General features: G+C 43.1%; 1 protein-coding gene and 1 long non-coding RNA gene across 2 annotated transcripts; one reads left to right on the plus strand and one right to left on the minus strand.

Moving 5' to 3' along the window:
* Nucleotides 1-21574: 21574 nt before the first annotated feature.
* Nucleotides 21575-37544, minus strand: Fam50b (family with sequence similarity 50 member B). Its single transcript, XM_076939194.1, has 2 exons — nucleotides 37469-37544; nucleotides 21575-25413 (listed from the first exon to the last, which is right to left on the minus strand). Exon 2 carries the CDS (start codon nucleotides 25329-25331, stop codon nucleotides 24324-24326), a length of 1008 nt encoding a protein of 335 aa, XP_076795309.1. The 5' UTR covers nucleotides 25332-25413; nucleotides 37469-37544; the 3' UTR covers nucleotides 21575-24323.
* Nucleotides 37545-49642: 12098 nt separating this feature from the next.
* Nucleotides 49643-53939, plus strand: LOC143443191 (uncharacterized). The gene is made up of 4 exons (XR_013111954.1): nucleotides 49643-50273; nucleotides 51794-52024; nucleotides 53011-53058; nucleotides 53557-53939. It is a non-coding gene; the product is annotated as an uncharacterized LOC143443191 (long non-coding RNA).
* The last annotated feature ends 18150 nt before the right edge of the window (nucleotides 53940-72089 follow it).

Below are 72089 nucleotides of genomic sequence, written 5' to 3' on the forward strand. Positions count from 1 at the left end.
TTAAGAGTGTTCTTCCTGGGTGGTCCCAGTTTGGGAGTCTTTCATAAAGTTTCCTGTTGTTTTTGAGAAAGCATGCCATCACCCGGAGATAAAGTAGAAGGATATAGGTGGTTCATTTACAAAAGACAGCAAATTGGCATCAGTCCTTGTCTAGGGGGCATCAGTTTCTCTCCATGTGTTCTCTCTGCACTGCTGTGTGAATGTTACAGGGTTTGGTGGCCAATTTTTCCCTGAGCTAGCAAAACTCAGGAGTCTAAGGAAGTGAGTCTTAACTGGGGCTTTGCCCCAACATCATAAGAAATATTTGGCAATAACTGATGAACTCTTTGCTTTCAACAGAGCACAAAGTGCAACTCGCATTGGCAGGCAGAGGCTCTGAATGCCAGTAAATATCCTACAGCCCACAGGACTTCACCAAAACTCTGTTAATTATCCTCCATAGACAGCCACGTCCATAGACAGATTTAGTCTGTAATCATAACTGCTTCGGAGGTTGTGGCAGCATAATTGCAAGTTTAAGGGCAGCCTAGGCTATAGAGTGAGTTCAAGGCTAGACTGGCCAACTTAGTGAGATACTGTCCCAAAGCAAGTGAAGAGAGAGATGGTTATATAGCATGCTTGCCTAGCATGTGAGAGACTCTGCGTTTCATTCTCAACACTGTGATCAATCAACGCATCTGGTTCAAAATGTTAATAGGTAACATACACAATTCTCTGTGGCAGGACTATGAGTGGCCCTCCCTTCTACCTGTCAGAAGCCAGCTAGGAAAGGCTAAAGGCATGCAAGTGAATTTTATGGAGATGGTCGAACATTTAGCATTGTCTACGATGGGTGAACACTAAGAATGTAGAGTCCTTAGAAACTTCATCCCAGAATGGCTTCTCACTACTGATATGCCTTTCTTGTCAGTATTACATGACCTAATGATTACTGGGCATCAGCCCACCCAGTTGGGCAAATACCCTGCAGATCAACATGAAAATGAACTTTTATGAATTAATGTTTAGATGAATTGATTTTATAGAATTTCTGATTTGATTCAAATAATTTTAAGCAGAAAATTTAAGGAGATGGTTTTGGTTGCTTTGCCAGAAAGATGTAATAAGGTTAGAATCAAGAACAGAATGTGCCCACTCCTCATAGAATAGTCAGTAAAAGCTGCATAATGAGTAATACATTGAGCCTTCACAATTACACCAAAAGGAGAAATAGGCTTGGGATGGATTTGTGATTAAGAAAAACATTCATTCTAGGCCAGGTCCAAGGATGAAGCCACAGGTGTGCACTATGATAAAGCAAGGCCATGTGAAACTGTTGCTTTGAACTTACAATGAGCTTATGGAATGAACACTGCTTAGAACTTACTATGGACATCCTTCTGCAACACACCTTTGTATAACATTTTATCTATGAAATAATTTTCTAAAGAACTTTTGCCTATGAAGATATAAGAAGGTCAGAGAAAAGGAATAAAGTGTGGCTTGGGGGGCTCTGCCCCTTTCAGCAATTTATATATGCATATGTCTGTTTGTCTATATGCACATACATGTATAGATATATGTGTATGTATGTAAGTATTCATGACCACTTGTGGAATTGATGAAACAGATGGTCAGGCCCAACCAGAGTGTGTGTGTGTGTGTGTGTGTGTGTGTGTGTGTGTGTATTTTCTGAGTAAATGATTTTCTTTTTCTTTTCTTTTCTCTCTGGTTTAGGAAGAGTTAACGGGTTGTAGGCCTCTTGCCTAGTCAGTCAGATGTCCTTGAGCCACAGAGAAAAAAAAAAACAGGACTTATTAACACAAAATAGTAAGAGAAAAGAAACCAGTGCTTATTAGCACAAAATAGACAGACCTACAAAGCCAGAGATTATCATCTTTGGCCTCCATCTATCCAATGCTGTGTCCCACCTCAGTACCATTCATTTGAAAAGCTGGGGCAGGCCCCTGGTGCTACTTATCTCTATTTTCTAAATTTTCTAGAAGGAAAATGTAAATTTACATAGTAATAAGTGCACATAATAAGTGCATTCTTCCTACTGCCGTATTTGGGTAAGAAGATGAATCAATTTCTCTTGGGCGTGGAGAGACCATCTCTTCTTAGAAGCTAGTATTGTTTGCATTTGGACATTGGAGCTTGGCTTAAACATCTCTCCCCTCCTATAATAACCTGTCACCTATAGCCAAAGTACCTCATCAGAAACAGTAGCCCTGTTACACACAGACATATTTGGCTTCTTTCAGATTCAAGAGCAGAATGTCCTTCATCCTCTGGGGACACTGGCTGATCATATACTAGGGAGAGCTGGATTATAGCCCTGCTTCCCTCCTCTGGGCCCTAGTTCTACAAGGCAGCTTTCATTCTGCCATCTCTATCTCTCCTTCTCTACTAGCCCTCTCATCTTAGCAAATGAACACACATCGTCCACTCTTTAAAACTTGAAGGACAGCCATAAAATGCCATCCCCCTCTCCCACACCCCACACTGGATTGCTGGACTTCTCTCTTTGAGTTATATATTTACTGCCTCAACTTTTTCCTTTTTTTTTTTGAATTTATTTATTTATTTTGTGTAAGTACACTGTAGCTGTCTTCAGACACCCATATGAGGGCATCAGATCTCATTATGGATGGTTGTGAGCCACCATGTGGTTGCTGGGATTTGAACTCCTGACCTCTGGAAGAGCAGTCAGTGCTCTTAACCACTGAGCCATCTCACCAGCCCCGCCTCAACTTTTTCATTTATTCTCTTTACCAAGTTTAGCAGGCAACAACTTTTTGCTCTTATTTACCTCAGTGTTTCTCAGAGACTGGACCTCACTCACATACAGTTAAATCACTTGTAGTTCTAAATCGAACCCCCAGAGTGGGCATCTGATGGGTTCACAGATTTTGAGACATTTTCCTGGGACTCAAGTTCTCCGAGCTTCAAGAGCCATCGGCTCATAATCCAGTGAGCTATGGTTTCTATATTGTTTCTAAAGCATCTCTGTGACCAAAGTACTCAGGAGAAACACCTGAAGGGCCAAAGGACTTATTTCAGCTCATGGTTTCAGAGGATTCATTTTCATCGTGGAAGGGGAGGTATGGAGGTAAGACAACATGGAAGAGGACCCTCCCTCATGGCTGACCAAGAAGCAAAGGGAAAACAGGCTGGAACTAGAAGCAGTTAAAACCTTCAAAGGCTTGAACCTATTGACCTTCTTCCATCAACAAGGATCCACCTCCTAAAGGCACCAGGAAACAAACATTCAAAACATGGGGCTGTAGAGAACACACAGGTTCAAACAGTATTGACTTCACACGAGAGACACCCAGGCCACACACAGTGTATTTTGGTGCCTCCTTTTTGTTTGTTTGTGTGTGTGTGTGTGTGTGTGTGTGTGTGTGTGTGTGTGTGTGTGTTTGAGATAGGGTTTCTCTGTGTATCCCTGGCTGTCTTACTCTGTAGACAAGAGATCTATCTGCCTCTGCCTCCCTATTGCTGGAATTAAGTGTATGCACCACTACCACCCACTGGCTTGGTGCTTCTTTCAAAGTAAAGACCTGGATCTAATTAACAAAGGAAATTCTCACAGTGTGGAATCATATGAAAGTGGCAAAAGAGGGGACACAACCATAGGTTTTTATCCTGAAGACAGTGACGGCAGCTTGACTTCATTTCTGGATTTTTGTCTACCCACTGAAAGCCAAAATCAAGGTTCCTCTTGGCTTCTTCTTTCTTCTAAAGGCAATGCTGGTAGAGATTAGAGTCTCTTCTGAGCAGCACAGATCAGAATGACCCATCTGACCCAATTAATCTGACCCAGTTAATCTGGCTCAGGGAAAACACTGGAGGGAAAAGACTGTGCAAAGACAGAAGTAGGTTTTGAAGAACAGAGTGATTCTTTCTAAGGCTCTCAGCTTCACGGCTGACTGCACGTGATTTCTCTCTGTGACTTTAAATGCCGGGTAAGCACAGCAGTTCACTTGAAAATCATCTCTTTAAAAATCAGTGGTAACATGTGGACCCTGATCAATGTGTCTGAGGCTTGCAGACTGCATACTGGCAGAGCTTTGGATCTAACAAAAAGCTCTACTACCCTGCCCGATACTACCCTGATACTACCCTGCCCCCTCTATCCCGCTCCCCCAAAAGGCAGCACTGGTGACATTGCCCTACACAGAAAAACAGTTAAACAAGCCCAAAGGTGGGTTTCTGTTCACCAGGGACTACTCTTAATCCTCCCATAACCTCCCTCAACCTTCCTCCAAGAGTCAACTACTTCAGGCATGGGATCCTAGTTCAGAGCAATCAGGATAGCCTGTGTCAGCTCATCTTTCCACCCTGCTGACTGTCATGTAACATCTGCTTGCTTTTCTACCAGTTTGGCCCTCTCTGCCTCTCCACCCCAACCCTAAGAGATGACCTTGGCAGTTTGATCTGCAATAAACCTTTCTTGTAAGAAACTACCCATGGAGTAATCCAGTTTGGTAGTTTCTCTGTGCCATTGCTTATACTTCTAAGTGTGTGTGTGTGTGGGGGGGAGCTTGTGAGTGAGACTCAGGATACAGAAAAGGCTGATGTTTCACCTCGTCAGGGAAACACAGACTCTTGGGGGACTCTCCTCTGGGAAGGAATCCTTTCTAAGCTTATAGGGTATTCACTGAGCAGGTAGGGTCCTGTGGACCGATAGTTAACCACTGGATGACCAATCCTTTTTCTCTCTGAAAAAGAGTATCTCTTCTAATGTGGTCCCTTCTGAGGACAGAATCCTAACTGTTCATCTGACATCCCCCATTGTAAGAAAGCACAGGGGGAAGGCCACTTCACATAGGCTTTGGCGATTGCTTCGGGCCCTCAGTTGGAGAACGTCTATGGGAACAGGTAAAGACTATACATTGGACTTCTTTGTCTAGCTCTGAAAATCTGGCAGCTTCCCACTTTCCACTTTGTTGAAAACACTCATTTTAAGTCACATCAGGCCCTGGTTTCATTATCAATTTGTTCTCTTCTGGTGGATCCATGAAATGGCACCAGAAGATCTTAGATTTCTTTCTGGTTGAAGGTTGCCTCAAGATGGGGAGGCATGGGCAAAGCTATCCTTACATGGAGGTGGCATTTAGGCATGTTCAGGTATTTTAACACACTGGAGTGAAACTGTTTGCAGATTAATATATTAGAATAGTGATACGTTTTTAAAAAATTGCAACACTGTATATATAGTTTAATGACAAAAACATATCACTTATACCTAAGTATCCATGATTGAAATACCAGAAGGTAAGACTATCAAAAAGATAAAATGTGCTTTCTGATTAATAGTCTATGAGTGATGTTTCCTTCTCTGGATTTGAAACTTTCTCTGGAATAAGCATGTGTTATATTTACAAAGCACAAAATAAAATTCTATAGGTATAAATTTAAAAGTATGTAAAAACTCTAGAGAAGGCAAAGGGAAGCAGGTTAGACCGTTTCCTGGGGCAGTTGGTTAGATCTAGATCTTTCCCACCGTCTCCCCATTGCTTCGATAACTCCCTTTGCTCTGTGAACTGACCTACTTTGCGCACCAGCTGTGCCCAGCTTCTATTCTTCCTGCGTGGGCAACACGTCCTGCCTGTCCTGGTGTTATACAAGCTCCATAAGCCCACAAATGAGCATGCCCGATTTGTAACCATGCAGATGTCAGACATGGCCCATTAGGACGAGTGAGACAAAGCCACAGCAATTTCACCCTGGGAAGAAGAAGGAAATGGGAGAGACATATGCTTCTGCAGATTAACAAGGAACATCTGTTAGATTCACAAGGCCAGCCTCAGCATCTCTTAAGAACAAAGCCCTTACCTTCCTCCTGGGAACAGATCTTTTAGCCAGAATGAAGCTATAGGATTTCGTCTTCAATGCAAGACAAGACCTTTTTCTTTTTAGCCTGTCTTCTGCTCAGTGAACTTCTGGTCAGCTGAGCAGTGGTCATCTCATCAGTTTCTGAACATCGCTGGATGAGACAACCAAACTGCATGAACTTGGGCCCTCTCTAGACTATTCCTGGACTAGAGTTGAATGTGTGTGTCTGTCTGACTGTCTGTGTTGCCTCAAAACACATATGAGGATACATGTAAAAGTGTCTCTGGGTACTATCTTTAGGGTCTCCTAAACAAGAGATGACCTAGAAAACATGACTTTGTAGTCTTGTGAGGTTTGTTTGTAAGGGACACATAGCAGCCCGCCCCTGTCTACAGTGTCACTTCCCAAGGTTTTAATTTCTCCTGGTAGCTGTGGTCTGAAAACACTGAATGGAAGAGTTCAAGAGCAAAGAGTTTGTAAGGTTTAAATGGCACACCGCTTTGAGTGGTGTCAAGGAATCCTTCACCACCCCTATGGGGTGTGAATCACACTTGTGCCCAGTGTAGACATTGTATACTCTGATATCCATTGATCATGCAGTGGCTCCGCAGTTAGGAGAGAGAAATTCATCCAAATGCATCTATGTGAGACAGACAATACTGGTAATTCTGATAGGGCAGAGAAAAGGGAAGGATTCTTGACTTAAAGAAAATTCATGGCCAGGCTGCTGAAGCTCACAGTATAATAAGGTATTTTAAGAGACTACATCTGACTGACAGGTTAGAATGTATTATTATAAATGATCTATTTTATTAATAGTTATTGTTGTTAATCTCTTACTGTGCCTAATTTATGAACTGTTTTTATTACAGGTATTATTATAAGTACACACATACAGGAGAAGAAATGGCGTCCTCTGCTGCCCCACACAGGGACTTGGGGGAGTGTCTTGGAACATGCCAGTGTTCATTAGAGGGGATGGCTACGGATTCTTCTGCCATCATCTGCTCTGTTTTACTCCGTGTCCTCTTCATGAGTTGTGCTCCCTTCATGAGTTTCTGTCTTCTCCTTCGAACCCAGGAGCCATCTTCCCCATGCAGTGTGTCTCTCTGTCTCTCATCTTTGGCTCTCTCAGGAAGAGGCAAAGTGGATCCTGTCTATTGAGAACATAGCCTTTTCCAGACAGTGGCTCTGATACATTATGGATCAGGAAATCTGTGTCAGGGGCTAAAACCAGCATTTCCAATGTCCAGAAACAGAATGGGAATGAATGTGTGTGTAATGAGCAGCTTTGGTGAAGCACAAAGGAACATGGGAACAATGCAGAAGTAATTTGAAAAGGAGATTTCTCTTTCTGCCAAAAGGGTGCATTAGGACAGAGACTGTGCTGGCACAAGCTTTTTCCCAAAATGGCGCCTGTCTTGTACCTCTGATGTAGGTAGTAACTGTGTTTCATCTCATTGATGGGAGCTCAACTTCACAATATTATGTGATTGGCTAGTTGGTGGAAAGGGAAAAGGGAAGAGCCCCTATCCAGCTAACTACCTTTGATAGAAAAAAAAAGAGAAAGATAGGAATAAGTGAGTTGAAAACATAGTCATAGCCTTCAGTGACGCAGAGAAGATCATGGCTAAAGAAGTTTAAAAAAACATTGGCCTAGTTGGTGGGTGATGTACAAAGTGCCTCCATCTAGGATGACACTAAACCCTGATGAACTCACTGTAAGGTGAACCTGTTATGGGTAAAAAGAATCCAGCTAATCTCCTGTACACCCCAGTCCAGGCGTGCCTTGTCTGAGACACACAGAAAGAGGCAAAGCTCATTCTGCCAGCATGGAAAGAGAGTCCAAATAGGGCATGTATTGACCGTATATCTCCTGAATGTACAACAGGTGGAATATTTTAGCTTGAACCACTGTATTTCAGGATCATCTTTGCCTTTGGTTTTGGTCCCCAGCTCGTGGGGAAGAGCTCCCAAACCTTGGCAATTCTTAAGTGATAGGAGTATATATTTCTATTCCTAAGAATCATTTTAAACCATATTTGCATACATTTATGTTAATGCAGAGGCTCTCAGTGAACCACTGGATTAGCTTCAATTTAAAAAAAGAAAAAAAAACACTCTTCTCATGTCAGATGGTGTTAGAAACTATCATACTGGCATACCCTCCAGCTGTTTAGCATTCAGGGAGAATTAAGTGCCCTTTCCCAAGGCTCTTTAGCAGGTCCATGGAAGAACCAAAGTGTTCAGATAGATAGCCATGTCTTGAACCCATGTCCTTGGTCCATAGTGCGGTGCTTCTCTAGACATATTGGTTTCCAAGGGAAAGGGAAAGCTCCCAGGGAGTAGAGAGGAGAGCAAATGAATGACAAGCCAGGTCCCAGGGAGCACCTACTCAGAAATAGCAGTAGGGAAAGGCCAGCAGCTGACTTTGCTGAGTGTGAAGTTGAGGTAATGTGGAAATTAGGAGAAGCAGGGCTTATGAGGGCCAGAGTGGATTTGGGATCGGACATCTCAAGGTACAGCGAAACAGGTGAAGCTGATCTCTAAGCCTCGGATGGTCTGTTAGGTGCAGAAAGTGAAGAGGAACCCAAGGTCATTGGCGACAGGAGGTCAAGGAGCTTTGAGGGCAAGGTGGCAGCCAAAGGTACAGGCAAAAATATAGCCAACGATGGAAAGGAAATGTGTGAGGCAGGTGCTGAGACCTTTCCCTGAAGCTTATGGCAGAGAGATCCATACTTGGAAATAGCTCATAAGGTAGGACCAAGGGCTCATCAGTGAAGATGTAGATAACATGTAATAGTGACAGACATTGTTAGGATGCTCCTAGGATCTACCGAAAGCATAAAAAATTAGGAAGATTGTAGACATGAAAAAAAGTCAATATTAGAATAAAATTCTAAACAATGCTCTGCTCCTTTTTAACTTTTATTTTCATATCGACTCTCATGTGGTCCAGGCTGGCTTCAAGCTCAATATAAACCCAAAGCTGGCATTGTATTCCAGATCCTTCCTCCCATGCCTCCAAAGTACTAGGGTTACAGGTGTGTGCCACCATAACTTACTATGTTGTTTAATAAAAATAAAAAGCCAGATATAATGTTGCAATGTGAAGGAACAAAGGTTAATAAGTTACAAAGCATTCAAGAAAAAAAATAAAACAATAGAAAAGACAGAGAGTGAACTTGCAACCCACTGAAAAACTGTAAAGTCCAAAAGACTGAAGAGACAGTGCATCTCCTTGGAAATCCTGGGGATCCCAGGGCTTGCCTTTAACCTAAGTACTAAGAGAGGCAGAGGCGGGCAGAACTCTGAGTTCCGGGTCAATGTGGTCTACAAAGTGAGCTGTAGGTAAGGACCTGTTTCAAGTCAGAGAGAAAGGGAAGGAGGGTGAGAGAGAGAGAGAGACAGAGAGAGAGAGAGAGAGAGAGAGAGAGAGAGAGAGAGAGAGAGAGAGACAGAGACAGAGACAGAGACACAGAGAGACAGACACAGAGAGAGGAAGAGATGGAGAGGGAGAAGGAGAGACAGAGAAAAAGAGAGGGAGAGGGAGAGAGATACAGAGAGAGGAAGAGGGAGAGGAAAATTTCAGTAATGTGGAAATGCCTTTATGAACAGTGAGAGTTTAAATTGCTAGACTCATTTGGAAGCCATCTCAGCTTTAGTTGTCTCTCATTAAGTAACAGAAGCCCATCAGAGCAGGCATTTCAATTCTGTTTCCACTAGCTTCCAATTAGAAAGCATTCATCCATCCCCAAATAAGAAATTGATTAATGATCTACTATGGAGTGAGAGTCCTCCTATAGAAACAGTACTTGGGACAAAGCACTCAGCACTCGTATTTTAGAGAATGAGTACTTTGGGGCTAGGTAGACTTTTGTTTGGGGAAGGGAGACTTCGGCCTGGGTTACTATACCCATTTTTCCTCAGCAGGTGGATGTTGACATTTGCTGGGAGGCTGTGGGGCAAACTGACACCTGGGTTAGAGAACTCTGAAGGAAAAGCATTCAAGCACCGGCCCTAGACCTGAGCAAAGGTTTATTCTAACCTTAGATCTTTTGAAAATGCAATCAAGTATCCCGTACAGCTCTTGGAACCTGCGGGGGCACTTAGAGGCCTCATGGCGCTGCTGCTGACTCTGAGGGGGAGGAGGGAGTGTCCTCCCTCATGGAGGACCACTTGTAGGTCGAGGTCAGTATCTCTGACTTGATATCCAGAAAGGTTTCTTCACTTAAACACCATCAGTCTGGTTCTGCTTGATTTTGGTAATTATTCTTTTATCTATTTAAAAACAATCACGTTAACCCACAGTTTAGCCTGAAGTTTCCAGTCTCTTCCTCGGAAGTGAAGTTCTCAACACAGGTAACTTCTGCAGGGTTTTTTTTTTTTTTTTTTTTTTTTTTTTTTTTTTTTTTTTTTTTTAATTCAGCTTAAATTTCCATTAACGTTTATATTTTAAGTGTTTTATATTTTCACAGGTAGCACAGCTATATGGCTCACAATGCAAAGATACAACCTGATCCAACATAGAAAGTGTTTTTCACACTCCTGTCTCCAGGCTGCACGCTCTTCCCCTCAGAGCAAAACAAGTTTCTACAATCTTGTATTTTTTTTCAGAGATATTTTTAAGTGCCATATATATGAGAAAAAAAAAATCCTGTATCAGTTTGCCTCTGCCCTCTTTTAAATAGTGTCATATAATGCATTCTGAGAGCATATATATATATATATATATATATATATATATATATACACATATATACGTATATATATGTATATATATACACACATATATGTATATATACATATATATATGACTTTTTGCTTCTATTTAAAAGGGGGGGGGCTAGAACACAAGGCAGTGTGAAAAGCTTAAGAAAACCCTCTCCCCAGAGAGACATCTATAAACTGATCAAAATTAGTGAAATCGAGTCAGTAGAACTCTCTAGAGATTCATCAAGGTTCTCGAAGCAGATGGGGAGCCACTTACTCAGCAGAAACAGAGGAGGCAGGAGGGAGGCTGGTGCACAGAGCTCTGTGCCAGAGAGCTGCTGAAGCTGAGCGAGTGAGTGGGCACGGATGGGCCCCATCTCACCCAGCTCCCTGCTCTGGAAGCCTTACAGGATAGAAGGCGTATACACCAGTGCTATTCCATGAATGTTGGTGACAAGTTCTCTGAACTCAGTTTACTACCTGAGAGAGATGGGTCTCGGAGAGGAAGATACCAAGCACAGCCCCTCATTCCCTCATGGCAGTACTGTGTGGAGGACCACTTGGCTGTTCTCAGACACGCCCATCTCTAACAGATTCCTAAAGTGGAAGCACTGTTTCAGGTAGACTTGACAACCAGTCTGTGGTGGATAAGCTTGGTCCAAAGAGAGTGGCACTGTTGGGAGGTGTGGCCTTGTTGGAGGAAGTGTGTCACTATGTGTGGGGAGGTGAGGGTTGAGAGGGGAGGGCCTTTGATACTCTCCTCCTACCTGTTTGCAAGACAGATTTCTCCTATCAAGGCCTTCAGATCAAGATGCAGAACTCTCAGTCTCAGCTCCTTCTCCAGCATCTTGTCTGCCTGGATGCTGCCATGCTTCCTGACATGATGATAATGGACTAAATCTCTGAAACTGTAAGCCAGCTCCAATGACATGTTTGCCTTTATAAGAGCTGCTCGGGTCATGATGTCTCTTCACAGCAGTAAAACGCTATGGTCCTATCCGCAGCTCTGAGGACCAAGGCACACAGATTAGTGATGGTATTAGTCCCCTCTGCCACACCTACCTAGTCCCTGCTCAATTTGGAGGATGCAGGTGGCACAGCTGCAGAAGAGTCATCTCCATAATTTTTCACACTGGAAACTGCTGAGGAATACCTTTGCAGTAGCCTCAACAGTGGCCATACACCAACCTGGGCCAGGCTCTGCTTCAACTCTATAAGAGTGAGGAGTAATTTATGACCCTGGGTCATGATTGAAAACAATAACTAGTTGATATAATAAGAAATCAGGCTTGAAGATAAAACCTGGGGGTTGGGGGAAGGAGTTGGGCAGAGGCTGAAAGAACTTTAAAAACGCAGGACAATACTTGCCAATGAACTAACAAAGTCTCCAGAGCAGGAAATCAGGATCCAGAGCTGATGCCTCCTTTAGACTGAAATGTGCAGCTTTCAACAGCAGCTATGAGTCATTTGGAGAAACGGAAAAGAGCAAGCCATCACAGGCAAGCACTCAGCAACAGAAAAGACCTATAAAGTATGCAGATGTTGGGTGTAGCAGAAAATGATTTCAAAGCAGCTACCACCCATGTTCAAAGAACCACAGAAAGAACCAAAGGAAGGAGGGAGATAACGTCTGATGTAAAAGAAATGTAAATAGTGACTAGAAAGAGGAGCCAAACAGAAGAAGTATAAGACCTGAAGAAAAAAAAAAATCACTGGGTATAAAAAAACCAGGCAGGGGTAAAGGGAGAGTAACAGAGATCATGCAAAGAGGAAAAATAATCCACAGAGCATCATGGGATTATGGATAGTCTTAAATATGCCAATACATCCATACTGAGTATACCAGAAAAGGAAGACAAAACAGGACAGAAAAAAAAAGTGTTTAGGCATGGATGAGATGGCTCAGAAGGTGACAGACGGCTTGTGCTGCAAAATCTGACAACCTGAGTTTGATCCTTTCCTGGGACCCTAGGAAAGAGAATTGATCTCCACAAATTGTCTTCTGACCTCTACAGACCCACTCAGTCATTTGTGACCCTGTTCCCCAAATAAATAAATAAGTTAAAAATCACACACACACACACACACACACACACACACACACACACACAAAGTGTTCAAAGAATTAATGCCTGGCCAGCATGGTGGCACATGCCTTTAGCTCCAACACTAGGGAGACAGAGACAGACGGATCTTTGAGTTTGAGGCTAGCCTAGTCTACGTAGTGAATTCTAGGTCAGTTAAGGTTTCTGTCTAAAGAAGGCAGAATAAAGCAAAACCAAATAAAATTCACCAAACAAATTTTAAAAGGAGGGGGAGACACAGAGTGTAATTTGAGTTGATAATAGGTCGGTGGTTAAAAGCACTGGCTGCTCTTCCACAGGACTGAGTTGATCCCCAGTATCTACATGGTGGCTCAGAACTTGGTGTAACTTCAGTCCCAGGAATCTGATGTCATCTTCTGGCTTCAAGGGGTAGTGGTGCTGCACACTTTTGGTGCACAGACATATATGCAAGTAAAATACCATACACACAAAATGGTAAAATAAAACAAACTCACAGAAGTTATAGCTAAAGAAGGGGTTTCTGTTTGGAGGAGAGGAAGGAAGTCAAGAGGAGGTGAGGTGGGGGAGGGGAGAGCAGTGGAGAGCTAAGGACTAAGGAAGGTGATGTAGCATGACGAAACCCATTACTTCATAGGCTAACTTCAAAAATGACCTAAGGGTCGATGAGGAGGCTCAGAGGTTAAAGGGCCTGCTGCCAAGTCTGACAAGCAGAGTTTGCTCTCCAGGACCAACATGGAGGAAGGATAGGACCGACTCTCACAAGTTGTTCTCTGACTCCCACTGTGTCTCATGGCACATGTGCACACATGCATAGGTATACAAAATGAATAAAGTGTAATTTCTAAAATGATCTTCTTAAAAATTACTTCAACTCTTTTTAAAGTAATGGCTGAAAATTTCAAACTTTCTGAGAACTAATCTGTATATCCCAGAAGCTCAATTAATTTTAAATAGGATTAAAACAGGGCCACAAACAATACACTGTAGTGAAGTGAAAGCAGGCAATAAATGGAAAAAAAATTGAAAGCTGCAGAAGAAAATGACTCATCAGACACAGTACAGTGTATTGCCTCTGTCTCTGTGAGTTAACTTCACACCAAAACAATGAAAACCAAAGACTACAGAATGTTTCTTTTAAAATCCTGGGCTGGAGTCACTCCTAAAACAAAGGTTGAGAAGCTTCCAAGAGACTATCCCAAGTCATCCTGAGGCAGGCCAGTCAGACTCCCACAAAAGAAAGGCTGTAAGCAGGCTGCTCATTCCAGCACATCTGTCAGGGGAAGGTAGTCTCTAAGCACTGAGGAATCTTTCTTAAATATTTAAATGTATTTAGGGATTGTGTCGGTTTAGTAAAGTGCTATTTGTAGGTTCTTTTCTAGGATCTGTGACTTTACTAGTCCTAGGTAGTTGGCTAGGTTTCCAGTACCCCTAGTTTTGAGTACCCAAGGCATGATTGTTACCTTTGTGTTGAGCAGGTCTTCAGTCCAATGAGAGAGCCATGGGCTATCACCCAGCATGCATGCCACTGCTGAGCACGTAAGGTTACTGAGTCTTGCTGATGGTGGTTGTGGTCCATAGGTATCATAGTTGGGTAGGACTGTTGATTGCCTCCTTCCTTTGGAAGCTCGTGTGGTGCCTCAGAGAGGAAGTTTTTAGGTCAGTTCCAGCTCAGAGGACTTGGGCCCTGTATCTGAAATGCATGATGTCTCCAGAAACAGGGACTTACCTTCTACCTCTGTGGGAACCCAGAACAATGGCAAATGCATGTTATGTCTTAGGAGACTCTTGGCCAACCATGAGCAACAACAACTCCAGAGGACTTCTCAGGCCTGGAATTAGAGTTTTTGTTAGATGATCTTTGGCTCTTGGAGACAGCATTGTTAGTCTAGATGAGAATCTTTCATTTAAACTATATGTGTATATTTGTATACTGACTTATTATATTATCAGCATTTTTAGGTGGATAGTATGATTCTTTATGACTTTCTCAGGCATCCTTGTTGTTATTTTACCCTCTTTCCCCCTTCCTCTGTATTTTCTTGCTGCTTTCTCCCTAATTAGAGCTCCCTGTTTTGTAATATAAAAGTTGTTTTTTAATGGGCAAAAGAAATGGATATTTCTTCAGGGATAATACACAAATTATAAATAAACCCAAAAGGGTGCTTAATATTAATAACTATGGAAATGCAAACCAAAACACCTAAGGAATCACCCCTTCATAGCCACTAAACAGCTTTAGTAAGAAAGCTAGGTTCTAATGAGGAGGAGGCGGAGACTCTGGACAACTCATAACTGTTACTGGAAATGTGAAACAGTGCAGTTGCTAGGGAAACATCCTACAATGTTACACATAGTTACTGTGTCACTCCCCGATTCCACTTCCAGGTATAACCAACCCTCAAAGAACTGCAGAATCAGATACACGGGAAAGCTTCTATACAAATGTTCCATAGCAGCACTGCTGAGGAAAATCTCAGGCACAGCCCAAGTGTCCGTTGCATTACTTCTTTGCTGCTTCAATAAAGCAGCATGAATAAAAGCAATTGATTTTGGCTCGAGGTTCTGCCCTAGTGAGGGTTAATATTGCTGTGGTGAAACACCATGACCAAAAGCAAGTTGCCCAGGAAAGGGTTTATTTGGCCAGCAATTCTACATCATTATCTATCAACTAAAGAAATCAGGACAGGAACTCAAGCAGGACAAGAATCTGGAGGCGAGAGCTGTTGTAGAGACCATGGAGGGGTGCTACTTACTGATTTGCTCCCCATGGCTTACTGAGCCTGCTTTCTTATAGAATCCAGTATCACCAGCCCAGGGGTGGTCCCATCCACAATGAGCTGGACCCTCCTACATCAATGGCTAATTAAGAAAATGCTCTATAGGCTTGCTGCAGCCCAATCTTTTGGAGGCATTTTCCTCAATTAGGGTTCATCTCAGATGGCTCTAGCCTGAGTTAAGCTGACAGAAAATTACCAGCCCTGGCTCTAACTCTAGCCTGAGTTAAGCTGACAGAAAATTACCAGCCCTGGCTCTAGAGGGATTAGAGTCTATCACAGCAAGGAGGCAGGCAGTAAGAACAGGAAGCTTAGAGCTCACATCCACTCTGGAAGAGACCAAGCTGGAAGTGAGACTGTGAACTCTCCAAGTCCATCCCCCAATGATGGACTTCCTTTATTTAGCAAGGCTCCAACTCCCAACGGTTCTACAACCTCTTCAAACTACCACCAACTGGGGACCAAATGTTCAAATACCTAAGCCTGTGCGGGGTCATTTTTCATTCAAACCACCACCACTGCTGCACCAGCCAAAGAGCAGATGATGTGTGTGTGTGTGTGTGTGTGTGTGTGTGTGTGTGTAATCTGTGTGGTGAATATTCTTTGGCCATAAAAAGGAATTAAATATTGATGCATACTATGTTATGGATGAGCCTTGAAAAAAGGGTGATAAAGGATAGAAATGAGCAAAAAAGACCACAAATTGCATGGTTCTATGGATCTAAAATGTCCAGAATAGGAAAATCTATAGAAATAGAAAATAGAAACTTCCTAGAGCTGGGAAGGAAGGTGGGATGTGAAGTGTCTGGCAGCCAGCACTGAGATTGTTTTGGGAGTGATAAAAACGTTCTGGAATTATATTGTGCTAATAATGTTTGCAGAGCTCTGGGAACAGATAAAGATCGTTGAGCCGTGTAGTTTAAGTGGTGCGAAATGTATCTCTGTAAATACAGATACATTAGCTGCATATGGCTTGCGGCCTCTCGTGAGCCAGTCAGGTTGTGGGTTTGGGCTTAAGCTATCTGAAGCCTGATGGGGTGAGAGGATCTGATTCCAGCACTGTGGCCCGCTTCGTGTTAGCTGATGGCAGATGACTAATTTAGTGTTCCTCGCCAAGTGACCCTTTCTTTCCATGAGGTTTTCTCCTTGTTCTTAGAGTATAGCAGCTGGCTTTCCTGGTCATGAGCAAACAAGAGAGCAAAGCCTGTACCTTTTATGACCTATACTTCTGTGTCACAGTTATTTCATCAAAATCCTATTGATCATATAAGGGCATGAAAGCAAGAGAATATTCACTGGAAGTTGGCACGAAATGGTGACTAAGCCCACCTGCCTTCGCTTGTTCCATATATATATATATATATATATATATATATATATATATATATATCCAGTAATCACATTTTTGTTTACACACACACACACACTCACACGGATCAAAATTATTATGTGGAAAAGAAGTCTATACTCTGATGTTTACCTCAACACTATTCTCAATTGCCAAATTATATGTAGTATTTTTCATAACGTCTGACGTGGTCTGAAGGTAATGGATCCTTCAAGAAATACATTTCCAGTATGAATTAAACCCGAGAGAAGCTGTTTTCTTACTACTATACACTATAAAACTTTCTTGGCAAAAATAAGCATATACAGGAAATGTCTTTTCCTGTTGCCACCTATTAGGGACAGGGAAACAGTCCCCTTGCTCAGGAATTATGAAAAGCACAAATTCAGTCTGAATTAGGCTGCTTATGCCTGTCAGTGTTTTCTGAAGTAAGTAACTCAGTTAATTAGGATTTGGGGGTAAGATGAACCAAGGAGCATTCATGTACTTTCAGGTTTTGTTGAAATGCTTTTATTGGAAGATGTTTAAGTTTGGGTGTTGCCCCTGGGTAAGAGGATTGTTTTGCCCTGGTTGAACAAGGCTTGCTGTGTCCCGTCCCCAAAGCAGCTGAAAAAATCAAAAGGCACCCTCCTATTGTCAAATGGAGCAAACACAGCTTCCCTCAGCTAGAGAATGCAAACCCAGGAGAGGACAGGAGAGGGAGGAAGGACTCTGGGAATGGTGATCAAGGGACTCTCCGAGACACAGCAACAGGAGATCTTCATTGTTCTTTTGTTATTTATTTGTTTTTCAATAAAGAGATCTCTCCCAGCCAAGAGTTCTGGGAAATCCTACCTTCTTCATACCACCTCAGGATACCTGAGGCAAGGTGAAGGAAGAAGAAGTCTGGAGCTATCTGGTTCAATGCTGCTTTGCTAACCAGCTTGCCACCCTCCCCTGCAGGAGCCTCATTCCTATTCTGTAATATGAGACTGCTGGATTAGTTCCAGGGTACCCAGACCGGTCATCCCAATGACAACAGGGATATTTCTGCCTAGGATCCGTTTCTGTATAGTCATTCGTCTGTCAACACACAAAAGTTCAATATCTACAATGACTATGCTTTCATTTTAAAGATTTGATAGCTTCCCCCACCTCCTGAAAAACAACATTTTTAATGGAAATAAATTTTGCAAAATAGTCAAGGTCCTTCTTGTCCTCACCCTCTACGGATCTTTGAAAATGCCACTGGTCATCTTTTGGGATCTCAGGCAATGTCTGTGCAGGGCCTCCTCCACTCCAGCAAATTCCTCCAAATGTTCTCCAACAGTGTCTATAGCACACCAGGGCCCCAGTGCTTCCCAAAGGCTATGGGCAACAATGACGGGGAGGCCCAGCAGGGAACAGTCTAGCTTTGCCCTCCCTTGTCCTGTCCCTAAGAGCAGCAGCCACCAGACTCCTTGGGCTCAGCTGTCATCTCATCCAGATGTGTTGGTTGGTAGCTGCTAATTGTGCTAAACATCACTTGTCCACAAGGCAGAAATGCTTCCACTGTGGTCTGATGCTCACCAACACCATAGCCAACTCAGTGGGACATGCTGCTGACTCCCCTGGAGGGAAGGGTGGGAATTTACTATTCAATCCTTTAAAAAAAATCAAGGCTGTAGACTCCATAGCTCCATAGTCCAAATTCCTATAGCCAGCAGCCAGTACACATTAAAGCCTTAAGTCCCAATAAATTTACTTTCAGAGGTGAGAGGTCATTTAGGGTTAGATGCCTTCAAGAGGGTAGGACCTCGTGATGAATTAGTAAACTAGTAGGAAGAGACAATGGGGAGTTTCTTCTATCTTGATCTCCCCTCCTTCTTCTTTTCTCTCTCTTGGCAACACACACACACACACACACACACACACACACACACACACACAAACTCCAAGAGACAGCAGCCAAGACGATAACAAAGTGCTTTGCTAAGCCTGAGTGGTAGCACACCATCCTTTTGGCATACAGTGGCAGCAGCAGTGTTGTAGTTGTTAGACTGGGAAGAGGCAGTAGGTTGGTTGGCTGGAGAAGAACTGACACAATATCACCTTTCAAGTATGGACCTCTTAGCTGTGGGAGCCATGATGTGGCCTCGAGATGGAAGGCTTTACAAAAAGGGTAGTGCATGATAGCAGAGAAACATGAGTGTGGCATTAGGGGAAGAAGAAGCTTCCTTCTGGAAAGGAGCTTCATTAAGAAAAATAGTCTCTCTCTCTCTCTCTCTCTCTCTCTCTCTCTCTCTCTCTCTCTCTCTGTGTGTGTGTGTGTGTGTGTGTGTGTGTGTGTACACAATGTGTACACATGTCTATCTGTCTGAGAGAGGGGAGGGTGAAGGGAAAACATCAGATATAGAAAGAGGAGAGCTTGCAGAAAGAGCCACTGACCAAAGAAAAATAGAAGAATATCTGACCTTTATTGAAGGTTCTAGATAGAACCCTGAATTAGAGGCGGGGGGTAGCGAGCGCTGCAGGAGGGGTATATGTGTCTTCATTTCTTCAGGCTATGGGATCTAGCAGTTTAGAATGTTCAGTGTCTTAAAGGGGCAAGCCCGTATCCAACAGTGGTGATCGCCTAAAAGGAAATAATTCAAGATTACAAAATAGATGTGCCACCACCAAAGCCAGGGCTCTCTGCAGAAAGACCAAGGCAGTGAAGAACCTCAATTCTGTCCATATTAACTGGACAACTTTCAAAAAAAAAATCACCAAAGCCTTTCAGGCCCTCATCTTTAGCATGGGGATCATAGTCTGTTACAATAGATCTGCACAGGAGTGGAACTAACAAAAACAGTCGAGGTGTGAAAATAGTTGCTGCAGTGTAGTGAATGTTGGTTCCTACTGTGACCAGCAGTGTGTAAACTTCTAAAAGTGAATGAACAGAGCTGGTTGATAATCCACAAGCCAGGATGTGAATGTAATGTCTCAGTCAAAACACAGAGTTCATCTTTGCAGGGATGCAGTGAGGAACGTGACTTCACAGAGTAAGCTTGGTGACAGGAGCAGGATGGGAGGGATAGCATGTGTCTGTGGGGATTCTTATGGGACATTAGTACCTCCGTGAAGAGGTTACAGCTTTCCTGCTAGATTCAACCTACGGGAGGGAGATTGTTAGTTCTGTCTATTCCAGTCTTGAATTCCACTGGAAAGGTACAGGTGCATGATCTGGATGCAAGAGGTTCTTATGTGCTGGCATCCTAGAGAGAGGCTGCCTTCATCCAGTCAAGTTAAATGGCTCATGAGGTCTAGGTGGCTTCTGAGGTCAGAGGGAGGCAAGAGTCCTTGAAGTCCTGACTTCAGGGTTGACAAAGGAACACAGAATAAGAGAAGAGGCCTAACAGATTCTGTGATGCCTACCACTGTGGTAGGAAACAGAGGGCCTGAGAACTCATTTGTGGGTTAAGACTTCATGGGGAAAGTGTTCGGCAAGGCAGGTGTCTGCTTTTGAGAAGAAGCCCATACAGTGGTTCTGTACAGGTAAGCAGAGCTCAGCAGAGCACTCCGTTCTGAGGAAGAGGTGGAGGAGGAGGAGGAAGATGAGGAGGAAAAGGAGGAAGAGGAGGAGGAGGAGGAAGATGAGGAGGAAGAAGAGGAGAAGGAGGAAGAGGACGACGAGGCGGCAGCAGTGGTAGCAGCAAGGAAAAGGGATTGCTAGTCTGTCCTTCCCTTGGGGTGAGCCTGGCAGTTTTCCAGGTCTGACATGACAGTGTCTATCCCTGAGCTTCTTCTGAGTGAGTTTAATGGAGTTGACATGGAAGAGGTAAGATTGTGGACCCTGCCTTTCACATCTTGAGAGCAGATGGTTGTGCAGCTCCTCACACTTCCCTCTATGTAAGAGGCTACAGTGAAGACTGGTTTAGCAATTTAAGCTCTAGAACCAATTTGTTTTAGCTAGGGATTGAACTAACAGCCCCCAGAACATAAGTAAACACTCTACCTCTGAACTATATTCCCAGTATCTTTTTAATATTTGGTTATCTTTACTTTTTATGACACAAGTTCTTCTCAAGTTGCTCAGGCTGGCCTTGAGCTTGCCATTCTCCTGCCTCTCAGACTCTGGACTACCTGAGATTACAGGAGTGCACTACCATGCCCAACACAATGTTAATACTTCTTAAACATCCTCAGTCACTGAACAGAGGGTGCAAATCAAGAATGACACAGAAAAAAAAAAAAAAAAAAGAGGTGGGAAACCTCAGGTTTGGGCAGAAGGAAAGTTCCAGAATGGCAGCTTCCATCATGGAGAATGCACACACTGGGTGGGAGTGTCTGGGAAGGCTGCTGATCCATTTTCAAGTAGCTGAGATTGCTGCCATGCTTGCTGATTTGGTCTCCAGAGAGGAAACTTTGGGTTTGATGTGTGAGGAAAGAACACTTGCCTGACACAGACTCCACTAACAAACGGCTGCAGCTTCTCTCATAACTGAGCCTCTCTTCATCTTGAAATCACCTATATAACCTTCCTCATTCTTGTCTTTAAAACTCCTTGCTCTTCCGTATCTCCTAGAATGCATCAACTGTTGTCCATGGTTTGAAAGGCACCTTCTACTTCAGGCTTTTGCTATCACTCTCTCCCAACTAAGCTCACTATCATTGAAGAGTGTCTGTTATTTTAGGTTGACAGCATTGCACCAAGGCCCTAATACTAGCGGGGAGAAGAACACAATTGACATAATGTATGAGGCACATTAAATAACAACACAAGATTCAACCAAATAGAAAACAAGAAACATGTTAATTCCACCCCCACCCCAATAGTTTTCACAATGTATTACAATGGGAATATTTACAATGATCATATTGTGAACACATGAATATGCTCTTTACTTCTGGAAGGACTGGGGTGGGCAGTGCACTGTATGTGGTAAGATAGGATTGGTACCTCAAAACCAGCTACACAAGAGGCAATGGGATACATGTATCACTGAGAGATGTATTCGTCCATTTCCAGCTGAAAAGCAGTTACCTCTGGGGACCTGATGTGGGAGGGGATGAGGACAGTTGCTTTCCAGAGCCTGGCAAAATGGTCTCTCTACAAAGGGAACGTGTGATGAATGAACATGAGTTACCATGAACAGGCAATCATGGGCATTGAAATGAAACAGATTTAGATTCAAACCCGAGAAAACACATTTGTTAATACTTACACATGACACAGCTGACACCAGCTGTGTGTCCATCATAACTAATCTCTGGCACCTGCTGGGTCTGCCAAAGGATGAAATAAACCCCTTTTCCCATAATATCAACAAAGATTAACTCAAAATGGATTAAAGGCTAAACCGAAACACCCAAAGTCTACACTCTAAGAGGAAAATATGCAAGGAAAAGATATTGATATTGTCTGGGCAAAGAATTTTTTTAGATGTGATCCCAAAAGTGCAGATAATAAAGACAAAGAGAGAAAGTGGTATTATATAAAGATTTTTAAAAGCTTCTACACCAAGGGAAACAATTCACAGGGTGACCAGCCAAACTAAGGTTGGAGCTAAAATATTTCCAAAGAATACACATGAGAAAGCATTGGTATCTAGAGTGAATAAGGTTCTCAGGTACCTTGGTAACAACAAAACAGAAACAAAACAAAAGTCCAATTCAGATACGGACAAGTGCCTGAAAAGAGGTATCTCAAGCAACAGACATGTTCATGGTTAACAGGTGATGGGAGAATTTGAAACATCACTAGTAATCAGGAAGATACACATTAAAATCACATGACGGAGCACGTCACATCTGTTAGGAAGGCATCATTTAGCAACAAAAGACAAAATGTGCTGGTGAGGATACAGAGAAAAGGGCCCGTTTACTATGATGGGAATGCAAAGTAGTCCACCATTATGAAAAAAAAAAAAAAAAAAAAGAAAAAAAGAAAGAAAGCCTAAAGATATGTGTGTGTGTGTGTGTGTGTGTGTGTGTGTGTGTGTGTGTGTGTATGTGTGTGTATGTATCTCCAGTAATCACATTTTTGTTTACACACACATGGATCAAAATTCATGTGGAAGAGAAGTCTATACTCTGATGTTTATCTCAACACTATTCTCAATTGCCAAATTACAGAATCAATTAAGATGCCCAACAAGAGATGAGATAAAAGGTAAAGAAAATGCAGTCTACCCTCAAAGGAATACACTCAGTTCTGGAAAAGAAAGAAACTTTATTTTCAGCAGCCTGAGTAGAAGTGGAGAATATTATGCAATAAGCACACACAAGAAGATAAACTCCACATGTTCTAAACTCCACGTGTTCTCACATGTGGCATGTAAGTTATATTGGGGGGGGGGGGGGCGGGAGCGTAGGCTAGGTGATGGGAGAATAGAGGACCAAAGTCTCAGAGATGTGGGTAAGCCTGAACTTTAAAAGATAACTGCACAGCATGTTGAATATACCTAAGCATTTTAGATTTCAATGACTAAAAATAACATTTTCACGTCCTCGATACAAACAGTACCTGAGATGCCCAGGTGAATTAGCTTAACTTCATCACCCTACTCTATATTAAAAGTTACAACACAAACTTGAACCATAGTTAGAATGTGTTCAGCCACAGTTTTTAAATGACAGCTGGACTGGGGAATAGGGCTCCGACCTGTGGACCATTAGCAGCTATGGAATCTAGAGCTTGATCTGAGAGGCCAGAGGCACTGACTAGAGAGCAGACATCTGACTAGCTAGACTGAGTCACACAGGGATCCTGCTGAGACTCTCATTCTGATTCAGCAGGTCTGGGGTGGGGCCTGAGATGCTGATCTGTTGAAGTGAATCAGGAGCACTTCAGTGTGGGCCCTAAGTTCAGGCTTGCTCGCCCCAGCAGGAACTGGGAGGTGAGGGGAGGGGAGGAGTGAAAAGAAAGGGGTTGGGGTGGAGGAGTCGGAGGTTGAGAGAAAGCTACCTTCAATCATCTGCTCCCAGCCTGGCTCTGCATCAGGATGCCAGGGCTTCAAAACAGACAGATGCCTCTATCCTGCCCGGAGGAAAGGCTCTGGATACAACCAGGCTATTATGAAATTTGTATATAAATAAAGACAACCAGAACCCAATACCACCAAGGTTGTGAGAATTCGTGTTCTTGGGCTGGCACAAGTACTCGGTGCCAGAAACAGAGCGACAGATTCAAGTATTAGTCTTGGTCTTTAACATGAAAGGGGGTAACCCTAAAACTCTATGAAAGAAATGCATTGTAGTTCAGATGTTTTAAAATGAAAATTAACACAACACTCAACAATGAATAACATAAAAACTTAAAGGGTGAGATTTGTAAAAGGTATAGGTACCCTTCCTTGTATAGGTGGGGAAACTGAGTCAATTGACCACAATGGCTTGCTCACAACTACACAAGTAAGAAAGACACTGAGCAAGAAAATCAAACCCAGTCTGCTGGCCCACTAAGTCAATGTGCACAACCCACTTAGTCAAAAAAAACGTCTCCCTTATCACACGGAGCACAAAAGAACCCCAAACAAAAACCATTTAAAACACCGAAGAACAATGCCAGCAACAGAACCACACCACATTCACAGGAACCCTCTGTATTTATTGATTTTCGGTAGTAAGAGGGTAAGGTCACCAAACTGGGACTCAGCATCACCGGATGGTGTACCTGTCCCACTTCTTTTCGGGGTCGTAGGGCTCCCAGCGGCTGGCAGGGAAGATGTGCTTGTTCTTCTCGTACCAGCTGCGCAGCACCACCTTGCCCGCGTGTGACTCGTCTTTCTCCATCGTGGCGTCGCTCAGCAGCCGCACATCGTCGTGCACGTCGAAGCTGAAGAGCGGCCCACTCTTGCCTCGAGCTTTGGCCACGATGAAGTCGTAGAAGGTGTGATAGTGCGGCAGGATGAGATCCTCCTTGACATACATGAGCTGCTCCACGCCCGCCGCCCGCAGCTCCCGGAAGTCCCTGCGCAGCCCCTGCAGCGCCCGCTTCAGGAACTGCTGCACGGTGCTGCCCTTACGCATGCGCACCGTGCGCCGGTGGCCGGAGCCATCCCAGTAGCTGAAGGTGATCTCCACCTCCTCGCCCTTCACCTTCTCGCGCTTCGCCTCCCACTCCTGCCGCAGTTCCTCCCGCAGCCGGTTCTCCTCCTCCTCGCGCTCGCGATCGGGCAGGAAGCTCGTATCCACATCGGGGTTCTTGCCCAAGTTCTTCTTGGCCCCACCACTGTGGGCCTCAGCACCCTCGGCCCGGCGGCCATCCTCTTGGTCACCGTCTTCTTCCTCGTCCAAGGTGAAAGACAGATTGGAGATCTTGCGCTTGCGCTCGCGCCTTCGCTCCTTCTCGCGCAGGATCTCCAGCTGTAGCCGGCGCTGCTCCAGCTGCTCCCTCTTGGCCAACTGCATCTCCCGCTCTCTCAGCAGGGCCTCCTGCTTGGCCTTCATGTCATTCAGGGTCACCAGGCCCACCGTGCTGGACTTCAGCTCGGCCTCCACGGCGTCGTAATGGGCCGAGAACTTCTTGTCCACCTTGGACTTCATGATGGTCTCCTCTGCAATACGCTGCTTCAACACCTCCATCTGCTCCTTCTGCTTCTCGCGCTTCTTGATCAGGTGCATGGCCCGGCCAGCCTCCCGCATGGTGCCTTTGTACTGCGCCATGCCTGCAGCTCAGCGCAAGGCTTTTGGCCTGCCCAGTCCTTGTTTCTAGTCGCCTTCCGGGTCTGGTGTCAGTTCACAGATCCTGCGGGTAGGAACAAACAAACATCAACTAAACAAAAACGCGTGAGAATCAAACCAGTACAGCAGCTTCATTAATGGTCAACACCAGAGCCCTACAATGGAACTTCCTCTCTGATGAGTCTGTCTTCAGGGTGACCCAGGGTGGTAGCTACCGACCACAAAAGGCCCTTCAGTTCTTGAAATGCAACTACTGTCACCAAAGGAGCAATTTTACTTCAAACTGTCACTCGTGTGACTACTGAGGCAGTACAGGGTGGGTTTTGAGGATCTTGCATGAAGAGATTGGCCTATAGAGCAAACCGCATGCCACGTCGGTGCCTGCTCAGGTACAGCCATGCAAGAGCAGAGCAATGAGGGAGCCCGGGCCTGGGTTCCTGAGTACTAGCCATAGAAAAACTGGGGTCAAGAGGAAAACTCTCCTGAGGAGGGGGGTTGGCCTCGCACCTGCCCTTGTTGTATCCCGTTCCTTCAGGACAGAAGCAAGGAAAGAAAAAGGGGCATTAGAAGCTCTCCCTACATGCACCTGGAGGGTGATGATGCTAGCTTACGTTCTCATTAATGCTATGGTCTTGGCAGGTCCTAAGGACCCTAGCAAGTCTTAGGAATGATTTCTGCATGGAGTTTTAGTGGAGCTCACTTTGTGTCAGTGCTAAAGTACACAGAAGGAAAAGAACACTGAGCTCGCCCTCCCTTGCTATGAGAAACAAGGGACCTGCATGCAGCAGAGATGGACCAAGCACAAAATGCCTTCTCGGTGCTTCAGCCAAAGGAGAAGAGAGGTCTCCTAATTTAATTGAACTCAACTTGAATGGACTGCTTTCTACTAGAACCGCCTCACCCTTCTGTAGTTCATCTTTACCCAGTGGACTCTCATTCCCATGAATAACTGACATCCTCATTCAACTCTTCTGGGAGTAGACTTGAAGCCCAGGTTTCCCTGAGGACAGCATTTCTCCACGTAGCTCCCAAACAGTGCTTTGCTCTGATATTCCATATCATTCTGAAAGTCTAAATGTGAGACATGTTTCTGCACCATTTCAACAGCACCTTTATTTTCTTTGACATTGCAAGCTGCGTTGACACTTGTGCTGCTCCCTGGCCTGTTTGAATTCCTGTCCTACTAAGTCCTTGGAGATCATTGACACATGGTTCGGTCCCTGCCTCCTCCCATCCTAGTCCTTTGCCATTCTGGATGTCATCAGCATGACCCACCCAGGACCTTCACCTCCTCACTTCCAATAGCATCTTCCCTTCTACTTCACTCTCCTGTCCACACAGCGATACCTTAGCTCACACCACAGCCAATAGATACCTCATCTTAACTTTCCCGAGTCATTCATGTTCTCCAGTTCTCCAGAGTCCAACTGTCCTTTGTTAGCCCAGACCTCCACACCCAAAGGACCCCTGCCTTTATCATTGCACCCTCCTATACACCCGTGCTTCCTACCCACCGAAGATCAAACCTTTTCCTGTGGCATTCATACCTCTTGCTTGCTGAAATTCTCATCTAAGAAACCCTGATCCTGGCTAAACCCCGAATATCTCTCAACCCTTAAATCCAGGTAGTTGACTGACCAAGAAAATGAATAAGATGCTGGCCAGCCTCACTTTAAATTCATGGCTTCAGGCCTCAAACCACCTAGAAATTCTGCCACTCTGCTCCAGTGTGTCTACTGTACTGTTCTCCAAGACGGTCATCTCCACTCAACCCCTGCCGTGTCCTGGTGACTGGAGACTGGGGATCCTTCACTGTCACACCTCTTAGTTCTTATAGCCATTGTTTGATACCAGAATCCTAACTCCTTGCAAAGAGATTGCACTTGCTTTATTAGATCACTGTAACACAGCATGTTCTCTAAATATTTTGTCTGGGAATGAGGTTTCTAAACTCAAATTCACTGTGGGAAACAGGTATCTTAGGCTAGGAAGCCTTTAATCTGCTTTTTTCCCCCAGGAAGCAAAGTCAGAGGCACATGTATGAAGGGCAGAGGGAGACAAAGCTCCATCCTGCCTCTAAGGTGCTGCATCTTTGCCTTCAGGAGCACAGTGCATCACAGAAACACAGCTTGTAAGTTTCACCAAACACAACACCAAGACATGACAGAAAACAAGGGAAGAGGTTAGACACCTGTTTATGTTGGTATCAGCCTCTGAACCCAGTGACATCACTTCTAGGCGACTCCCACTTCTAGGCGACCGCCACATTGTTGCCGAGGGAACAGCCCCACGCTCCCAGAATCCACCTGGCTCCCTCACCTTTACCTGGGAGATACTACATCACTGCCCATATAAAACAGGCAGTACACCGGACTCGCCCTCTTTAACCTCTTATCTCTCCCACCTATCTCTCCCCACCTTTGCCCTTTCCCTGAATAAACCTTCCCCCCTTGGAACCACGTGGTCTGGAGTAGTCTATTCTGTATGGCGGCCGGGTTTTCCTTTCATCTTCTTTTCAGTTTACATCTGGCTATGTAAAGTAGAGACCAGGAGACCACAGTTTATAATCCCCTTGAGGCTGGCACCTGCTGACCTCTGCCTGCTCCCACGAGCCCCCTCCAATGCCCACCCCTGCCGCCCCCACCATCTCCCAACTTTAGCCCTAAGGTCAAAGTCACAGGCACCTTTGGGGGTTGTCTCACATCCACTTCATAGTTTTTTCTAGAAAAGTAAATGTTTTATACAGGTCAGGAATGGTCACTTTAACTGTTCAGTTGGAGAGAAGAATGGCAGTGTTATTTTTTATGAGGAAACAGGTAGACCCTGCCCATCATTCAGTATCTCCTTTCCATTCTGCATCCTCTTTCCAGTTTCCCATGGCATTTGAAACTGCTCCAAGTCAGAGGAAGGATGAGCTCACTCTCTGCCCCTGTTAAAACATGCCTGTGAAGCAACTGGCCCTTTGCCAGTCCCCTCTTCATTTTCTATATTATTACTGGTGAGGATTATTGGTGACCTAATACCACTGTGGTCTTGCTTTGCCAAATGGAAAACAGATAGTTTCTGTTCTGGGCAAGGGACAACATAAGAATGAATGATTACCTATAAACTTTTATCTTCTCTCATCTTGGAGCCGTGGTGGCTGCTTTACCTGGGTCTTTGCACTGGACCTAAGGAAAGCCATACTCCACACAGCCAATGCTAAGACCCAATTGAACATTTTGAGTATCGGAGGGGTTGATGCACCTAGGAACTGTGGAGTTGGAGGCAAAAAATCCTGTTCCTGGGGCTACTCTCTCTAGGATGACAGCTGTGGAGTTCACAATGAGATGGGTCTACTCTGAAATGCCAGAGCATTGAAGTGGAGGGAAACCCACTCAGGAAATTAAATTACAAGATATTAAGATGCTTTAGAAAACTTCTGAATCTAGCTTTGACCTGGTGAGCAAGAAGGCCAACATTCCTGGGGGAACCACAGCTATAAAGAAAAGCAGAATTTACATCATTAATGTGTTCACAGTGTTACTTATGGTATCCTTGATTATATCAATGGGGACAAATGTGCTATTTGACTGGATGTGAACTTGTTCCTCGTACTTTCAGTCATTTGGCTCTCAAACATTCTGAGCATTCTGAAGATCTATCTCTGATTGCCTGCCCAAGGAACTACTGCCCTGGAGCATCTTAGACCTTTGGCAACACATACCCCTACCCCATGTTTCATGGAAAACAAGAGTGGTTAATAATTTTCCTAGCTATCCTGACCCTCTAGGGATATGCCAGCCCCAGAGGAGTTTTGCTATCATCTGTGGTTACCACTTGGTTAATTGCTGTGAAGTTTTACTGTCTAAACAGGCTATGAACATGGATGGTACTACCCTAGAGACAGGCTCGTTTTGTAATATGTACATAGTACAAGAAGTCCAGAAACTTCTTAGGACAGATTTCTTAGCTACACCCTTCTGACCACTTTGATATTTCTTCAGACTTGTATTTTCCATCAGAAACCCTACTATTTGTGGTAGTAAACTAAAAGCTGTAAGGAACAACTTGCTACCCTTCTGGCTGCTCATCACTTTAATTCAGGACTATGTCGTGAAAAGACATGACTTGCTGTTTACAATTTATCTTTGGTTATAATCGGAGATGTGCTATTATTATCTAAGGCTTTCCCCCATTAATTTTTACTCATATACACAATGCAAGCTTTTTTGGTGTTTAGTTATGGAAGTTTTCACAATGCCCACGTGCCTAGAATTTTTGGCAAACTGTGGTCGTCTTTGTTTTAGGTTTCAAAAACACCTGTGGTGACACACCTTCAGTCAACTGACTGGTCCTGTGAACTGCTTTCCTCATCATTACTTACAAAGTGCTGCCTAAGGGCAGGGAGCTTGGACCAGCCTTGGAGGTGGTGCTCCAGCTCTGTGCTGAGGGCCAAGCAGGCACACACAGCTAAAACTGATGAAATCAACCCTTCAGTCTGCACCCTGACCGCCACACCCTGGCTGCAGCACCACATTCTGCAATGTTATCAGTTATTCAAGTGAAACTCTCAGCTCCAGACTTCCTGTCTTCCTGTCTCAGTGTTGTGGCTGAAAGTTCAGTCTTCCAGGGAAAAGAGGAAGAAAGGAAGGGAAGAGGGAGGAAGGGAAGAAGGGAGGAAGGAATAAAGGAATAAAGGAATAAAGGAATAAAATGCCGGTGCTTTGTTGACTGTTGCGCTCCTAGGAGAACTTGCTGAAGCTCTGTTGTAAACAGAGCAAGATGAAAATCTGACCATTCAAGTTTGTATTCTTATGTAAAAAAGCCAGATGGAAAGGCACAGGTCTCTAATCCAGCATCCCTACAGTGAGAAGGGAAGCAGAGACAGCCCTGTTCCCCACTGATGAAGCTCAGAGACTGGCTCACCTGAAGTTTGCAGCCAACACAGCTGCAGAAACAACAAGAGTCTGACTCAAGATGGAACACAAAACCCAGTTCCTAAGATTGCCCTCGGACTTCCACATGAGTGCTGTAGCAAGCACATGGGATCCCCCACCCACCCAAACACACACACACACACACACAGACACACACACACACACACACACACACAAACATAAAAGAACAATTTAAAAATTTTTAGTACAATAGGATGACCTCTTTCTGGTGTGCAGCCCTAAGGATTTGACATGTGTACAATCAGACACAGCCATTCTCTCTTATCCTGGGTTTTGCCTTTCAATTTCAATTAAATGCACCTAGGCGATGGACAGATAGCTCAGTGGCTAAGAGCACGTAATGCTGGGTTCCATTCTCATCACCCACATAGCGCTCACAACCATCTCTAACTCCAGTTCCAAGGGAGCCACCACCCTCTTCTGGCCTCTGCAGGCAATTGCATGTGTGTGGTATACAGATGAACACATAGACAAAGCTATGTCTACATAAAATTCATTCTCTTTATAGGTCTGCCAGAGCTTGACATAGTCAGAGGTGGATGCTCACAGCTAACCATTGAACTGATCATGGGGTTCCCAATGGAGGAGTTAGAGAGTAGACTGAAGGAGCTGAGGGGTTGCGGCCCCATGGGGAGAGCAACAATACCAATCAACCAGAGCTCCCAGGGTCTAAACCACCAGCCTGGGAGCACATATGGAGAGACACATGGCTCCAGTTGTATATGTAGGAGAGGATGGTCTTGTTGGGCATAGGTGGGAGAGGAGGTCCTTGGTCCCGTAAAGGCTGGATGCCCCAGTGTGGGGGAATTTGAGGGCGGGGAGGTGGGAGTGGGTGGGTGGGTAGGGGCACATCCTCATAGAAGCAGGAGGAGGGGGGATGGAATGGGGGTTTCTGGGTGGGAGGGGATGGGGAAAGGGGATGACATCTGAAATGTAGATAAAATATCCAATAAAGAAGAAAATTTTTAAAAGAGTTAGTTACATGGACTCAACAACAGCCCAGAAAATATGAAATGGAAATTTCTAGAAATTGACAATTCATATTTTTCAACTGTGTGGTGTTTTACCATTCTGCTTGGTAGTTTTGAGTTCCTATTGTAGTCTGAGAATAATCCCTTCATGTGGCATATGACCTACAAGGATTTCTAACTTTTCTTTCAGACTTGTAGGTGTCCTTTGTAGAGAAAAAAGTTTTAATCTTAATGAAGTCCAATTTATCAATTGTCTATTTATGCTTTTGGTATTTAAACCAAGGTCATACAATTGGTTTCTTATGATTTCACCTAAAAGTTGTATATTTCTCCATTTAGATTTATGGTTTACTTCAAGTTATTTTGGAGTTGTTTTGAAATTCCATCTAAATGCTGAACTTGCTTTAACATTGGCAATTTTTTAAAAAGATTTACTTATTTATTTAATATATGAGTGTTCTATCTGCATGTACAGCTGCACACCAGAAGAGGGCATCAGAACTCATTATAGAGATGAGCCACCAAGTGGGTACTGGGAATTGAACTCAGGACCTCTGGAAAGAACAGCTGGTGCTCTTAATCACTGTGCCATCTCTCCAGCCCCAAACTGGCAATTTTAAGTAACCAGTCTGCCACCACAATCAATGTTTTCTCCCTTCTTCCCTCTCTTCCCTCCTTTTTTCTTTCTCCCTCCTGATCTCCTCTCCCTTTCAGGAAATCCTTACCTTTTTCTCTCTTTCTTTAGATGGTAAAGATCAAACCCAGGCCATTACCTAGGAAGGCAATCTCTATACCACTAATCTACCACTCCAGCTCTGTTGCTAAAAATTTTAAAAACAGATAGTACCTTCTCAGTGTGCTGTGAATTTATAGTGCCAACATAAGAACTTTTACCTAGTAGAATATTGATGGTGATCTCAGAGACTATGGGAAGATGAAAGGGCAATATCAGCCACGATGCTTGCCCCCATCCATGGTACATGCTGAGACATATAACATTGATGTCAATGGGGATGACACCAGTCTTCCCAAATTGACAAGCAGAGGTGCTCATCCTGACATAGGAAATCCATTCTTCAACACACTACTCATAAGATGTATGAGTTTCAGAGTTTATTGAAATAGAGCTGTGCTTTATTGCATAGTATTGTAACAAGAATCAACTAGAATTTCTGCAAGCCAAAGGAGTATCTATAATCACCGGTGGGTTGTGCCTTAAGTGATCACACACCATGTCCTCCCTGGCAGAACTGTGATGCTAAGGATCCTGAAATTCTAAACAGGTGACATGCAGAAGTGTTATAGGTTTAATACAAAATGCTCCCACAGACTTGTATATTGAAAGTTTGGTTTCCAGATAGTGTTAGAAACATTAGTAGGTATGGCCTACCTGGAGGAAGTAGGGTACCTGGGATTGGTTCCTTAGTGGGTATGTTATATCCACCCCCTCCTGTTTTGCTCTGCTTCCTGTCTGGTCACGAAGGGAATAGCTCCCGTTGCCATGATGTCCTTTCCAAGCAAGTGGGACCAAGTAACCATGGATTGAATTGGAAACTGATCTGAAAGAAATTCTTTCACCCTTTGTTGCTGCTGTTGGGTCACAGTGGTGAGTAGCTAAGGAATAGAAGATGTTTCTTACATTTTGTAATCCCGAAATTATCCCTATGACCACCAACCACAGCCATCATGTTCCCAGGGTTTTTACATCCAAGAATTGAGTGCTTTCTTCAAGGTCGCCTGAGGGCATTTGCCAAAGTGCACATTTTGCCAGGATTCAGTAATTTCTCTGTACAAAAGTTTCCCAAACCAAGGATCTATTTGGCAGGACTGCAGGGTAACTAGATAAGAACAGCAAGTTAATTTTTCATCCAAGAATAACTGGCATAAATTACTTCAAAGGAGGAAAGATTTATGGAGCCCACAGGTTCAGAGGTCTATCCATTAAGGCAGGTAGGTTAAGGTGAGGCTGAGCAGCTCCCATTAGGGTGGTGAAGAAGCAGAGAGGGACGGTCTGCACTGTGATCCGCCTCTCTGCTATTCTCTTTTTAATTCCCTCTAGGTTCTCCAGCCTATAGGTTAGGGCAGTGTCCCCTCTGACATATTAATCCTCTCTGGGAAATGTCCTCATAGACACACCCCGAGGTATGGTTTATAATCTCTCAGGTGCTTCTCGATTCAATCTAGTTGACAACTGTGTATTCATCACAGATGAATGGGGATTATTCATCACAGACAGACGGGTTTGTGCCAGGTCACCCAGCCCATTGCTACTGAAGCACTCCATGTTTTTCTGCTCTAGGACCTGAATGCTTTACAGCTTGCACAATAAACATTGTACCATTTGATTGCATGATTCTGAGATACTGTTGGTATCAGCAACTCTAGGTGCCGTGGTAAAGATATTCCCTGACTTATTTTCATTTTCAGTTCCCCATTTCCAACCAAAGCATCCAAGTTCGCTCTTTACAAATCACCAAAGCTCTGAACTTCTGCACCTGGCAATTAGAATTAAGTGTGACAGAGTGGAAGTCGAGTTTGCCTGAGGTCTTAGGACCCTGGTGTCCATGCTGGGTTCTCATACTGACAATAAAGTACACTTACTGTTTAAGAAAATCACATGACTATTTTAAGCCCCAGGACTGTTTATTTGTTTTCCATCTGAATACTTGCAAGCTGAGACTTTCTGGCCCCTTTTTGGACAGGGTTAGATTTCAGCCAAGAGTAAGTTTTCACAAATCAAATTTTAAGTTCACCACAAGACATGGATAAAGACTGCCCATGGACTTTTAGTGTTACACTGCCATCCTGGGGAGGGGGGTTATTATCAAGAGACTACAGACTCCTGTTTGTGGGGGAAGGAGATGCAACGCCACCAAAGCATTAGCTTATAAGACCAATCCCAATTAGACTTTATCCATTCATTACATTAGATTGCTGACATGTTATCAACTCAGTCCAAAGGCAAATCCACAGGACTCAGAGGGCAGGAACAGACGTGAAATTCCTGGGTTGGCAACGGAGGAGAAGGAAAAGGCCACTGGACCTCACAGATAGAGCCTGCTAAAGCATTGTTCAGACCTTCCAAGGAGCCATTTCTGAAAAACTTTGGCAGGAACTTGTGTATGTAGACTGAGCCATGAAACCATATATCTATGTGCCAGGAAGTCCCCGTGAAGCTTCTCCCTGCCTGGTGATAGACACTTTCTTGAGCTTTCCAAGAAAGTGGAAAATTTTCCTTTCTCACCTCTAAACTTCTTTCTCTTCCTCTCCCAAATTTGATAATACCCAGTACAGATTTCGTAGCCTGGATTTCTCCCTGACTCATACTCATTTAATTCTCTATAATAGAATAAAACTATTTTGGCAGCTTTGTAAAATGGTCTCTGAGCGATCTTCCTCTGTGTTAGCATACATTTTAATGCAAATGGGATTATTCTATACATTGATAACTTCCAGCAATAGATACCTGTTTTCATCATAAAGCTCAAGGGTCTACCTGAGGTTTGAAAATGGCCTCAACGTACTTTATCATCATCTTACTGCTGACTTTTTAAACTCTATGCTAATCATATTACACTTCGCTGAGATAATCTTTGGGTTCCTGGTGCTTAATATACATGAGTCGTGATTATAGGTAACCATTATTAATGCGATCTCCCTGACTTTAATCTTAAATTTAGCATCTTGTCATATGTTGCTTAAATTTTGTAATTGTATATATTACCCACTACCACCCACCATTTTTTTTTTTTTTTTTTTTTTTTTTTTTTTTTTTTTTTTTTTTGATGCTGGTGACAAGAACCCTGGCCTCACACATGCTAGGTAAGCATTCTATCACTGAGTGACAGCCCAGAACCTTACCTATAATAAACAAATCTCAATAACGTAGTAGCTTTGTTCTTTTCCTATTGACTTACAGGAACTCCATACATAGAGAGCGCTAACCTTTAACCTGTCATATAAGCATCAGCTGTTTTAGTTTGTTATTTGTATCTTTACTTATATTGGGAATTTTTACAATATAACAAGTTTTACGTTATTTTTATGTTTCTAACTAACAGTCTTTTCTTTGGTGACTTGTGAATTTTATATATAATATAAGTGGATTTTCTATTTTCAATCTTTTTACACACACACACACACACACACATACATATTCTAAATGGGATCAGTTTCTGAACATTCTGTGAATGAAGGATCTATTTTTTTTTTTAAGAAGATAGTAAATCATAACAAGCATTTAGGATATTATCTCTACCTGTTCCATGGCCTGTCACTATTCTGGCTACCAATAAGTAATAACAAAATTAATAAAAAGGAATGATCGATAGGCCTATAACTTATACAGTCTATTTGCACAATAGCAGTTGAGAACCTTTCTACAAACAAGGAGGAGGAACCTGCCTCAAACTGGCTTCCAATAAATAAATAAATAAATAAATAAATAAATAAATAAATAATAGTGCAGTTATCAGAAGCTATGTAAGGCCATGTAGACTATGCAGGAGCTTGATTCAGGAGTTCAGTAATCTCCCTTTTTCCTGTTTCGCCTTAGGCTGGCACTCATCATCCATAAGATGATTCTAGCCATTTCTAGAGGCTATATGCTGTCTTCTTTGATTCCTTAAGGTTTTAGCCCCAGATCTCCTGATTGGTTTCTCCTTGCTTTGCCCACTAATTGTGGCCAGGATGTGGTTAAAAAATGATAAATTGTCCCTTCAGGTAAGTCAGTCAGGTCTGCCCTCAAGCTGGGCAGGTGGAATCAAAAGTACATGAAAGGAAAGAATTTTGATCAACCACATTACAGGCAAGATGGAATTGGAGCCTTTTATTTTCTCTGAAGATAAGATCACAAAAGTGTTACCTTATAAAGAGACAATAACATCATAGTGTCAGGAGACTATATTTCAGTCAGTCAGCTTTCCATTCCTATAACATGCTTGAGATGATTAGCCTCTATGGGGAGAGATGTTACTTCGGCTCATATTTCTGAGAGTTTCACCTCATGGTCAATTTGATCTCACTGTTTGGGGGCTGCAGTGAGGCAGAGCATCATAGCAGGAATACAGAGCAGAGGAAGCTGCTGACCCAGGACAGCCAGAAAGCACAAAGAAAGACACCAGTGTCTCACAGTCCTCATTGGGTCCCACTGCTTAAACATTCTACCGCAATGTAGAAGTGTCGACCTGGGACCAACACATTCCACTCCAAATCTACAGGATAGAAATGCTAGATGCTATAGAAACTTTGGGAAGCCTCTGGAATAAATCTCAGCACCATGGGACAAAGAAAGCATTTATCTAAGGCCTCCTAGTCTCTGTGGCTGATAGTCACTCTGGACATCAACAGTTCTGTATATCAAGTTTACTGCCTCTGTGCATTGGAGTAGTTGGAGATAGAAAGTACAGACATCCTCAGGTATCTAGCACGAAGATGCTTGGCTATAACCACCTACCGCTGCAGTGGCAGAAAAGAAGGGTTGAAAGAAATTTAACAGGACATGTAAAATATTCAGTATATATTCAGTACTATAAGCTAACAGTATCAGACTTGAATCAAGGAGGTAAGGCTCTCATGAAATGGTTAGTCTTGTCAACCAACAGCATTTGGAATCACAGGAGACACAGCTCTTGGCATGTCTATGGGAGTATTTTCAGAACGATTTAAACTGAGAAAAGGCAAACCATCCTGAACATGGCATTACCATGCCCATGGGCTTGAGTCCCAGACTGAGTAGAAAGGAGAAATAGGGAAAGGCAGATGAACACAGTCCTCCTTATCATGCTCGGCTTTCTGACTACAGAAGCAACATGACCCTGTGCATTCGCCAGCTTCCCATCACAATTAAATGTGAGTCAAATGGTCCATCAAAATAAACCCTTTCCCCTCCTTAGGTTGCTTTTGTCACACCAGTGAAAAGCAACCAGTGTGCACAAGCCCCAATTTCTATTTCCCTTGGACATATTTGATAGCCCTTTAAGGCCTCTCCCTCATTTCTTCTAGTTTAGCTATTCTGGTTAGCATACCTAAATTACAATAAAAATGTTGATATTATGTCACTGGTAGGGTTCATTAGTCTCCTCTGTTTGCAGGATAACAGACACATTCCTCTGCTTTACACTCAAACTTCCTTCACAATTGACTTCACTAGAGTTTAAAGAGCTGTACTTCCCACATCTGTCCCAGCTGGATTCAAGCCAATCCTCACCTTCTGATGTATGGGCCAAGACTCTTCCTTCTGGTGCTTTTGCGAATATTGTTTGTTCTAACTGACGCGGAAAATATGCAAAACATTGACCAACTGCTAGGGCAGGCTCTAACCAATCAGGACAGAGATTGGTCCAGTCAGGTGGTGGTCATGTATAACTGCCGCCTTAGACTGATTGATTGATGTAAGCTTGCTGCCAGCATCTGATCTCTGGACAACTGAAATATAATCCTTCCATAAAGTTTTCCTGGACTTCCGTTGCTCACTTGGGCTTTTGATTATTAGAGATTAATTTGTTGTGTGTAGGTTGTTACTAAAGAGTTTATGTGTGATACATTAGTCTAAAATACTGGCACTCTCTTGAAAGCATGATTTTACTGCCTTTTCACATGATAACTCATTGGTGATCTTATCTACACAGGAAACAGAAAGCTCTTACTCCATCCTGCCTGTGGTATGGTTGATCAGAATAACTTTGATGTTTTAGAAAAACTTTTTTAATTTAAAATTTTTATAGGGATATAAAATGATAGAACTTTATTTCTCAATAAATAAATAAATAGAAAACCAGAGAAAATATTTCAAAGCTCACACCTACATAGTGGTTGGTTCTTTGTTGTCTTAGAACTATTAATTATGAGGAACCCTACGTAAGCCCTCCACTGGGGGAGGGAACCTAGTAATTCCTTTCATGTATGAGCTATACAATTTCAAGGGATTTCAAATTTCTGTGAAATGTTCTTCTTTGTTTGCTGATTTTTTTTTTTTGAGACAGAGTCTTCCAGGCTAGCCTCTAACTTCCAATCTTCTTGCCTCAGCCTCCTGTTGGGAATGGATATGCCATACTGTGCCTTAATTCTTTAAAGTGCTCTTTAAATAGCTGTTGGATATATTCCTGGAAGCCACCCAATACCACAATGACTAACAACATTTTTTATTATTATTAATCATTCCATTCGTTTACATCTCAAATGATATCCCACTTTCTGGTTACTCCTCCACAAACCCTCCATCCCACATCCACCCTCTGCCCCCTCCCCTTTGCCTCCATGGGTGTGCTCCCCCACCCACCCACCCTCTCCCATCCCATCGCTCCAGCATCCCCTTATGCTAGGGTACCAAACCTCCACAGGACCAAGGGCCTCTCTTCCCATTACTGTCACATTTTAATCTGTGTGGTGATTTAAAACCTTGACACTTCTACAGAGGGGTCTTGCCCTTGAATCTCTTAGTCTCTGCTCTTTGAATCTGCTTAGTCTGGTGAGCTGGTTACACCCACAGAGAAGGCATACTAATTGCTTTTTTCTTCTCTGCGCTATTTCTCTTTGCAGTCTGATGCCCGCTGTAAAATGTCCAGCTCCAGCAGCTATGTCCTACACTGCAATCAGAGCGCTGACAAATAGCCAGACATGAGCATGTTTGCCTCCATTTGATCAAGCGCCTGATGGTTGTTAGACACCCATCTGGCAAGGCATTATTTTGGGAGGAGCAGTTGTATTTTCCTTGGTGATGAGACATGTAAGTAATCTGTCTAAGGGTGGGGCATTTGTGGCCAATCCTAGTGTGGGTTCTTTTCCTTGTGGTATGGAACAGTGTGCCTCTTTGCTGTAGCAGCACTTGCCATGTGTCTGCTATTGGTTGATAAGACATGATACTCAGGCTGAGCCAGTTGCCCTACGGAAAGTGAGGGAAATCCATGGGAGAAATCCTGGTAGCACTATCTTCCTCTATGTCTCATGGGGTGATATATCTCCTTAATGAATGTGTTTTATCAAGGGAGTATATACAGGGACTGTCCTAGAATGGCTGATGGACCAGAGAATATACTGAAGTCCCTGAAAACACTGTGTGTATGGAACAGGATTGTAAGGAAGTTTGGCAGAAATTTCACTGCTCCTGCTGTGGGTAACAAGACAAGACATACAACTGAGGATCATCTGTCTGCTCAGAAGGAACTTACCCAGATTAGAAAGAATGATAATTTGGAAATAAAATGCAGATGCTAACCTTCACTTTAGCCTCCAAGTTGTCAGGCAAGGTGGAGAAAAGGGGGTGGGTGGGTGGGTGGGTGGTGTTTAACTGACTTAGAAAAGCAGTGAGAAAGGAAGATGAGGATAGGCTTGCCATTTCTTATTGTTTGGGGAAGGCACAAGGGAAAGAGAGTACAAATTAGATCTGCACAAAATGGTTCCTTCTTTGGTCAAGCATGAGCCACGTAAGAAGAATCAGGCAATGAGAGGGGAGGAAATGAGGTAGAAATGATGGTGAGAAAACCGAGTATGGGTGAGCATGGGTGAGCATGGGTGAGCATGGGTGAGCATGGGTGAGCATGGGTGAGCATGGGTGAGCATGGGTGAGCATGGGTGAGGCAGTGTGGGAAGCACAGTCCACTGAGCCAGGCAGGACTGTCTTCTCCAGAGAGTTGAGATTGGTAATTAATTCAGCAGGGACCTCAGGGTGGAGCTTTTGTGCTACTGTGGTCCCCTCTCTGCAAAAAGGTCTCATTTGTATTGTGGTAAATTCTGACCCTTACAGTTAGAAAAGTATCTGAAATATATATATATATATATATATATATATATATATATATATATATATATGAAGAAGCAAGACAAAAAAATCAGCTCACACAGGGGGCAGGGTCCAGGCACAGCAATGCAATTCTTAGGAGTGTTAACATCCATCCCAGTAAGTTTATGGAGACAATCTTACACTGTCCTGTGTCTATGAAATTAAAACACATGCTGCTGTTTGGGGTGTTCCCAAGGTATGAGTGTACTTTTCAGGCCCCTCTTTGCTCAAGTTGCTGGTTTGTATAATTTGATTTAAAAAAAAAAAAAAAAAAAAGAGGCTCCCTGTAAGACTGGGACAGAAAAGTTCAAGAAGCTTCGAGTAAGCTGCCATCCTTCCATGACAGACTAAACAGCTCTGTGCCCAGATACCCCAGTGCTCTCTTGTGTTGGAAGCTGGTAAAAAGCAGGCAACTACAGTCTGAGGGCTCTAAGAAGAAACAACCCAAGCAGACAGTCCCAAGAGGCCCTGGTTCCAGCGATGAAAAGGGTATTAGCACAGCAATGCTAGCCACAGGTAGAGTGCAACAGGTTAGACTCCACCCCCGGTTCCATACAGCAACAACAAAACCAGTTTATTCAATGAAGGATTGGATTGAAGGTATTCTGGCCAAGCCTCTTTTGTACTCTGCACAAGTGTTATGTTATGCATATTGGCAACAAGATGTGCAGGCACACATGTCCAATAGAGTCACATGATTTCACGTCACTGAACTTCTCCCACTGATTGAACCAACAGTCAAACAAGACAAGAACCACTATGCCCAGCCCCTTAAATGGCTACCTGTACTACAAGAACACCAGACACAGACATAGCTGTTGCAATGCAAATGAGCACAGATACCACGTGGCAAGAGAGTGAAGAAAGGAAGAGTAGCTTGGAGGGCTGAGTTGAGAGCAGTACTGACAGTGGTAAGTTGTGACTTTTGGCCTCTGACAACAGTAGTAAGCCATGAGTCTTGGCCTGTGACAATCAGTGCAGGCAAATGGGTTGTACTCAGCGACCTAACTTTGCAGATGGTTCAAAAGGAAAAATAAAACTATTACATTGACCACAACGGGGGCATGAGACGTGGAAAGAAATATATGACGAGGCCAGGATGAAGACCATCAGTTCCAGCATACGTCCATCTACCTGTAGAGACTGGAAAGAATTTGAACAAAAGATACCCTGAAAGAATAGGAAAGGAGAGGCTGGAGAGATGGCTCAGCAGTTAAGAGCTACTGACTACTCTTCCAGAGGTCCTGAGTTCAATTCCCAGCAACCACATGGTGGCTCACAACCACCTGTAATGGGATCTGATGTCCTCTTCTGGTGTGTCTGAAGTATACTCATATAGATTAAAAAAAAGAAGAAGAAGAATAGAAAAAGATACCCCCAGAAGCCATAAAGCTGTTTAAATAAAAACTCCATTATCCCAGATAGGCTACCTCCCTACCTACAATGTTCTTAGCCAGGCGTCCCTCAGGGCTCTCCCCAAACAATACAGGCTATTGCTACTGATGTTAGCTACCTACTAGAACTAGACAAGAAGACCACCCCACTGGTAAAGATACCTTGCATTTTGATTGCAGGACACAGAAACAAAGCTTGGGTAATATTGGAAGCATCCCTTCTTGTTGGTCGCTTTTATAGTGACAGAACACACTCTATGCTGTGGAAAGATTATTACCCACAGTCCTACTGGGCTTCAGACCAGATTACTATACTATCAATATGCCAAGAACCAGATGCCCAATGATTTAATAGTGACATGACTGTTATGGGTGCAACCAGCTATTTTCTAATTTGGTTTAAAGGCTATGACACATCATGGTATTCACATCTGTTATTGAAAGTCTGTATAAAATACCATGACTAAGGAGGCCAAAGTCTGTAGCAAGAAAGTTACTCTTATTGTTAAACACACACACACACACACACACACACACAATGTGCCTGTCAAATTTCTTCTAAATATTTATGCTCATTGAGTATGTCTTATTTTCAGCCAGAAACATGGAGGAGAGTTTTTGTTTATTTGCTAGTGGAGGAAAATTACTACAGATACCTATGTTCAGTCAAACTGCTAAAGAATAAGCAACTGTTGCTTCCCGTGGCTTAACCACAAATAGAACCAGACTTCTATATACTCACTCTAGGCTGAGGGACTAGCACAGAAGAAGAGGAAGAAAGAATGTAAGAGACAGAGGAAGGATGAAGTTTTATAAAATGCTGTTCTCTAAGCACAATAGCCATTCCCATTCTAATCAGAAAATTGTGATTACCTGCAAGTAACCCTCAATACTGGGTCTGATGGCATTGCCTGATAGGAGAGGATGGGAAAGGTCACCATACCCTTATCTGAGATTCCAGCCACCTCTCCCTCTTGAAATGCCTTCTGAGCTGCATGTAATTATGTCGTAGCTGCATGAGATTTCTGGAGGTGCTAGAGTATATTGAGGTGAAAGGTTACCTAAAGGGGAGACTTCCATCTGTACAGCTGCAGAGAATCTTCAGCTACATGGGACTTTTATTGGTAATACAGTTGTTTGGGAATCACTGGTGCTTTATAAATAACCCATTACCTATACCCCTGTAAGTAGGCCTAATAAATTTATTAACTCACCAAACTGGACTTGTGCAGGGTTATTACTCTAGGTGTGTTGCTGATACCTCATCTGGTATGAGTAAACATTTGCTCACACCTTCCTGGGGGAAAGTTAACACAGCATAAATGATGCATTAAATTTATTTTTTAAGTATATAACATGTTAAATGTCATACATTTAATAAATATCTGTTATCTCCATTTTCACATCTTTCCTTTAAAAACTATGCCTTCATAATACATTCCCACTGATTTCTAACTTCTTCACATACTCTAAGCTCCTGTGCCTTACCATAGACATGCCCACATTTCATGACCCTCCTATGAATAATCACCTCTTGGTCCTTGAGGTTGCAGGAAGAGAACAGTAGGGTTTGTCATCCTAAGGAAGGCAGGCAAGAAGCCCAAGCATGTCCAAGACAGGCTTCTAGCATCAGGCAGGAAATTCCAAGATCCAACATATGGCATAGAATACAGGGCATGGGCTCTGGCTGAGCACAATTTTTCAGACTCAAGAAGCTCACATGCTGTATCAGACACTGTTCTGAGTGGAGCAATCCTGCTATGACCCAGGGCCCATGTGTGCCAACCACAAAAACATACCTTTCTTCACTCAAGCTAAAAGTGTCTTCAACCTGACTCTTTGCAAGGATGTCCATATTCAGTTTACTGACACTCAAGACAAAAGGCAATCACAGTGGGAAAAGACAGGAGCTCTAATCAATTATGGTTAGTTTCTTACTTTGGAAAACATTACAAAATGCATCACCCTGGATAATGGAGAAGCTAGGTTCATGAAGTTCAGCTTCTTTAGCTTCTTGATAAGCCTTTGTTTCCACTTCTCTGTTTAGTTGTTCCTGATAGACAAGCTGGGAAGACAAGGTGCTATTCAAGCATGCTTATGTTTTATTGGAGCATGTCCCCCAGACTGCATAAACCTGAAAATGTGTGTATATAGGTTGTAATACTCCTAACACATATATCTGAGTAAATGACTTTCATTCAAAAACTGGCAGTGTCATGTTGAATAATTTCATATTAAAAATTTGAACTTTTTTTCCTAGTAATCAGAAAAATCTAGAGATCTGTATTGACACAGTGTAAGTAGCCAGAAAGGAAATGTGATATGGGCTCTTAAGATTGTCTTGGATTCACCAGCTCCTGTCACTTGTCACATATATCTCCCACTGTCTAATTCCTGGGGAACCTGAGCACATGCTGTGTGGGTTACAGCAATGAGGTAAGAACACAGATACATAGGGAGTAAGACAGTGAGCCCAGACTCAAAGATGCTGCATGGCCCTGATACAGATGCCAAGGGCATCATCATGATCAAATAAATGAATGGCTGTGACAATGAAGAGAAAGAGATTAATTTTATTAAACAAAACAAAGGAGAGGCATTGAGCATGGTGGAACAGGCACTTTTTTAGACTGCGTGTCATATCTAGCTATTTTTCTATCATTTATTTTTATAATGCTGACTATATGGTATTTATATTAGACTCTTACTCTGACCAGATCTTTAAGGAAAAACAAATGAAAAAAAAAATGCAGAGCTTCAGTTCCCCAGGTGAATAACTTCAGATTTGTCACAAAACCTGGGTTTCTTATGATCAGAAGAATTGGCAATGGCATCGGCCAATCCTATGTTGTTCTTTACAAAATTGAGCACAACAGTATGGGTGTTCCTGAAAAAAAAAAACAAAAACAAAAACAAAAATAGAACTCCTGTGCACTCCAGAAGCTCCATTTCTGGGCACATATGTCCAAAGAGTTGAGAACTGGGACTGGAGCCTCTGTACATCTATGTTCACAAAGCATTACAATAGCTAAGAAGTAGAAGGAACCTTGCCCAGGTATCTACTGCTGGATGAATGGACAAATTGTAGTAAGTACATGCAATAACTCTTAAGAAGGAAGTAGTCTCTGACACATGACATGATCAGAATGGTGGTTTGAATAAGAATGGAATGAGCTCTCTAGGCCCATGTATTTGAATGCTTATTCTCCAGGGAGTAGCACTATTTGAAAGGATTAGTAGGTGTGACCTTGTAGGAAGAAGTGTGTTACTGGGGTAGGGGAGGTCTTTGAGGTTTCAAAAGCCCAAAGCAGGGAAGGCGGGCCTAGTGCCTCTCTCTTCCGGCTGCCTTCAGATCTGGATACAGAACTCTAAGCTAACTCTAAGCCTGCATGCCAACATGCTTCCTGCCGTGAGAATAAAGTACTAAATTTCTGAAACTGTAAACAAGCCTTTCTAATAAATAAATACATAAGAGTTGCCATGGTCACAGTGTCTATTCATAGCAATAAAACAGTGACTAAGACAGAAGTTGGTACCAGGAGTTGGGTATTCCTGTGACAGACCTGCATAGGCTGTTGGCAGAATGTAAACTTTGGGACTTTGAATTAAGAGAGCAGTTGAATGCTTTAAGTGGAGCTTAATAAACCCTGCTAGTAGAAGCAATGAAGACAGTGCTGAGGGAGATTTGAACTATGGGGTCCCAGCTCGAAAAGCTTCAGAGGAAAATAGAGACTATTCTTGTGATATTTTGGCAAAGAGTGTGGTTGCTTTTTGCCCTTATTTGGAAAATGTGCCTGAGGCTAAATTGAAGAGTTTTGGGTTAATGTCATGCGCAGAAGAGATTTCAAGACAGCCTAATATTGACTGTCATGTGATTATTAGTGGCCAGTTACATGCAGACCTATAATGAAAAGGAGAAAGCTGAGCAAGAAAAAAAAAATACAAAACCTATAATTTGAGGAGAAAAAAAAAGCACTAGAAAATGTGTTGAAGTCCTGTGCTCAAGGAGATAAAAAAAAATTAAAGAAAAGCCCAAAGCTAAATATAATAAAAGGAATGGTGATCCCAGGGCAAGGCCTCTTCCAGCTTTGCTTTCAAGTTGTGAAAAATATTTAAAGAAAAGCTTAAGCAGTGAAGGACACCAGTGAAAACAGAAAGCTGGCGAACATGGATTTGAATGAGGGACCATGTTCCAGCCCAAGCAAGCAAACTTGGGAGCTTTGGCCATGTGGTTAGAAGGCTTTACAGTCAAGGATACAAGAAAGGGATTATGGACTCTCTCTCTCTTCAGCTAAGGGAAGCCACTGAGAAGCCCAGGTCAATGCATGAAGATATGAAAGTGAAGCCTGGATTTTGTTGGAGACCCCAAAATGCTAGAAATGCCAGAGTCATGGGATACCTGATGAGGAAAGCTGTGGACTGAGTGTGGAGGCAGCCAAAGAGAGAGGAGTGTGTTACAGCCAACAAAGCTGAAAGGAGTTGGAGATCTGAAGAGCACTTTGACATCAGACATGGAGATACAGAGTTTGGAGTTTGCCTTGCTGGTTTTTGGTCTTGTTAGGTGAAATATTTCCTCACCTCATGCTTCTTCCTCTTCCTTCTGATATGGCGATGTGTATTTTGTGCTGTTTGTATGCTGGCTGCGTATGTGCTGCTTTTGTATCTTGATCTTACAGGGAGTTACAGTTAAGAGAGCACCTCGAATCTCAGAAGAGACTTTGAACTTCGAACATTTAAACAAGGTTGAAACAGATAGACTATGGGGACTTTTGAAGTTGAACTAGATGCCTTTTGCATTATAGTATGGCTATAAGCCTATGGGAGCCAGGTAGTGGAATTCGGTAGTTTGTATAAGAATGTCCCCCATAGGCGCATGTATTTGAATGCTCAGTCATCACGAAATAGCACTATTTGAAAGGATTAGGAGGTGTGGCATTATTGAAGTAGATGGAGGAAGTATGTCACTGCAGGTAGCCTTTAAGGTTTCAAAAGCCAAAGCCAGGCCCAGTGGTTCTGTCTTCCTGCTGCATGTTGATCCTGATGTAGAACTCTCAGTTATTATGACTGCCTACATGCCACCATGCTCCCCACCGTGAGGTTAATGTACCAGATTTCTGAAACTGTAAGCAAGCCCCAATTACATGCTTTAAAGAAAAAAGAGTTGCCATGGTGATGGTGTCTGTTCATAGTAATAGAACATTGACTAAGACAATGAGCTATGCAGGTGTGGTACCAGGTAAAGCAAGCCCATCACAAAATAATACATAATTGAATAAATAGCTCTTAAGCAAGGCATCTAGCGTCATCAGATTTATAGGAATAGAAAGTCCAGCTGAGGTGTCTTGGGCCTGTGGCAGGGAAGGAATGAGCTGAGAGCATTTATTAAATACTGAGGTTCAGTTTAGGAAGATGAAAAGCCTGTGGAGATGGGTGATTGACAGATGTACAACTGTGTGATTGTGCTTAGTGTTACCAAAGCATTTCCTTTAAAAACAGTGGCTATGTCTCAGGTGTCAACTGATGGAGGGATAGAGGAAATGGGACATATGTACACATCAGTAAAAGGATGCAACTCACTCATGTAACATAGATGAGCCTGGGGGACATTAAGGTGAGTAAAGTAAGCCAGGTATAGAAATACAGTCACTTCATGTTCTCACTCATACATGTATACCAAAAAAAAAAAAAAAAAATGGTGATCACAGAGAAGCAGAGTCTGGGAGGGGCTGGAGGGAGCTGTGGAGAAAGGGAGGTCACTGTACATAATGCAGAAATTCAGCTCTGTAGGAAGAACAGTGTCCACTGTCCTGTAGCACACAAGGTAACCAAGTGGATATGACAGTAGATATGACTTCATGGGACGTCTTAAAGTCTCCAGTAAATAGCATTTCTAATTTCTAGAGCTCATAGAATTGGTAGGCACATAAGGCAATGAATCATTACACACTGATCATTACACACTGTCTATAGTTGAGTGTGTCCAACCTTTGGTTTGAGGATAGTTATGTGGTCTGCACAAAATTATACACTTATTTAAAAAGGTTTTTTTCTTTTTTTTTTTTTTTTTTTTTGCAGTTGTTTCCTTTTTAACTTGATTGTGCAGTTTTCAAGTGTCACCTTTGTAAAAGACAACTTTGTATCATAGTGTCAAAAAGTTGGACATGTCTGGACATGTATTGAAGTACCACAAAATATCTCATAAATATGTGTAATGAAAAATGATCTTTCTATTCATGAAACTCTATCTCAATGTAGGCCAGGCTGACCTTGAACTCATCATTTCATCAAAAATGACCTTGAACTCTTGTTCTTCTGTTTCCGCTTTCCAAGTCCTGAGATTACAGTTGTACACCACCACACCCGGCTGGGAAAAAATAATGTTTTGCAAAGGGAGTAAAATTGAAAACAAAGGGGGTTGAAGTACAAAAGCAAATGATTTTTGTCTGGAAGGAGATTTTGCTTGACACAAGTCAGACGCTGTCAGGAGCTGTGTGCACACAGCACTCGAGCGAGCGACTACAGGCGGCTCCACCAACACCACCCAGCCAAACAAGTTACAAGTAGGGGATGGTAAGTGCCACGCATATTTGCCTCAACTACAAATAAATACAAAAGACAGACTTGTAACCTGCAGCTTCTTAGTTAAAAACAAACAGAGCTGGGCCTGTGGATGTAGCCTAGTTGGTAGAGCACATGTCTAGCCTTGAGTTACATAAAGCTGGGTACAGTGGCAAACACCTTTGATCCCAGCTCTCAGGAGGTAGAGGATCGACAATTGGCACTCCAAGTCATGCTCAGCTATACCGTGCTGCCAAACCCATCCTGGACTACAGAGATCCTGTCTCAACAAACAAACAAATAAAAAAAACTAGTTAATAGTCTTAAGTCCAGGCAGGTCCAGTGTTCCCAAGGAGACATGTGGTTGCAACTATCACACCTGTGGAATTATAGAGATCTGTTCTGGAAGCAGCTGTAGATGTGAATCCAAGCCCCAGAAATACCTAACGGTGGTATGCCATAGCAATACATGTGCTTATGTTTTGAGTTGTGGATTTTCACATCACACCAGCGTGCCTCTAATAGCCATGCATGGATGCCAAATTCAAACCCAGTCTTGTAACAACATTACACTAACCCGTTCATGTTATTTCTGAAACATATGCATACCTTTTAGTAATTTATATGTATGCTTATGATATTTTACTCTTTATTTGAATATGAAATGCCCCCCGGCCTCCTTTCATTACCTGTATGGTGTGTTTTCATTATCTGGTATGGTGGAGCTTTTGGGGAGGGGACGAGAACTCTAAGAGGTCCTGCCTAGTCAGAGGAGGTGTGTCACTGGGGGAGTACTTCTGAAAGCTATTCCTGATCCCCGATCCCTTCTTTCTTCTTAAAAAAAAAAAAAATAAATTGTGTGTATAGATTTGTGTGCCTGTGTATGGGTGCTGCTGGGGGCCAGAAGGGGGCATCAGAGCCCCTGGGGTTCACAATTGTGAGCCATTGAGATGAGGATGAAAATTGAGCAAGGGTCATCTGCAAGAAAAAAATATGTTTTTAACTGCTGAGCCACCTCTACGGGCCCCTCTTCATATCTCCTTGCTATAAGACATTGATATTTTATTTTAAAAAGTATTTTAAATTATGTATATGGGTGATTCACCTGAACACATGTGTACGTGGTGCCCACAGAGGCTATAAAAGAGCATCTGATCTCCTGGAGCTGGAATTACAGATGGTTGTGAGCCACTTGGTATATACTGAGAACCCAGACCCAGGTCCTCTGTGAGAGCTGCCGGTATTCTTGATCACAAAACCATCTCTCTGGCTTTAAGTCACTAAATATTTTAATTTCAAACCTCTGTAGCCAGATTCTTTGTTAGAGTTCCCATTAATGATTTTGCCTGAGAACAGGGACTTCAAACTGCAGGGGGACAGACACAGGAAAACCTAACCCTGATCATGGTGTGTTGTCTATTTTATAATAATCTTTAAACATTCATCTAGGCTTATAGTCAAGAAAACCTTTCCCTAGAGCACTCAGTCTATGTGTGCTAAGAGTCAGCAGTCACAAAGCCTGCCTGGGGCCCAGTGAGTGTCCAGCATGTCACATGAGCTCACTAGGGTCTGACCTGGGAGCTGAGTGTGCTGCTGAATCAAACCAGATGTGCGTTCTTTCAGGACCGTACAACGTGATCCCATCTGCAGGAAGAGAGGAGAGAGGGACTTATTTTGATTACACTTGGCTCCCACCTTCTCTAACTCCAGACATTTTCGGAACAGGGAAATGAGCCCGGGAGTTCAGTGAAACTGCTGATACGATTCACGGATCCTCAGGAGGAAAGAAACAGGAAGCAGAGGGCCTGCTGCTGTGCAGTGAGGTCATCCCTTTGGCATGCTGTGCTAGTCCTGGAGAAAGACAAAACGAGAGACAGAAGCTATTTGGCTTCTTGGCTGACTCTCAAATCTTAGCTCTGAGGGCCAGGAAAGGGTGAAGAGTCCGGTATGTAGCCACTGTTGCCAAGGACGCAAGAAGAAACGAAAGACGGAACAAAACCCTTCATTTAAAATGCCAGTGGAAAAAAAGTCTCAAGACAAATACCAAGACACACAATGTGCTTTTATTAAAGCAGCTTTTTAAGATGAGTTTTGGAAAACAGCCTCCTAATGGCTATCAAGATCCTCCTGACCGGAGGACACTTGAGAATTCAGCCTCATGGACACAAACACTCACGGACTGTTTGGTTTTTGCTCCTGCCCATCAGGCAGGAACTCCTGTGGCTGGGCTGGCCATGGGCTCCTAGTCCTTGGCTTCCATCTCCTAAGTACTAGGGTTACAGGTGAGCGCCATCTTACCCAGACCTTCAGACTGCTTCTTAGTGAGTGGGAGGCTATGTATGCTTAGCAAGGGAAGAGGATGATGGGGAAGACAGAGGCTGATGTTGGGGAAGAAGATGACAGTGAAGATGCTGTATTCTATGATCCAGAGGGAGATACTTTTGTTTGCTTCATTGGGTATTTATTTGTTTGTTTTTATTTTTATTTTTAGCCAGTCTTTCTGTGCAACCCAAGTTGATCTAAACTTGGAATCTTCCTGCCTCAGTTTACCAACTGCTGGGATCACAGGCATGCACCACCATGGCCAGCTTTGGTGGGGATATTTTTAGATGACAAGATACGAGGAGGCTCATGCCTCACCCAAAATCAGCCAACAAAGGTTGACATGAGAACGGAAGGCCAGAGTCAAGGGGACTACGCGCTAGGTGCATAACTGATGTCACCCAACAGCATCTGCATTAGCAAATAAGCAGGCCCAAAGCAGGGATGGTTATAGTAATTGTTACCTCCTGGCTCTAGCTGAAGGCTTCATACCCAGCAGTAGCCGGTCACCTCTGGCTTTTATGAAGCCTATTCTATTGGAACCCAGCCTTTGTACTACGGCAGAACTGAGAAGCTGAAACCCCAGAGTCCATAGAGGTCAAAATGTTTTGCTGTGTTTTCAAAACAAAACAAAACAACAACAATATTGCCTGACCCCTGGTTGAAAGCAAGCAATATGCCAGAGGAAGTCTCAGGGTGTTATCCCCTCCTCCCCATTCACAGAGCCTTCAGTGCACCAACAGTGCAGCCATCTTCCTGTCTCCTCCCCTGGCTGTGCATGAGCCTGGTGGATGAAGGTAAATAGAGCAGAGGTCACTGCCTCTGTTCTCAGCTTCCTGACAGGTCTCACAGCTGGGCTGTGTTTAAAGGTCCTCCAGGTCTGTGCTTGCCTCGGGCTAACCCTTTCCTTATCCCTTGGCTCTGTTACAGTGCAAGGTAGAAGCTAGCTCACTCACTACTGTATGCTTTCTTAACCACAGACCGGGAGCTCTATGAATGTGATTTTAATTACCACAGGTAATGTTTTCCGGATTGCTAAGCCATTGAGCACACCAGCGTCTCCTGTTCCTGATACAGATCACCCAGAACTGCAGCCCAGCTGGGCGGGACCACACATGAGAGTTTCAGAGCAGCTTGGCTCCACTTCAAACCAATTATACTTTTAACATTTATTCTATGTTTATTAAGTGGGAAGAATCAGATTTTATTGTAAGAAAATTTGTACATAGATTTCTTTCCAGCTTGCTTTGAATACAGCATAGCATTGAAACGTACTATGTTTGGAGTTGATTGTCTTAGTCAACTTTTCCAGGGCTTGAAACTGGGCTACCAATGGAAAGCTATGCACACGAAGAATTTAAGTAACCCAGTGCTTATTCAAAATAGATTTCAAAAATGTTTTCTCTCGGCTTTCACCACCTGCAAAACATTTCCTGGAGTCCTCAGTGTCTCTGGTGTTTTCTCTTTTGCAATTCTTCAGACACAACTTGGATATAAATGGGATACTTGAAAATGTACAATAAAAGAAGGCACCCAGGCCCAAGACACTCATCCACGGTGCACTCACTGGCCATGAAGTCTCCGAAGCAGGCGGGATCCCAGTTAGATGTGAGAGATTAAAGACTCCTCTTTCCATGTCCCTCCCCTGGGAAAGATGACCACGTTCAGAGAGCCTTGCATCCTTTTCCTCTTAAGAATATCAACAACTCTGGTGCGTATATGATGGGCTTATATTTTACTGTTTATTCAGAGTCTCTCTCTCTCTCTCTCTCTCTCTCTCTCTCTCTCTCTCTCTCTCTCACACACACACACACACACACACACACACATACACACACACACACACACACACACACACACAGTGTTGAATTAACAGACATCTGGATTATGATTAGCTCCAATAAGCTTAAGCATAGCTGTGTGCTCTCGATGAGACAAGAGCTTGAGCATCATGTAGCTTAGCATCCTTTTGTACTTCCACCATGTAGTTAGCATCTAGGGGAGAGATGGCCTGGAAATAATCATCATCATAGCAGTGTCACCATCACAGGGAAAGCAGTACCAGAGGAGAGGGGTGTCTGTATCTTGTTCACTCACCGTTGGACCGAAGCTCCCAAGGAACTATAGCAGTAAGCAGGTGCTCAATTAACACCTGCAAGTGAATGAATTCGCTGAAAGCTTACTAAAGGCTAGATTTTCTGTCACTTTGTTTAATCTTGGTAACAACCAGGAGTGAAGCGCAGTTCTATAGATTCAAAGGGTGATAAAACACAAAGTTCTGATGGCAACTGACTCACTCAAATACAGAGAAAAACGAAGCTCAATTTTCCCGAGAAAGACTTGCCCTTTGGCCACAGAGCTATGGAGTTGGTACCATTAGGGAAGCAACCTGGCATTCTGACTGCTCAGGTGCAGAGAGTAATCATCAAAATATTCACAAAATATTAATTACCGTAGAGAGTAGGTCCAAGCCTGTTTATTGACCAATGGCAGGTATAATTTCCTTCTACAGATGAAGACTTTCCTGCAGTCTTAGCATGGCCATGACAATGAGGGGGTGGCTTTATGGGACTATGTATGGACATGTTTGCCCAGCAGAGGTGGGCATGGGCTGGTACTGCATAAATTTGTCCACAAGCAAGCTCTATTCCTCTTGATCTGCATAGTGAGGTGCTGTTTTTGTTTTGTTTTGGCTAGTATCCCTGTGAGGAGAGGATGACCTTCACACTAGACAGGGATGCAACGGTGAGTCTGTGTGTCTATGTGTGTGTGTGTGTGTCTATGTGTGTGTGTGTGTGTGTGTGTGTGCTCTATGCCACAGAGCACACATACATATGAGAGGACACACACCAGCCCCAGGACAGCCGTCAGTGCTGGCCATCTCAGTGCAGTGCAACCGTAAGCAGTATTAGTGCTCTGATGCAGAGTCCTAGGGTGGGCTGGGTGGGGACTGGTTAAAGATGAAGTCTTAGGCCCTGTGCCCAAGGCATGGCAAACCAGGAACACCCACTCCCCTGTGAGTTCCCCTGATGATGCTGAAGCTGCAAACCAAGGTCAGGCAGATGGGGTAGAGAGAGACAGGGCTGGTGTTCACGGTCCACTTTTCAGGTCATGGGGCGGGGGGTGATGTCCTTGAAGAGGGATATAGCATTCCAGTCCTGTCTCTTGCTCATTTCTTGGCCATGTTATGAATGGCTTTGTTTCTCTGCATGTTGCCTGCCATGACCTACTTCTTCACCCAAGACCCCAAACAATGGGCCAACCAACCACAGACTTCAGGCTGAAATACAGACCTTTCTCCTCAAATTGGTCATCTTGGGGATTTGTTGTAATGGTAGAAAACTGCTTAACTCAGTCTCTCCTGTACACTGTCACTGCCACCCAGCAAACATCAGCCACAGTGTCCTCTCCTGCCCTGGCCTTCCACAAGATGAAAACAAAACCCCAAATGCCCAGACAACTGTCTCCAACTCCCCAGGGCTGAAACTGTTTGTTTTGCTTCCATCACATACTTATGAACTGTAGAACAAAGCCAAGCCTTACAAGGATTCCTTACGAAGTTGTCTTTTTAATATGAACCAATAAATAAACCCACAGCATCCCTAGATTTGTGGATATGATGTGATTTCACACACCCTGTTACAGAATAAAGACATTTAAAAAATATTTGTTTCAAATGAGTTTTTTTTTTTTTTTTTTTTTTTTTTTTTTTTTTTTTTTGCCTCAAAACTCAAAGTGTCTTCTAAGAAGGATATTAAATTCTAAAAATATTTAGATTTTTACAGCTGGGGACTTTAAAATGAGGCCAATTGGTCCTGGCCTTCCAGTAGGAACTGAAGAAAGTGATTCTAATATTAAACCATTTTAGATGGTGCAAGAGTCTATTGAGCATTCCCAGAAGGGACATCTGCCAATCTGGGGTTCTCATCTGGCAAAAACATGGATCCCAGTTATCAAAGCTCTCAACTTGCCCTAAGGCCACTCAGTTCAATGTTTTGCTTATGAATAATAGCTCCATTTACTGGTCCCCTAGCCAGAGCTGCTTGCCTCTGAGAGGTAGCTGGAAGGTTCTATTTATACATGAAGAGGTGAAGCACAGAGCAGTTCTGTTCTGTTCAGAGACCTGGAAGAGTGGCCATGCTTCTATGCCTAGATCCCCGGGCTCCCCTGCTTCTCCCCAAACCACATGCCTTGGTTACTGCAGCTTCTTCAGCCTCCTAGGTCATTCCAAACTTCACTCAGTGATACCAATACAGAGCCTCTGTTGGGACCAAGTGCAGTCTGTAGAATTCAGAGCAGGAATTACCAAAGGAAACCTATACTACCATCACAGGCGGCACCCTCAGGTGGCACCAAACCACCAGCATTCTGTGATGCTCTGTAGGCAGTTCTAATATGCAGCCCAGCTGAGGCTGACCTTTCTGGACCAGGCTTCTGGCAATACCTTTGGTCATCCCTATTCCAAGTGATGACTTTGGGTGCTCAGTGTGGTCTTGCCTGAGCATCCATGAAAGGTAGAACCTCAGCTGGCCTGGGACACTCAGTCAGAATCTGTCTCCAGATTTGTTTGCACACTACTGTTGCAGATTTTAGAGTCCTGACACCTGACAAACATGAGAGTCACACTTTCAAGAGAAATCACAACCCCAAGTTTTTACATCCCTGTTTGAGTATATACTCTGAGTCTCTTTGGGAGAAAACTGGGAAACTGAGGTAACAATGCAGGTAAATAACTCCCTCCAAGGCTGCCTCTGAGTCTACAGTATCTTCAGAGTCAGGAAATGGGAGAGTAAATGAAATCACATATGACAGTGTCACCTGTCCCTGATTCTAGAATAGAGCACTGGGACAGTAGATAGATCATTTTTCTATTTTATTCTCTCTCTCTCTCTCTCTCTCTCTCTCTCTCTCTCTCTCTCTGCATGTGTGTGTTTGTCTGTCTCACTGTCTCGGTCTCTCCCTTCCCTTTCCTCCCTCTTTTCCTTCCTCCCTTCCTCCCTTCCTCTTTTCCTTCCTTCCTTCCTTCCTTCCTTCCTTCCTTCCTTCCTTCTTTCCTTCCCTCCCTCTCTTCCCTTCTCCTGCCTCTTCCTCTTCCTCTCTCTGTCTCCCTCCCCCACCCCCCGCCTTACTGGCCTTGAACTTGAAAATCTCTTTCCTTTACCTCTACACTGCTGAAATTACAGGCCTTAGTATACCTTAGTATACCACCATCTTATGTCTCAATGGTGTATTGCTATGTAACAAGTCATCCTGCAATATAATAGCTTAAAATAGTTTTTCCTTTGCCCCAGATTCCATAATACAGCAAAGTGGACCAAGAAGTCTTCTGACGACCTTGACTGGGGTCATATCTGCAGCTGTAGTCATCTGGTAAGTTCATGAGGCTAGGATATCCCACAGTGGCCTCCATTACACATCTGACAATTAGCCAGGGTGCCAGCCAGGGGTGGTGGTGGTTGGTTCTCTGTGAGGCCACAAGAGCTTGGGTTTTTATATGGCAGATGTGGTACCAGGACTGCAAACTTTGAGAACTCTCCCAGCCTTACTCAAACTTTAGCAAGTCACTTCTAAGATGTTCTAATCATTTAGGCAATAGGTTGCAGGTGCAGCTCATTTGTACATCACCTGTCTGTGACGTGCAAGGTCATAGTGGTGATGGTAGATGTCATCTGTACTTGTGAGTGGCTACAAAAATCTATGGTCTTTTTAATCCATTGGTTCAGTGATCTACACTGTTATCCCTTGAGCAAGCATGCACCCATCCCAGGCCCCCTTGAGCTCTGTGCCCAGGTGTAGAACCTATCATTCTGTACACTGGAGAAGGTGCAGACATAGGTCAAGTTTCTGGAGGTATGCAGGCTTTCTTCATCTAGATACACATAAACTCAAGAGACAAGTTCCCTGCCCAGCCCCCCCCCCCCCCCGATGTATAATGGGGAAACAAAGGTCACTTAAATTAGAGAGATGCTAGAGAGGTTGACTGACGGCATTTGCCAGCAAATAGTGGCTCTGACCTTCAGCTGGCATGGAGGTGCAGCATGACCCTTGGTGAGGTCATTTCTGTACACTTACCTCAGGAGCAAATTTCTAGCCAACCTTCTGAGAGATCTTCCTTGTCCACTAAAGAGATCTGTTGGGGCTTAGAGTCCTTCCCAGTCTGCTCTGTGCCCGTGGGCAGTCTAGAACATAGATATCTCTTTATAGTGTGGCCTGCCATGGCTCCTTGTAGACTAAACTGGGTACTCTCACTGGGACTCTCTGAAAGATGAAGTCTGCTCCATGCTCCAAAGCCACAGGCCACATTTGATCTGAGACAGGCCAGCACCTCCATGCTTAGCTGAGTTTTACTCTCTGACTCATTTAGCCCTGAATCCTCTATGTTCAGCTTACAAACCGGTTTCGTCTTTACTCACCCCTCCTGTAGAATCTTAACATGTGCTGCTGCGAAGGACTGGACCTCAGCAGGCACTTCAGAGACGTTCTTCACCATCTTAGTCATTAAAGACTTTTCGGTTTCTAACTTATCACAGGTGACATTTTCTCCAGTTTCCCTTTTGCTATCTGATATGTGTTACCCTACACAGACACACAGACACACACACACACACACACAGACACACACACACACACACAAACATACACACACACACACACACACACACACAACCTACCTTAGAATCTCCTCACTGGCTTCCTAATCTTCACAAATACCATGGTTTTTTATTCTTTCTACTGTTATAAACACCTTTCTCACTTTTCCAGACTCAGCCTAACTTCCCAAAGATGATATCATTTATGTACACACACACACACACACACACACACACACACACACACACATTTCTGTTATATCATTTCCTTACTTCTGGAAACAATTTCCCTATCATGTATTATTGCTGTATAAGCCAAATTTTACCCATAATGCCACATTTTAATATAAGCCATCTATTCTTCACCTGCTGACAATTATATTTGGTCTCAGTTGAGCTAGGGAGTCTACCTGAGTCACTCTGGTTGCTTCGGTCATGCCCACTATGCAGTCAGGTTAGTCTAAGATGGCATTACTCCCATGCAGATAATTAGCATTGCAGTCAGTCTGCCCATCCGAAGGCAGCTCAGGCTTCTCACATGTTCCAAGACAGCATCACTGGGAGTCACGAGGCCTTCTGAAGTCTCACCTGGGAGCTGCAGGGAATCACTTCTGCAGCTCTGAGAATTTTTGGTCATTTTTATTCCACCAGGATTTGGAAGTAGAATTATTTCTTAATAAATATAATCTGGTACAAAAACAAACAAACAAACAAACAAAATCAAACCAGCCCCCCCCCCCCCAGCCTTTCGAGTCAGAGTTCACACAAGTCAATGATGTTAAGTACATGCTGGGAAATAAATATTGAGCAACAGTGATTCAGGGAGTGGGACTTCCCCTGAGAGAAGGTGTTGGAGAGAGAGAGCAGGACACCTGTGGGGAAGGCTTAATCCATGTAATGGTGAGAACAGGGACACACCAGCTCAGGAACACCAGCAGCTTCTAATGTTAGGTTGTGCTTGTTTCCTGGACAAGCCCTTGGACAAGCTCTCGGCCAGGGCTACAGCTGCTCCCTGACTTCCCTCTGGCCACACCTGCCTGCTGAAATAGCCCATGGCTTGATGAAAAACCTCCACTTCCAGAGGAGAAATGTACGCAACACACTCTCAAGAAGGGTATTTGCCCGCTCCTAAGACAGACACATCCTTTGCATGGTCACTGCTCTATCTCTGTATCTATCTACTGATACCCTTCACCCCTGATGCTCCTGAAGGCTACAAGGAACTGGGGCATAGCTATCTTGTCCAGCATCCAGCTAGCTCTTACTCTGCACAGTAGTAAAATATCAAGAAGTCCACAATTCAACCTGGGACTTTCAGTCGCCCTACAGGATCCCCATCAGTAACTTGTCTCATCAGGAAAGCAATGAGGCAGCTCCCACTGCGAAGCCTCCTTTAGCTACAGCAGCTGGCTCAGGAGGGGTCCTCTGTACCACTTTGGTAAAGCCCTCTCAGGCTTTACACCTTCCCAGATGCTCATACACACAGCATGCGGATTTCTGTGACATTTCTTCCCTAGGATCTTTGTCTTGCTACTTATGCTTTTGAGTGACCCAGACGAGTTCTGTTTCCTGCTTTTTCTTTTTCTCACCTCCTCTTGATTGGTATAGCAGTCTTGTGAACCTGACATGCTGACAACCCCCATCTGCAGCACTCAGATCTTCCAGAGCCTCTCCTTCCTGGTAAAGTCATGACTCGACAGGAGGCTCAGCAGAGCCACGACATCCTTCTACTTGTCTCGTGGTCTCTGCTGAGCTCACTTCTCTCTCTCTCTCTCTCAACCCTTGGTGAGCACAGCCCCATTCCACAGAACTGGACTTTGCACACCCCAATTTTCTCATTACTGTTTCTACCTCCTTTCTCCCTCTTTGTGTCTCTATTATTCCCAACAGTTTGGATCCCAGGGGGTCTACATAGCACAGACTTAATCTGAATAATCTTTTCTTTATGCTCCACCCTAGCCATAAGAAACAGCAATCCGACGGAACCTCGGTGTCATCCTCTCATTTATCCAATCACACACACCATCCTGGAGGCTACTGTGGAGGATGCCATTCATCTCTCATCTTTTTCTTGTACTCCCTCTCCAGTGCAGACAAGTCCTCTCTGGGCAGATAGCAATGTAACTCCCACAGCGGTTTCCTTACAATCCTCTTCCATATGTGTTACTTTCAGGGATTACTACATAATCCTCTGGTTTGTTAGCGATTCTCAAGGTATCTCTCTTCATCCTGAATGGACCACATTCATCTCCCTATTCGATAGAGGAAAACAGTTCCATCTGAACTTCTCCATAAGCTTTCCACCCCAATTTTCCCTCTGGACTTAGTGTCAATTACACAGCTCATCACTTAATGCACAATCAACACAACAATAAGGGTGGGTAATATTTAAAAAGTGGAGACCGGTCTGGCTGGATCCCGGGCAGCCTCCAGGTTCCTGCTGGCTCTCTGCTGACACCAGGGCTCTGGCTACCTAGAAACACCGGCCCTGGTACCCACGAGATGCCAGCATGGGGGATGGCTCTGCCAATCCACCACGCTATGTTCACAAAGCTCAGTTGAACCACAGACAATACCCGCCATCCTCACATCCTCGAAGTACCCGGTAGAAATGAGACTCTTAATGTTTAATAATTAACCAATGGTTTTATATAGTTGAAAATGCTCAAATAACAAGATGCCCACACAATTAGAGTTGTTTACCCAATTACCTAACCTTGATATTTATAACTACCTTAGACTGCTAGAGACACTCAGACATCTGCTGCCATCTTCTCTCCTCTCTCCTCCCCTCTTCTTTCCTTCTCTTCGATCCTCCCACCTTAGCTCCTCCCCAATTACCAAGCTTTATTGCAAATGTGGCCTGCTACAGCATGCCATCCCGTACCATATGAAGAAAGATGGCCACGTCAGGATTCCCTGGGGGATGTTAAACCTTCAGATGGCTAACTTTAGTTTCAAGTCTTATTATTCCTCACAGGGGTAAAGCAACTATTTTTCTAAAACTCTTCCATTAGGCTGCTGTCTCTCTGTTCTGGTACCAAAGGTGGTGAAACTTCCTGGGGTGATATGAACAAGTATATATGCATCCCAAATATGACACCAACAATAGGCCAAAAAAATTATCCCATTGATGTCTAACTTGGTGAACAAATGAGTTTATTGGAATCAGTTATTGGAGTATGGGTGGGGACTGTTTACAGGAGTATAGATGTCCTTCAAACCCTTTCAAATTGTTGCTAATTCCATTCTTACAGAAACTGCTGTGGGTCAGTTGTATGAGCTCTGCTTCTTTCTTTTTTTCCCTAGTCTCACACACCCTCAGCTCTCCCTTTTATGGTGTGTTAGGGATACTCTCTAAGGATGTACAGTTCATGTTGTCAAGCAAACAGCACAGCACACACTTCCCCGAATCAGGCTGCCTATGATGTCACCACCACTGTGCTACAGTTCATCTCTGTCCCAGCATCATTGTGTAGCATGTCTGCACACACAGTTGAGTATCTGTTTTTTAGCTTATACACACACACACACACACACAGAGAGAGAGAGAGAGAGAGAGAGAGAGAGAGAGAGAGAGAGAGAGAGAGCACTAAGCATGAGTTAGTTCTCTTTTCTCTGCTTTCTACCTGGATTAAGTGTGATCAGTTGCTGTGTCCTCCTGATACCTCAGCTAGAGTGGCTCTCACCCACCTTCTCACCATTTGCCACCATGATGGACCGAATCCTCAAATTGTGAATCCAAACTACCCCGACCACCCTTCCTTCCTGAAGTTGCTTTTGTTAGATATTTTTTTCACAGCAATAATAAAAGTAACCAATGTATAGATATATACACACACATATACATGCATACACACATACACACTCATATATACACACACACATATTTTTAGTCTCTAAATATCTACATCATTCTGTGAGAATTTTAAATTTGGTGCTTTTACTTCTGTGACAATAAAAAATATCTTTCCAGGTTTGAAGAGACAACTTCTCTTTAGGACTAACAATCACCATTTGAAAGACATTACAGTAAAAGGCCCTGGGCTAAGAGCCAGGGTCCATAGCCACTGAGAACACTGCACATCCCTGTGTGCCTTTTCTGTGAGATTTTACTCAGGCAGCACCTGCCTCAGTGGAGGAGATTACTCCAGGGGGCAGGAGGGACAGAGCAGCTGTGACTTGGGACTTCCTCTTCTTCATCCCTAAATTGAAGACCAGCAGGTACTGGAGCTTGACAAAAATGCAGTGTCAGACCCCAAGGGACCCTCTGACTCACAACCTTCACTGTGACAAGTCCAGGGGACTCAGTGTAGCAAGCTGCCGGATTTAAGACAACATGGAGATGATTTCTTTGATACTTCTGTAAGATTCCCTGTCATTTTGAAACCCCAGCTTCAGCTGCTGAGCCCAAATGCCCTGAAGCTCTCTCTCTCTCTTGGGACAGTGACAAAGGTTCTCCCCCAGTCAGACCAGCTTCTCCATTCTCACAGATGCTTCTGCTGAGTCATCAGAGGAAGTGAGCCAGGGGAGGAAGCACTGTATCCTGTGAGCTTAGACAAGCCATGGGGCAGGTGACATCAGCAAGTGGGAGGGGTAGCAGGGGTGGTGTGTGTGTGTGTGTGTGTGTGTGTGTGTGTGTGTGTGTATTGGCTTGAATGAGTTTATGTATACAATAGATGTGCAGGAGTTCAAGGAAGCCAGAAGAGGGCATCAGATCCCCTGGAACTGGAGAAACGGGTGGTTATCAACTGCTGATGTGGGTGATGGGAACTGAACCTCAGGCCTCTACAAAAGCAGTAAAGACTCTGAACCTTTTAGCTGCCTCTTGGGCCCCCAGCTTGGTGGATGCCACGATAAAACTGATTGCATTTATGCAACAGGACCAGGTAGATTTTCCCCCCCATTCTTAAAACATCTGGTTTCTGGCAATCACTAAATGATAAGGGAGAACCCAGGTCTCATTTATCTCTACTCCAGCCAAGTGGGCCTTGTAATAAATAACATTTCCTCTGAAAAGGGTATGAGATAGAGAGTATCTAGAGAGCTCTGGCCTCAAGTCCTGCCACACTTGGTGTGAATTTAGTTAACTCCCAAACTCCCTGAGCTGTTTCAGCATTTGTCAACTTTCCACATGTCTCTGTTCCCTTGTGCTATGGATACTGAGTGAAGCAGACCTTTTCTGGTTGTTTATGATAACTTAGCTTTCTTAATAACACAGTAACACGGTGGGGATTTTTATCAGCTTTTTACAAGTCTGAGTCTAAGAAAATACAAATGCGTGTTCTTACATGCCACCTTTCACACTATGTGTATTGTTCCTTGTTGAGGCTTGGTCCCATTGCTATGTATTATAATGCTAAATTCTGTACCAGAAGGCATAGGCCAGGAGTGATTTCTCACGTTTCCAAGCGTTTGTTATGCAAACCTTGTTCCATCATTTAAAACTATTGGTTAAATAAAATTGGCTACAGCCAGTTACTGGAGAAATTAGTTAGAGGTAGGTGGGTTTTAAGTTACCTGTTGGGGGTGGAGAAGCAAAAAGTGAGAGGAGAGACCAGGAAGAGAAGAAAGAAGAAGGTGAAGAGAGGAGAAGTTGGCATGGGGTAGGTGAATCATCAAAACAAGGCCACAAGAGCTGGCCAATTGGAGTCAAGAACAGGTGGAACATGGCAAGTTATAACTCGGGGTTATTGACGTGGAAGTAGATTCTGATAGTGTAGAGGGTAGATATCTACCCAGCTGTAGTGCTGATTAAGGCTTATGATCTAATGATCTAAGGCTGGGTAGAAACCCTGATTTGAGATTAAATAATTACTACAACAGTTCCTATTTTCTATTCCTGGATTGATGGAGTCTACAGTCATCCTACGGTATCCACAGAAACGTGGGTCTACAATCTCCCAGGTACAAATCCATAGATGTTCAAGTCCCCTAGGTAGATCGGTGTATTATCTACGTCTAATCTACGCATATTCTTTCATGTACATGAATCATGTCTAGACCCTTTCTTTATAATGCCATGTAAATGCTATAATTCCATTGAGTTGTCCAGTATACATTTGTTCATTTCAGCCTTCACTATATTTTCCATCTGTCATTAGTTAAATCCACAGATGTAGAAATTGTCCACATCAAGAATAGACTGTATTTCTCTCTGCAGTGACCACAGAGGCATGTTCAGCTAGATAGCTTATTCCCTGTGTAGTCCTGCACAGCTCTATCCTCTTGGGTGCCTCTGGAGGCCCTGGGAGCTCACGTCAGGAGAAACCATCTGATGTCCACTCTGGCTCCACAAGTGTCCCTAGAACCTGAAGGCATGTCCAAAGCAAGCACCCTCACGAGGAACATGTGTGTATACATGTACTGAAAAGCACTCGCAGTTCAACACCACACTGCCCAGCCCTCCCTCGTTTTTCCCAGGAGCTGTACTTCCTGCTAGAGCTGGCCCTCAGCATAGCCAGCCTTGAAGTGACTCAGCTGTTTGTTCACCACATTCTTCTTCTAGAGCTATGTTTTGACTTCTTAGCCATAATACACAAATAGTTCATTCCCCAAACACTTCTAAAATGCATTCATCTGTGGCCCTGTTGGGGCTTTGCTTATTGGAAAACAGTTCTACCTCAACATCTTAGCTTAAAAGTTTCCAAAGACAGTCTGAGTCCTCCTTGTCATAAAACCAGGTCCCAAGGGCACAAAGCAATGGCCCATTCTAGTTATTTCATTGTATAAAGCGGCCATGCTCTTTCATTTGCTTGTTCTATGGCAGGGTCTTGCTATGTGGCCCAGGATGGCCTGGCACTTGCCATTCTTCTGCCTCAGGATCCCAAGTACTGGGATTACAAGTGAGATTATTCCTCTATACCAGGGTACAGATCATGCTTTCTAACACAGGAAGATGACATCACTATGACCCGACCTGCAGTAGCTGTGAATTTACTCATTCATGTACAGTGACTTCACCATGTCTGTCGTTCTTACTTGGGACTTTAAGGCCCCACTTACGAAGGCATTTTCAATCAGTTCTCTTTCATCCACACCCTTTTGGCATCCTGCCATCAGCTTGGCTTTTGGAACATTCATTTCCTATTACTAATAACTCCCTAGGAAGTGCTGCTGGCTCCAACTTTATTGTTATATAAAAATTGAGTAATTCTTACTTCACCATTTGGCACACTTCAGGGATCTTCTTTATAGTGGTTTCTTCCACTAAAAAGATGCGCCTTCCAAAAGCTCTGTCTAGGAAGAAAGAAATCCAAGAACTTTCTTATGTGATTGCGTCTGGTTTTTGAGGTAGAAGAGACAGGGAGGATGTGAGGGAGGAAGTAATGGCTGGGCGAGGGATTTGAAGGATAGAAGAAAGTTTCTTTCTTACTAAAGTTTCATTAAAGTATGAAGACAGATGCCTGGGGTTGATTTTGGTTCAAAGTTTAAGAAGTAATTGTTAGCAATTAACAAAGATTTTTTTCCTCCTGTAAAAATGGTATAAATGGAAGCTAAATTTTTATAAAAAAAACATAAAGTGTATCTAATCTGTCAACTTATTATAGTCTTTTTCTACTTAATCATTAGCTGTGTCAAGTAGGGCTTTAGTTGAAATCTGTCTCTGTTTTCTCAACCGATAATGGTGGTGCTGAGATAGGTATCTTATGAGGCTATTAGAATAATTTTATAAGATATTAATTTGCTTATGTTCTTGTAAATACTTGAGATCAGACAATAATACATAGAGAAGTCTATTATGTTCATGGTTTTGGAGATTCAAGAGCTTAGTATTGGCATTTGCTTACCTGTGATGACAGTCCCTGTGACCATGTGGCCATAGCAGGTCATTTGAAAGAAGGAAAGATCACATTGTAAGAATGGAACCCAGAGACCAAGGAAGGGCCAATTTGTTGTTTCATAAAAACTTAAGTTAGTTCTCACAAGAGAACTAACTGGGGTCCCATTAGAACTATGTTAATCCCCTTCATGAGCAGAGCCCTCAGTGACCTAATTACTTTGCTCTAACCAATTCTTAAGTTCTTTAAAGTCCAATCACATTCCAGAATCACCACATTGAGGATATACAAATCTTTGTGCAAAAATCCCATCCAAACTGTAGCACAAGGATTTATGTATATCAAGTACTTACAAAAGCAATGGGTTCATATTTACTTTTGTTATCATTTGTTGTAAAAACTATAACATACTTCAGTCACTGTCCTAGATCCCTGATGAAGGGGTAGATTCCTAGGGCTGGCAAAGGCAAGGGATGAAACTCTTGGTCAGGCATGTCTCAAGGCAACTGAAAAGGAATTGAGATGGAGGAGCTATTCCTGGCTGAGTCACTTGCCACCTTAGCTAAGGTGGAGTCTGCTGAGCTTCCAGGGAAGTCCAGTCTCTGAGTCAGATACTGTAGAATAAGACGTTCCACAAAGGGAAGGAGAACTTGTGTTTACTAAGGGTGGCACAAAGCACTATGGAGCAAGTGGGCCACCTGGAAGGGCCATGAGGGACAAGGTTATTGTCCGGAGATTTACCATCACTACTTAACAGAACTACAAGGTTAAAGGGATTGCCCAACATGGCCTTTATCTACATTGGGCTTCACTCTGTTGATCCAGCACCAGCTAAGAACCACTGAGAACAAAGTGAAAGGCTTCGCTCTGGGACACCCATATCTTCATCAGGTCCCTCTCCTTCTAACCTGGGGTTAAAGAGCAGGCAAGTGAATTAAGGATCAGAGTAGAAAGAAGAAGCAATCTTCCCCAGGAGACAGCATTTCAGGAAGGGCCCATAACTGGCCAAGAGTTGGCAGGGGCCATAGGAACTTCAGCTTTAACACCAGTTGTGGGGCCTTCAGACTACTTTGTTTGAACCCAAGATTTCATCCTCAAAAATTGACTTTCTTGTTTATATAGCTATTTTTTCCTCTGGACACAACCTGGACTGCACAGCCTCCCCTTCTTCTTCCTCCTCCTCACCCTTTTTTTCCCTTTTCTTCCTCCTCTTCATCTTTTACAACCTTCATCAAGGAGTCATGTGTCTTGCTGAGCAACATCTCCAATCCTAGATATTTAAAATTTGTATCATCTTCACTATTACCCTGAAAAGCTACAAAGGTATACAGTGTATAATCACACCACACACACACACACACACACACACACACACACACATCTACTTTGACTTTGTAATCGGCATACAACAACTCCAAACAAACATCATTCCACAGTATGCTGGATGAAATGGAGTTGGAGTCATTTGAAAGCATCTTAGTAACAGTAAAGGCTGATGAGCCCTCTGCGGGCAGGCTTGTCCTCAGACTCCTTGACACACTAGTGTCACCAAGCCAGCATAAAGGAGCACCTTTGTGTGCTGCTTTGAGTTGAGACCCTGTGGTAAAAGGGTAGATGCGGACACAGCTTCACAGGGTCTATGGCTATAATTATACAACATGAACCCTTTTTAAAAATTTTTGTTCTGGCAAAGTTTGCTCCCAATATTAATCATTAATCATTAAATCAGTGATTAATAGTCACAATTTAAAATACATGTCTCATTTCCTATCACATGAAGTTCTCATCCATTCCTAAAAGCAAAACTACCTTACTGTTGCAGGATATTTGATCACACTGGAACCCCCCCCACCCCCCCGAGATTGTGTTGTTTACTGGAAAAACCTGTTTCTAATTGTGGTGTGGCTCAGTTTAGCACATACCTTTAATCCTAAACAATGAAGGTAAAGTTAGTTTGTAGAAGAAAGCAGCCATGAGTGGCAAACAGAGTGGCAAATCAGAGAAAGATTTGAGAGACTAGGATGTGCCCAACTCTCATGAGAACAGAGAGGAAAGAGAGGTGACTTAAGAGAGGGGTGACAGAGAAAAAGGAGGCAGTTTTACAGGGACAGTTGTACAGAGACAGGTTGCAGAGAGAGAAAATGCTAGACACAGAAGAAAACTGAACAAGCCAGAGAATGAGAAGGAGCCAGAAGATTAGAACATATTGCCAAAGGTAATATGAGGACAAGCAGAGCAATTGAATCAGAAGCTGAAAGAAGGCAGTTTGAATCAGTCAGGGTGGAAAGGAGTTTCGAGCCAGAGTTCAGAGAGAACTAGGAAGGGTAAGCTTATTCAGCAGTAAGTCTCAGAGGCTGAAAATATTCCAGGCCTAGACTAGATTATATGGAGGCTATTGTTTATGCTTTCACTCCCCTAAACAAGTCTGTTTGATCTAACTACACTAGATGTAGGCACATGGTGTAGGTGTAGGAGGTATGTGGGCAGGAAATACATCAGGATATATACTTGTCCCTGTTTGGGGGTGGTGGTAGTGGCAGGAGGTATGCAGGGAGGAAGTGAGTCAAGATATATACTTGCCTCTGATTGGACCAGATAAGAAATATGAGGGTTTTTAAGCCTCTGCAAGATGTGACTTGTTGCCATTTTCTGGGAACCCAGGAATGGACCTGGCCAGAGTCCATCATCCTGTCCAGTATTTAATTAAAGCTCACTTCAAATTTGGCTCAAAATTGTGGTAGTGGTCTTATTCTCAACCGGTGGGGTTAACAGCAGCATAAACCAGGTGATGCCTACTAAGGGAAGATTCGATGTTCTGCTGCTGTGTGGCGGTGTGCTGTGTATCCTGGAAACTCTCCAGTTCATTCTCACTACACCAAGCACGCTGTAGTGGCTGCCTGGATAAACAACTTATGTACATATAGAAAAAAAAAATACCCTGTACAAACACACACAGACAAGTATACTGAAGTGTGTGATGTGGTAACACAGGCAGTTAGCAGGGGAGACACTGTATCAAGTCTCCCATCTAAATAAGGTTCTAGGAGACCAGAAAAATGATTTAAACCCAAATATGCCTCTTTGGCATAAGAAATCTTTTTTTAAAATGCATTTTATGAACTGTATTATATATTTTAAATATTTTGAAAATCCACAGAAAAGAAGCTCTGGAAACAATGGGAAAGATACATTTGCATGAGGGAAATTTACATCTCTAAAGGGCATCTCCATTTATGTGGATTCCCCTTTCTACCAGAAAAATAAAAGGAGAGACAGACCATGAAGAAGGAGTGTATTCAAATCTGCATTTAAAAAACGTTGAAAGGCTTTTCCAGGCCACTGCCCATGACTACACCACATCCTGCTTTGTTTCCACTGAAGACTAGGATAAGCCTGAACTGAAACCACTTCTGAAACATACTCATTTTGCAGTGGATACTTTATATACATATAAAGTGTACATGTTCTTAAGGATGTATTCCCTCCTGGTTTCATGTCTTTTATTATAAGGTCCATCCCCTAATAATAACTCAGGAGGATCCAAAAAAAAAAAAAAAAATGTGTGTGTGTGTCACTTTTCTACCTGCGAACACTGAACACTTGCTTTCACGGTGAATTTGCTCAGTGTGCTCTGTGGGGACAGACCCAACTCCTAAGTGATAATTTATTGCTTGGAAGGACAATAAAAAAAAAAAAAATGTAACACTGAGTTTCAGCGGTAAGAGTGTTTACATCACCAGTCTGATGACCTCAGTACCTATCTATGTAAGGTGGGAAGACAGGTAACTCCACAGAATTATCCTCTGATCTCCACACGTATGCCGTGGCACACAAATCTTCCCCTCCCCTGACACACATTTAAATACGGAACTCAGTGTCAGGAGTCTTGAGACAGTCTACAGCCTTTCTTAAGATACACCGTTTAGGAATATCATGGCTCTATGCATAGTATGGGCATTAATACAGCAGAGGCTTCAGAAGAAAAGACAAAGGAAGAGTTCCCTCTAAAAGCAGAGGATTAGTTGTGTGACTTTTGCTGCACCCATACAATGAAACCCTTTTAATGTCTTAATTTACGTTTTAGAAACCTATTACATGGAAGTGTAACCTCAATTCGATTATACTAATACTGAAAGAATAGATGTCAAAGTTATGCATGATTCTAATTGTCTTCTTATAAGACTTCTGTTCTTCATTTTCATTTCAAATGACAAATATACTTCTTAAGAAGTTTATTGTGACAGATAAAAATATCTCAGCTGATTTTAAGTGTGCAGCCCTATAAATTTTGACATATGACTATAGAATCACTCTAAAGTATAGATTTTTTTTTTATCATCCTGGTGTTAGTATGATGAGTATACTGTCAGAAGCACGGAGAGTATGTTTATGTCCTTCCACGATATTAGAACTTAGTGAATAGTACCAAATTCACATGCTACAGTTTCCTTGGCTGCAAAATGCCAAGTAGTCGCAATCTATAGGCTATTTTCTTTCTATTGTGATTACTACTATTAGCTTTCAGATTATATATCACAGTAATTCTTTCTATCATCTTTCTATCATCTATCTATCTATCTATCTAACAGAAAGCAGACAGAAATGTAAGGAGGCCCAGTTAAGCAGCCCAGTTGGAGAGTTACTGGAAACAACCAAGCAGAGATGGATAGGGAAGGCAAGACAGAAACATGGGCGAATGAACAGATAGTGATTTGACTGCCCATGTTAGTCAGTGAGGACTGAGCTGAGCTGAAGCCTCTAAGAGAACTAGAAGTTCTTTGCCTGTCATTCTTTTGATATACATACCAGGTAGTTAGAAAGACAGGAGAGTAAGGACTGTTGCCATCACAGTGTTAGGTGTCCTCTGCTTTTAAGTCTAGGGCAGGGCACTGTACACATTGCTCAGCCTGGTGTGATAAGTAAGTAAATCAATCAATCAATCTTAGGCCTGTTTATCCTGATATGGCTATACTGAGAGAAGACAACAACAACAAAAAATAAAAGCAAAAGCCTCTTACCCTGCACAAAAACCAACTCAAAAGAACAAACCTAAAACTCAAAGATCTTTGCTTAAAACATGAAACGCTAAAACTCTTAGAGAAAACCACTTTGAGATATAGGCATAGATAGGCAAGAGACCTTTCTGGACAGAGCTCACACGACATAGGAAATAGGTTCCTCAGGAACTAATAAACAGGATGGCATGAGATTAGAAAACTTGTCTACAGCAAAGCACCAGCAGATGAATAGCCTGTAGAAGGGGACAAAATACTGTAGAGAGGGAGATTAATATCTAGAATGCATGAAGAACTGAAAAAATACAACAGTAAAACCCACAACTTCCAGTCAACAAGTAGGATAATAAAATGAAGTTCTCAAGAGAAGCATACAATGGGCTCATTGTGCTTGTTGGTTTTGTTTGATTAGTTGGGTTTTTTGTTTGTTTGTTTGGTTTTGGTTTTTGGTGGTTTTTTTTTTTTTTTTTTTTTTTTTTTTTTTTTTTTTTTTTTGTTGTTGTTGTTGTTAACTTGCCATAAGCTGGAATCATCTGGAAAAAGAGACCATCAGTTGGCTTGTAAGCAAATCTATGGGGCATTTTCTTTATTAACCATTGATGTGGGAAGGCCCAGCCCACTATAGGTGGTACCACTCCTAGGCAGGTAATCCTGAGTTGAATGAAAACACAAGCTATGAGGAAGTCAGCAAGCAATGTTCCTCCATGGACTCTGTTTCAGTTCCTGCCTTGCCTGAGTTCTTATCTTGGCTTCCTTCAGTGATGCTCTGTTATCTGGAAGTATAAGGTGAAATAAACGCTTTCCTCTCCAAGTCCGTATTGGTCATAGTGTTTATCCTAACAATAGAAAACAAGCTAAGACACCAACAAGTATTTGTTTAAGTGTTCATCTGAACTATCAAGAAAATGCAGTCAAAACTGTGTTGATATTCATCTCAGTCTGAATGGCTATTATCAAGAAAACAAATAACATACCCAAAGGACATTTTATCCTAACACAGAGAGATGTGTTTATAGCTAGATGTCCTTCAACAGATGGATAGTGGAGTCTTGTCTGTTCCCTCAGGAATCACCCAGTGATCCTGTTTAAGTTTCTTAACCAACCTTTAATGATAATATCTTTAAACCCCACCAAGATCCTGTATATGACTCTTACAAAGACAATGACATTGTCTCTCTTAGACATCTACTATATCTAAGTCCTTAGATGTCTGTCTGTCTGTCTGTCTGTCTGTGTCTGTCTCTTCTTTATTTCTGCCTCTTTTTCATTCTTAATCTTCATGGTTATACTTATATTAAAATACTGTTAATAGGGGACTAGATACACATCTTATCAATTAAGAGCACTGGCTGCTTTTCTAGATAATCTGAGTTTGATTCCCAACAGCCACATGGTAGCTCATTTATAACTCCAGTTCCAGGGGACCGGACCCCTCTTCTGGCCTCTGTGAGCACCTTTGTGAGCACATGCTGCACAGAGAAACATGCAGGTAAAACACATACTTTAAAAACAAACCCACAAAAATTCTCCAACAAAAATCTCCAAATCCGACAGATGTGGTGGTGCACGCCTTGAATACCAGCACTTGGGAGACAGAGGCAGACAGGTATCTATAAGCTCAAAGCAAGTTCCAGGGCACCCAAGGCTACACAGTGAAATCATGTCTCAAAACAACAAAAATGAAAACAAAACAAAACAACAACAACAAAAAATCTCCAAATCCTTCATACTGCCTCATCCTAAATTTTTTATATAGCAAAGCCATTAGTTCTGATTTGATCTGAGATAAGGTCTATAAAAGATTAGGGAAATACCTTAGTCTGCAAGTATAGTTTTTTTTTTTTCTTGTTCTACTTGGCATAACCATACTCATATCAACACACACACACATTAAACACAGTATTAAACATATATTAAATAAGAACATAATGCACAAATTTGCATACACATACATGTATGTATTAAGACTTAGGATCTGCATGTGAAAGAAAACATGTAATAGTGGAAACAACATATGAGGAGTTATCTGCATCAGATCGCCCTACTGGGCATGTCCACAACACATTTTCTTTCTTTCTTTTTTTTTTTTTTTTTTTTCCCATGAGACTCAGGCAGAGACGCACGGGACAGAGCGAGATTCGAACTCTCGGAGGCAGAGAGAGAGCAGAGGGCCCTCGCCCTCTGCAGCATGACACATTTTCTTAATCGTTAATTGATACAGGAGGGACCTGCCTGCAGTTGGTCTTAAGTGGGTGGACCCAGGAGGAAGCGAGCCAGTAGGCAGCAGTCCTCCTTGGTCTTGGCTTCAGTTCCTACCTTGAGTTCCTGCCTGTCTCCCTTGAAGACTAGCAAGCCACATAAAACTTTTGCTCTCCTAAATTGCTTTTGAT

This window comes from Arvicanthis niloticus, chromosome 8 (assembly GCF_011762505.2).
Source record: "Arvicanthis niloticus isolate mArvNil1 chromosome 8, mArvNil1.pat.X, whole genome shotgun sequence".
Classification (NCBI taxonomy): domain Eukaryota; kingdom Metazoa; phylum Chordata; class Mammalia; order Rodentia; family Muridae; genus Arvicanthis; species Arvicanthis niloticus.

Excerpts from the sequence above, each read along its gene's own strand:
- Fam50b (XM_076939194.1), bottom strand. The coding sequence starts at position 25,331 with ATGGCGCAGTACAAAGGCACCATGCGGGAGGCTGGCCGGGCCATGCAC.